This window comes from Salvia miltiorrhiza, chromosome 8 (assembly GCF_028751815.1).
Source record: "Salvia miltiorrhiza cultivar Shanhuang (shh) chromosome 8, IMPLAD_Smil_shh, whole genome shotgun sequence".
Classification (NCBI taxonomy): domain Eukaryota; kingdom Viridiplantae; phylum Streptophyta; class Magnoliopsida; order Lamiales; family Lamiaceae; genus Salvia; species Salvia miltiorrhiza.
Window position 1 is genome coordinate 39,539,730 of NC_080394.1, and position 52,858 is coordinate 39,592,587.

Here is a 52,858-nt window from a genome sequence, read left to right on the forward strand (position 1 = left end):
TGCATTATTCTTATTTCTTACGGAATATAGCATTCTTAATATAACTCATCCATATATATATATATATATATATATATGTGTATGTGTGTGTGTGTGTGTGTGTGCGCGCGCGCGCGCGCGAGAGAGAGAGAGAGAGAGAGAGAGAGAGAGAGAGAGACATCATGTAGTGCCTAAGTATTAGGTAGTATGTAGTACTAATTCTTGACCACACATTTATCCATGTGGTGCACCAGGATTGTGACACGTGGCGAATGGTCTCCAAGGCATTCATAGGCAAAATTCACGCAGGGGTAAAATAGAAATAAAAAATTTGGATATTAAAAAAAAATTATTTATTTTTGGTTGGTTTTTTTTAAAATTTTCTGAAGCTAACATGTTTTCGATACATAAGTTTTCAAACGAAAATGCATAACATTACATACAAAAATGCATAACATTGTATACGAAAATACATTGCATTTTGTGATCGATCTAATATTTCTCACCACCCAACCCCACCCCCCACCCGGTCAATTTTTTTTTTGCATAACTTAGCATACAAAAATGCATTTGTATAAACACGAAAACGCATAACCATTTGTATTGTGTTGGTTGTGAATTCGAATTCAAGTTTTAAAACTCCAATTGACAACCAAAGCTTGCTATTTAGTTATGAATTCTAGTTTTAAAACTCGAATTCACGACTATCACTAGTTTTAGTTGTGAATTAATCAAGTTTTAAAATTCGAATTCAGAACTGAATAACTAATGTTGGTCGTAAATTAAAGTTTTAAAGCTTGAATTCACAATTAAAAATAGTGTTGGACGTGAATTCGAGTTTTTAAACCTTAAATCATGACCAACACTAGCTATTCAGTTATGATTTCGAGTTTTAAAGCTAGAATTTACAACTAAGAATAGTTTTGGTTGTGAATTCGACTTTAATGCTCAATTTTTAAATGTTTCATTTGAAAGGTAAAATTGTAAGTGTGATCAATTTTTAAATTATTTTTTATATTACTGAACAATTTTTAATTTTACTATTCTAAAATGGTCTTTTTTAAAATCCACTCCAAAATATATTGTAACCATGCATCTCACACGAGTGCATACTAATTCATAAGTTTTGGAGTGTTGGTTGAAATATTCTATTCTTTTATACCCTAAAATACTTTAGTTAAATAGTCATAACTTTTGTTAGAAACACTACTTTGTAAGTTTGTAACTCCATTTGTTTTAGTCGAAATTAGACTCGTATGATTTCTTTTATTCTTTTGAGGTGAGACTCGTGTGATTTCTAATGATTTATAATGGGAAATAATCACAATTTTTGTTATTAATATTATTTTTAAATATTTAAGAAAGTGTAAATCAAGCATAGGGCATGGTTAGGCTACAAATTTATATTAAAATAGGACTTACTAATAATGAAAATATATTGAATTATATGTGTAACATGATCAATTTGATTTGAAAAATGATGAATTTAAAAATAAAAAATCACCCCCTCAAGAGATTCAGACCCAGTATGATAAATTTATTCAATAAATTGATAAATGTAATACAGACATTAATTTTTAATCTAAAAACTATAAATAATTAATAATTTATATTTTAAAATATTTTTTTATTATATTCAATCCCACTAAACAAACGTATGTAATTCCGATAAACACCCTTATGATTTTTTTTTGAGAGAATAAACCCTTATGAGTTATGATTAAGAAAACAAAAAAAAACCTTAAGAAATAAAAAACTATGGCCCAAGTTCAAGATGTCGAGGCTGAGGCCCAATCTCAAATTAGTTTTCAAGTTTATACGACAGATAATCTCTCTCAAATTATAAAATCCCCAAAAGCTTCTATTGACTGTCCCCCAAAACCCTAGCAAAATCTCCGCCGCTCCGCCGCCGCAATGGGTCGCGTCCGCACGAAGACAGTGAAGAAGTCCTCCCGGCAGGTGATTGAGGGACACTACCCGAAGATGACCCTTGACTTCCACACCAACAAGAAGGTTCTAGAAGAGGTAGCCATAATCCCGTCGAAACGCCTCCGCAACAAGATCGCCGGTTTCTCGACCCATCTGATGAAACGGATCCAGAAAGGACCCGTCCGCGGTATCTCGCTGAAGCTGCAGGAGGAGGAGCGGGAACGCCGAATGGACTACGTGCCCGATGAATCGGCGATCAAGGTCGATAGGATCGAGGTTGATCAGGATACCGTCGATATGTTGGAGTCGCTCGGCATGAAGGATCTGCCAGGTATTGAGATCAGAGTGGATCAGCATCAGGGTGCTATCGCCGTCGCGCCGCAGATCAACTACGGCCGTTCCGCCGCCAGGAGATATTGAGAGATGTGAGGCCTCTTATTTTTTTTTTAGTTTAGTTATATTATTTTTTTTAAGCGGATTTTTGCCGGTTTTGATGAAAAATTAAGTTTTTTTTTTGGTGATTGAGATTCTGCGTGAATTTGAGAGTACCTTTTATGTGATACCATATTTCAAATTTATAGCATATTTCGTATAATTGGTCGTGGTAATGAGTTTTATAGTTCTAGTGTGTGTATTTATGTTCTTTGCCATCAGCATGATTGCACGTTGATCAAAATTATGATATTCTCTAAGATTTTGATATTGCAATATGATCATATAAAGTTGATCAAAATTATGATATTCATCTGCAGATGTATTTTCCGTGGCATACTATTACTAGTTGCCATGAATCCGTCAAACCGTGATGTATGAAAATAAGGCATACTTGTTTTTTAATTGTTTGTTAGTTAGATGTACATGTTTCTTCCTCTTAATTTGAATGCATAAACAACCCATGCAAAACATACGCGAGTGATGGACACTGTAAATCGATTTGTTTGGCAAACCAACTTCTACATGTTTCAGAATTTTTGGTACGTGACCAATTGCTTCGACCATTTCTTCAATAATTAATTTATGTAGTCACATTATTGCTAGCTATAAATTAGTTAAATAGATAAAAAAAATATTAGTTTATTTTTTAAAATAAATAAAAATTAGTTTTATTGAATTGTCTACATTATAGTTACAATGTTTTGTACTAATTTTTATTTTATTATTTTAAATAAAAAATACAAAAAAACTACTCTCTATGTCCACAATATTATTGTCATTTTTGATCCGTCTATAATATCATTGTTCCTTGCATTTATATTAGTAATGTCCACAAACTCCACCCATAATAATAGTGGGGTCCAAACCCTACTCATAACTACCAACTACTATCAATTATTATCCACAATTTTTCTTAAAACTCATATACACACTATTATCAACTATATTCACCATTTTTTTTAAATTCGTGTCGTCCACAAAGTGGCAATAATATTATGGACGAACAAAAGTTTACATACATAACAGTGCATAGATAACGATTTTTTTCAAAAACTGTTATGTATGAGCGCACTTTTAAGAATAGATAACGGTTTTGGAAAAATCCGTTATCTATGTAGTGTTGTCTATATGCATAGATAACGGTTTGAACAAATGCGTTATGTTTTTGCGTTATCTATTAGTTGCATACATAACGGTATTACAAAACCGTTGTGCCACCGTTATCTATGACCATCTTTTATAACGGTTTATTCATAACGTTAAAGAACCGTTATGTATAAGAGTCATTTACAACGGTTTTTGAACCGTTATGTATGAGCGTCTATAAAAATTGTTATGTATAATTTTTTTATTAATTTTTTAAATATTATATTATATTATATTAAAAATAACAAATAAATTGTTTATCCTAAAATCTGAATTTATTCCTAGATATAGATTTTAAAAAATAAAAAAATCATAACATTTTTTTTGTTTTATCATTAAGTAACACTTATATAAAATCTAAATTAGAAATCTAAATACCAAAAATTGAATATTAAAAGTGAAAAAAGAGAAAAAAGAAAAAGAAAAAAAAGGAATAGATTTTATTTAGAAAATTTAGAAATTAACCCCAAAACTACAAGCCCTAGTTTGTTCGTCCTCCCTGTCTCCTCCCTGTCTCTCGACTCTCTCTCTCTCCCCTCTCGACTCCGTCGCCGGCGCCGCTGCCCCACGCCGGCCCGTCGCCGCCCACCCTCAGTTGCTGCCCCGCGCCCTAGTTCTTCTCTGTTCGATTGGTCGAGCCCTAGTTCTTCTCTGTTCGGTACAACCCAGCCGTCGCCATCTCAGGGAGACCGGCGAGCTACGCGACCTAGAGCCCGCCCATCGTTGCTGGTGGTCCGAGGATCGACGAGCCGATGGTGTTCTACGGCCGGTTCTCTTCTCAACTCCACATAATCGAGGTAGGAAAGGGGGAAAGCCCTAATTCTCCGATTTGCAATCGAGAGCGGATGAGGTTGATAATTGGGCGTTGAACAAGAGTTTTGCCCCTTCTCCCTCTCTCTACCTCCTCTCTGTGCCGCCTTTGTCTCCGGCAAGCAGCCGCTAGCCGCCACCTTCTCCAGCCTGGCGTCGCCCCCCATCCCCATCACCTCTCTTTCGCTTCCACCACCACGGTATACTCTCTCTCTCTCCATTTTCTATATGTATTTCTATCTTTGCGTAATTTTTGAATTTGGGCAGAGCAACCTTCGTCGTCGGCTCAGCGCCCACCACCGCTCCAATCGCACCACCACTACCCCTGGCCTCTGACTCCGACAACAGTCGCCCTCATTCTTCAGGTAACAACTAAATGAAATTGAAGAGTGCATTAGGTAGCAAATTTTAGGGCATTTTGGACTCGAATTTTAGGGATTTATGGCTTGAATTTTCGCTAGTTTTTTTTTTCTTGTTTCAGTTCATCTCATCTTTTTGTTCTTGGTTATTCTGAATTGAAAATATTGAACACTGCTTTCTGAAAAGAAGTATGTGAATGTTGCTTTGTTTTCTGGAAAGAAGTATGTGAATGTTGCTTTGTGTGTTTGATTTCTGAAAAGAAGTATGTGAATGTTGCTTTGTTTTCTTGGTTATTCTGAATTGAGAATATTGAACACTGCTTTGCTTTCAGGTAACAACTAATGAGGTATGTGAATGTTGCTTTGTTTTCTCTTTTGGTGATTAGTTTCGCGGACGCGTGACTGGAAATTTGTGTGTTTGATGAGTAGATATTGAGAAATTGGGATCAGATAGTGGAGTGTGAAGATGAGTGAAGGCAAGAAGTATCAGCTGGGGACGATTAGAGCGTTGAGTCTTTCAGTGGTTTCATCTGTTTCGATCGTGATATGCAACAAGGCACTCATTAGCACTCTTGGCTTCACTTTTGGTGAGATTTCGACGGACCTGATTCATCAACTTATTGTTAAGTGAGCTTTAGCTGCGCTGCTAAGCCTGTCCAAATACTTTCTTTTGTATGTTCTGTTCTAGCTCCTATTCAGAAATTGCTTCTATTTTTTACTTCTATTGGCTATTGTGCAATTCGATATTCACAATTCACCTGTAGTACACAATCTATGTAGTGAAATTTCTCCCATAGTCCCATGAAGGTTGTGTTGACTTTCATTTGTATTATGATAGTGTAGTCAAACCCAGATATTTCAGTTCGTGAAAATGATGTACCAAAGTTTATTATCCGTCTTATTAATAGCGAAAGATCAAATTTAACACTTGTTGCTTCTTCAAGTTATATGGGAGGATATTAAACATTTAACAATAGCATTTGGAATTAAAGGTGGGAAAGGGTTAGATAAATGGTGGTGGCCTCTTTAGTTGTCTTTCTTAAAACATCTTGCCACACTTAGAAACCGAGCTCATTCTAATTTATTGCTAATTGTATGAAATTTGATGACATTGTGTTTTGGGTGGACTAAAAATTCTCTCTTTTTTCAGCCATTATACTAATAACACAATCTTGGCTATCTATTATTGCACATGTGATATTTGAAATTTATTCAATGCCCCTATTCTCTCTTTTTTCAGCCATTATACTAATAACACAAAATGTCTTGATTGATGCCCATATATTCAATGTTCACAGGGTTGTGTTTTTAAGCATGTTTAATCATTGAACTCCAAAGTAGATTGTTTCATGTCTGTTTTTAAGCATGAATAGTATGGAAATACATCTAGTTGATAGTTGATACTAACTTTGTGATGCTTCCAACATTTTGCTACTATGACACTAGTTAGACTTAAGAGTCAGTTGTTGACTTTGATGGATGAGCTTGCTTGCAATTTCAATTTAAGACTTTAGTGTTGCTTGCATGTGATGGGCTTGAAGCTCTGAACAGACTGAAGTAATATAATTATTCATTAATTGCTTGGCGTCTATATTGTTTGTTTGCTAGGGGATTAGAGCAGGTGGGAACTCAGATTTCAGTGATGAAATGGGCAAGGAACTTAGCCAAATGAGTGCGGCAGTTGGGCTAAGGTGATTTTCGTGCCCAATCTCTTTTTTGTTGTTTGCTTTTTAGATTAAATGTGCCTTATACTTCATGTATCCATCTATGTCTTGCATGCTGCCATATGTTTGAGACAACTGGCTTTCAAAAAATGTAGAGGCCCGAACTCCTAACAACTAGATTGCCACTAATATCTGGAAAAGGCATTAACATATGAATGGCAATATGGCTTGTGAAATAAGTGTAGGTGTTCATGGCTAGCTTGAACCTTATGTAGTTAATTGCTCAGTGCATGCTTCTATTTCAATTACCAGGTGAAACTCTTACGCATGTTTATATTTCAATGGAAGCATCACTTTCATCTCCATCATTGCAGCTATCATCTCAGATCTATTTGTTGGCTGCTTCTCTATCATCTGCTTTTTCTCTCATCTCTTTCCTGGAAGATCTTATACTCTTGTGAAAAAAAAGGAAAGAAATAATTAATGCAGGGAGTAGTGCTACTATTAAGTGCAGCAGTGAGCCATTTGTTGCAAAAGTGTTTTGGTGTAACTGTAGGTTCTTGAACCGGGCAGCGCTGAAGAGACTAGAAGAGTTTGGAATAGAAGGTTCCATGATAAGTCCATGGAAAAGATGCTGCTATTCTTGTCCCTGGTGATGTAGTTTGTATAAAATTGTATAAAATTGGGTGAAATTAAGAAGCTGGTACTTGTATGGTGGGAGAATTGTTAGACAGAAATGTATGTGAAACATGTATTAACAGGCAACTTGTGTAGCTCGAATTGTTGGATGCTATGTTATATATGCTAATATTATCTTGTCAATGTTATTTTATTATTTGAATTTTTTTATTGATTTTTAGATATACATAAAAGGAAAAATTAAGAATAAATAAAAAAATATGCGAAAAACTGTCATCTAATACATACAAAACCGTTATCTATGTCTTACAAAGATAACAGTTTAAACCGTTATAAAAAGTATAAAAAACTGTTATCTATAATATGAGAAAAAAGAAATATTATATAATACATAACAGATTAATTCTAATACATAACAGTCGAAAACCGTTATAAAAAGTATAAAAAACTGTTAACTATAATATGAAAAAAAAATATATTATGGAATAGATAACGGATAAATTACAATACATAACAGTCGAAAACCGTTATGTATAATCAATATAGATAACGGTTTTATAACCGTTATGTATGTGTGGTTGTACTGTTATCTTTTCCCTTCATAGATAACGGTTTTTAAACCGTTGTGTATGACATATATCATAGATAACACCACTATACACAACGGTTTTTTTGCTCATAGATAACGAAAAAAATCCGTTATCTATGAGCGTTTTTCTAGTAGTGATAGTAAAATACTCTATTTTTTTTAACTATCCTAAGGCATATTCTTTCACACATTTGGTTGCCACCATTGCCAACATTTTCCTATTGTTGCATTTGGGCGACGAAACCTTAGGATCGTTGACGAAGTCGTCATTTAGCTTCGTGCAAATAAAAGTCCTGTATCCATAACTATACTAATTAGTACAAAGTCCAAGGTCGAATTCACAAAGAACTGATTGTAATTCCTTCGGTCAATGTGTCACTAAAAAGGGGTTGATTTTGGTATCCTGCTTTGGCTACACTCGTGGGCAAACGAATAATGAAAACTAAACTGAAATAACAAACGTGAACTGGTCAAATGACAAAACAAACCTGACTTGGACTTGACTTGTTAAACATTAACTTCACTTGGTCATAAGTGCGAACATTTTCACCACATGCATATATCAATCGGTTATAGGCATAAGACAATGACGTCCCATTATCACGCGTCATGCACGCTACAGCCCCATGCCCAATCTTTTCTTTCAGTGTATAAGCCCTAGAAACTATCAGTTAATGGGTTTATCTATTTTGTCCATAAGCCATCCCTATGATGGCCTATCGCTTGAAAGGGTTATGCATGCCCAGAATGCATTAAGATTTAGAAAGACCCAATTCGACCTCTTATATGGACTTAACCAAAAGTCACGACTCCAACACCAGTTGTACTCTTTGGAGGCTGAAATTCATTTCGCCTTGTGCCCAAAGGATACTTTGTGGTCAAAAACCCTTAATCAATTAGTGATCAGTTAATTAATCAAGTTGCTCAAACCCTTTTAAATCAAACCTAGTGTGTCGAGAACATATTCATGCAATTCTTAAGCCCAATTAGACCTCTCGAGTTTATGTGTTCATGCTTAAATCATCTTGCCCCAAATCAGGTTAAATACCTCTTGGTAAAGGATATTTTTCTTTTGAGTTCTCGGATGCGGCGGATTTTGCTTATGCGAATGCTCGGGTTTATTGGCGCCTTCGCAAAGGGATTTTTCGTCTTCAAGCCTGGACTCCGTTTTTTGATCCCTGTAATGTCACTTCCACTTTGGCACAGGTTTGGCTCCGTATCTTTCATCTTTCTCATGAATTTTGGCACTCGGAAGTTATTGTTGGAGTGGCTCGACATGTTGGAGTTCCGATAACCATTCACGACATCTCTATCGGTGCTACGGTGGGCCATTTTGCTCGGGCGCTGGTTGAGTTAGATGTTACAGGACATATTTCTAATTCTTTGGAAGTCAAGTGTGGCAATAGTAGGTTCGTTGTTGAATTTGGATATGAGAATTTACCCTATTTCTACAATGTTTGCAAAATCATGGGACATGCGACTAATGCTTGCAGGAAAACTCAAGAAGAGAATGATGTTTCCAAACAAGAAGAACGATCGAACCAGGACACCAGTTTTTCCTTAGCTTAAGGTCACAAGCCTAATAATCAAAGCAACTGGCGACAGTTCAACGGCAAAATCAATCGAAGAACATTTTTTGGGTCTTTTCTAATGAATCTCTGTGGGATGATGATATGGATATCATCCCTGAAAATGAGGTTGTGCGTGATATGTCCACCCATCTGGATGAAAATGCTCTAATCTTTTCAACAAAGCCGTCTGAGGACTTTTCTCATACAGTTGGTGGGCAGGGAATTTCTTGTGTTTCAAAACCTCTGGTGGAGTTTCAATCATCTCAACTGACGGACGCTAAGATGGAAAGCTGTAATCATATTGTTACTTATATTCCAGCTAAGATGGAAAGCCGTAATCATATTAGTGCCATGGTTGTTTCGGACTTAGCTGCTATACCGATCTCTATGGTAAATTCCTCTCAAACCTTTCAGCAAGCACACGACGGGTCTTCAGAATTTGCAACGCCTCCCCTATAGATGGATCAGAGTGATAAACATGGTGTTAATGAAGGTTCGATGCAGCGTAACCTATCTTGTGGGAAGCCTCTTACTAAGCCGTTGCCTAAGAATATTGCGGTTGGTTTAAAACTATCTTCGGATTTTCCTCAAACACATGGAGGGAGCCCTCCTATTATTCCTGCCAGGGCCGCACGTCGTCCTTGCAGTGTGATTCTCCCCATCTGAAGACGATTGCCCGTGTTTCTCAGTCGGGACCTTGTAATCTCCTTTCGGAACAGGCTGACACTAATAGATATAATTATGTTCATTTCCAAAGATCTTCCTCGAGTGGAAATATTGTTATTGGTTATGATGCTTCCAAGGTCACTGGTAGTGTTTCTCACAAGCATTCTGTGGAGGTTCGGCTTTCTGCTCATGACTCTAATAAGTTAGAGAATGTGTCGCGGGGTTCTTTTCCGGAGAAGATTGAAAAAGTTATTCGTGATAGAGTGACAGTGCAGCCTTTTGCCATAACTAGGAATAATTCCTAGGCTCTTTCTGCTATGAATAACGTTGTCTCCCAAAGGTGGTTGGAGATGGTGGATGAGGAAGATCCTTCTTTGGAGGAGAATGAACCGGTTCTGTTTTCATGAATTGCTTATCATGGAATATTCGTGGGATCCACGGCTCAAAATTTACTTCGTCGCTATTGCTTCGATTACAAACCAATCATTTTGGCCCTTTTTTAACCTAAAACTAATTTTGATAATGTTCCGGCGTCACTTTAGCATTCGCTGAATATGGTTCTGGTCCATTAAAATGTTCATCACTCCATGTCCTCTAATATTTGAATTTTCTCGGCTTCTTCTACGACTGCTTAGGTTCTTCACTCGTCGGATCAGGTGGAGGTGATCTCCTTTAGCTTTTGCCGCCAGGACCTTCACGACGGCTTTTATTCATGATCACTTCTGCCATTAATGATGGCTATCTGGCGTGTATGAGAATGTCGAGTAGGGATTTATTTTCTTCGCATCTCCTTTATGCGGATGATGTGCTCCTTTTCTGTAGGGCCACTGCGCGTAACAGCATCGCGATTGACTCTATTTTGGATATCTATGGTAGTGTCTCTGGTCAGTTTTGTAATAGAGGAAAGTCCTCGGTTTTCCTTTGTAAGGGTGTTTCTTGCGGGCTTCGTATCCAGCTCCTAAATATTCATTGGTTTCTCTCAGACCACTGCTCATTTCATCTATTTGGGCGTCCCTATTTTTGCAGGTAAAGCTTTCGCGACGTGCCTTATGGGTATTAAGGATCACATTATGGGGAATTTTACTCGTTGGAAAGGTCATCATCTCTCGATGGCTGGGCGTATGTGCTTGGTCTCCTCTGTGGTTCACAGTGCTGCCACTCATAGCATGCTTGTCTATCGCTGGCCGACTAGGCAACTCAATGAGTTGGACAAGGCTTGTCGCAACTTCATTTGGACTGGAGATGCTAGACGCTCTCACTCGTCGGTCAGCTGGACGAAAGTTTGCAAGCCTAAGTTTGCAGGGGTTTGAACGTCCATTCTTTTTCTACTATTAATGAGAGCTATATGTTACGGCTCGGTTGGCTGATCATGCACTCTTCTTCACTGGGTTTTTTCTCTTTTCTGGCATCGTTACCTCACCCTGCAGTTGCATCCTCGTTCTCGTTGGGCCTCTTCTACTGTTTGGAAAGGCGTTCGCAGTACGATTGAAACTTTGAGAGATGACTCCTTCTGCTCCATGGGAAATGTCTCCTCGGTTTTATATTGGCTGGACAATTGGATGGGTTACAAAATCATGGACCATCTGAAGTTTCCGGCCTATATTCATCCATACCTCATGCACACTGTGGTTGATTATTTAGTCGAGGGAGTTTGGCATCTGACCATGGGTTTCACGGAGCCTTACCCGGAGATTGCTTATGATATTATTACTACCCCTATTAGTCAATCGATAGACTCTAGAGCTTGGGTTCACAATGATTTTGGTTTGGTCACTGCTACTTCGGCTAGGCGCCATCTTCTAGCTAGTGACAATTTGGTGGATTGGGGCTCTTGGATTTGGGCAAGTCATATCCCTGTTCGCCATACTTTGGTTCTTTGGCGTTAGTTGTGGGACAGGTTGCCGACTCAAGATATTCTTCAGAGACAAGGTGCGATTGGTCTGAATATGTGCTGCCTTTGCAAGGAGGATATGGAAACGATAGATCATCTCTTTTGGTAGTGTTCCTTCACGGCTCACATCTGGAATGGAGTTTTTAGCTGGTTCAGATGTTCTCTTGCCCATGTTTCTAATAAGAGGGACTTAATTAAGTTCGCCATGCTTTATGGTGGCAGCGCTCAGCTTAAGAACCTTTGGTGCATGGCATTCATGGCTACGATTTGGGGGATCTCGAATGTGTGCAATAAGGTGGTTTTTTGAGGATATGCTCGCGTCGCATCATTATCTATTTTCTCTCATCAAGGTCGCCATTAAGGAAGCTTCTCAGTTTAACATTGGCTCTATATCTAATTCAGTCGATGAGCTCTTGATTCTTAGGTCCGTGGGGGTTACTGGTGTTCCGCGTCGACCTATAACTACTATTGAGGTGATTTGGCATCGTCTGGTGTGTCCTTGGATTAAGCTTAACATCGTTGGTTCGGTGAGAGGGGAGCTGGCGGCCATGCACTATGGGGGTGTGTTTAGAACAGCTGCCAATGTGGTCCTATGTTTCTTTCATTTTTCTCACGGTCCTGGTAACGCTTTTGAAGTGGAGTTGCTTGCTCTTATTACGAGTTTGGAAGGTGCTTTTCAGCGGCATTAGAACAATATTTAGGTTGAATCCGACTCAATATTTGTGGTCAATTTTCTTCAAGCTCGTTAGCGCATGTTCTTTGGCGGTATAAAAACCGTTCGGCTAAGATTCTTGAGCTTCTTCCTGGCCTTAGTATTTAGGTTTCGCATATTTATAGAGAAGGTAATAGGGTTGCAGACTTTTTGGCTTCCTCTATGCAGTACGATGGATGGTGGAATGCGGACATCCCGGAGATCTCTAGCCTGGTTCACGATGATGTGATTCGTTGTTTCTGTCGTGTGGCATAGCGGCGCGGTCGGGTTTGGAACGCGAGGCTGAGGTTTTTCAAGGTTCCCAGTGCGCTGGGCCCTGCCCCTCTTTTGGCGTTTTCTTTGGGTTGCCTCGTTCCACATGGTCTGTTTTATCAGCCATGTGTTTATTTGTTTGTTTCTCTGCTTTTTTGTTTGGTTTTCCGTCTTTATGCTGTTTTTTCTTGTCCTCTGTTTGTCTAGTTTCCAGGGGCCGGGGCTTTCTAGGGACAATGGTTCAGCCGAAGTTTCTAAAAAAGTCCTACTTTCGCCCTTAGCCAGAGTTGTTCTTGTCTTTGTTAGACGAGCACTCTTTTTCCTGCTTAAGGTGTTTCCCTTCGGGGTTTACTTAAGCTAGGTTTTAACGAGGCCCGACCCTGAGTCTGCGCTTTTTGCTTTCAAAGGTTTGTTGGTGTTTCTTACGTTTTAATAAAATTTCTATTTCAGCAGAAATAACATAACAAAATACTTGAAAGAAATCACACTGAACTGAAAAGGAAAAATACTTAAATTGAAAGAGTACTTACGACTAAAGTGTCGTCTAAAATATAAACAGAAACTGAAATACTTATGCCACAGACGGGCGTAGTTTGCTTTCCTCGCTATCTCTTGAAATTACAACAAAATAGAACTTTGGTCACTAAATGGTTACCATCAGGTGAGAAGCCTTTAGGTATTAATAGGTGCGATTAGGGCTCTAGAACGCCCAACCCATAAAGAGTCGGCTGGAGCAAGGAGTCTCACGATTCATCCATATTTTCAGGCCTAATCTTGAAGATTCAAATCCTTGTAGATAGGGTAGAGGTTTAACCTTATCGGCCTCTTCATGGATGCCCATCACCTTCTGTCCGGATCAAGTGCCCTACATGTCAATCCTACCTCGTTCGTCTGTTGTGTTATCTTCTGCCCCAGACCTTCCGTCCAATGCATACTGGATCCCGTACGGTACTATGTGCAAAGGGTCGATTCACTTGGCCACCTTTACTTCAGACTTTTTTTCTTCAATTCCGGTTGCCTTATGCCACAAACGCCTCTGTTTCAGTTCTATGCCTCTTTCACGGAATGCGGCAACATTATGCCCTACCTGCACATTATGCCCAATAAATGGGCTCTTCTCCGAATTATGCCATCCCAGGCACAGGACACTGACAAAACAAAAGAAAAAGGACTCAATCTAGACCTAAAACAAACATAAAATGAGCACAAATATGGACTTATCAATCGTACATGACAAAAATGTTCTCTGACTCAATGATCAATGGTGGGAAATTCTCCATATCCATAGCCTTTTGTTGCTAATTATCTCCATGAGCAGAATTTTGAAGTTGGACATGCCGATTTTTCGTGCTCACGTTGTCCAGTGTAACATAGCAAAGATCCAAATACCTCATCGTCCTCGTTAGCAGATTCAATCGAGAGATGGAGAACTAGGGTTTGAGACGAGAGAAAACGGTGCTGAATGAGCAACCAGCATATTAGGGTTTTAGAAGAATCGCGTGTGGGAGTGTGAGTAATGGGTTAGATAGGAGAGCCAAATGATAATTGGGCTAATTAACAGAAAAAAAACCCCAATTAGGGATTAAAGTGCTTAATTTTTATTAAAAAAGAAAACTATTCAAAATAGTTGATATGGTAAAACAGAAATATGATTCAAGATAATTGGGACGGAGGAAGTATTTCTTTGTGTCTGATTCATTTATCCTCTCTTCGTCCCAATTCAGTATGCCATAAGGCCTAAATACGAATATTAAGAAATGAATAGTTTATAATAAAACATGAAAGATAAAGTAGCTTTTTTTTAGTATAATTTTGTGAAAAAGTATGAGAGAAAGAAATGAGGATTTTTCAAGTGAAAGAAAAGATAATTTTATGTGGGCCACGACTGTTGAGAAATGAAAGATATATCCAATCCTTGTGTTTTGATGATACCAAAACTGTTAGAAGGTACTTTCTAGCTAGAGGTTATCTTTCTGGACTTAAATGTTTTAGTCCCTCCAAGTAGCTAGATCAAGACTAAAGTTTCCAACACTAAAGATGACAACTTAACAGAAGAATCCTCGAGTAATTGGAAGCAGTTCCACTGAAGACAAGTGCAGTCACACTGAAGACTTTGACGGACTAAAGCAAGAAAGGATGTCTTCCAGCCACGCAGACAGAGTCCAAGACACGCCACATTTAATGCTCGAAATCAATGCATTGATTGCAAAGGACAGAGTTCTCCTTGTGTATAAAAGTCTGCAACATCTCCTTGAGAGGACAGGAAAACCTTCTCTCCACTCATCAAATGGAGAATAAAGACAAAAGAACCTGAGCTGACTTGGACTACATCTCACAACTGTAGGATTTGAAGATGGGATCTCCACCAACTGATCTATTCTTTAGAACTACCTATAAATAGCTCAAAATGAGAGGTTCATGGAACTCAACTCACAGCTCGATCAACTTCGTCTCAGAATTGCCTCCTTGGTCACCGGAAATAATGTAAACCAAATGATAGGGAGTGCTCTTCACACCTTTATCGAGCAAGAAATTCAGCCAGTACATGAGAAACTGCACATTCTAGATCAAAGAGTCATCGATCTTCATCAAATGATTGATCATGATGGTGCAAACACTGTTCGAAGAAAGCTCAACACCCATTGGGATCATATGGGTCATCTTTTTGATGATGCCAAAAAGGGGGAATGATAATATGAAGGATATCATCCAACCCGAGCTAATCAAGAGGTTGAAGAATTCATGGAGTCTATCCAGGCCAAGATCAGAATCAAAGATAAAGAAAAATCTGCAGTCTCCTTCACAGCTCCGGCCTACTAATCAACATGTCGAGATCTACTGAAGAAAAAGGCCAAGGAATGATGATGGTGTTAATTTCTCTCAGCCAAAGAGACGACTAGAACTTGGCTCGTCTATCTCTCCATTTACATTGAAGCCATTTCAAGAGCTTCAAGCCTATCGAAACTCAGGATTCTTGATATCCAATATTCATGAGAGTCAACTAAAGAACCCTGACACTTGGGTTCCAAGAGAGATAAGCGACATGCGGATCAGAATAAAGAAAATCTTCACCAAATGGTTTATTGCTGCTCAGCTCGATCAAAAGAAGCATTGCTTTGATGGTTGGAGATACTTCATGAGAAACAGGGATGAACAAACTCAGTTCAAAGAAATTAAACAAGCAAAGAAAGCAGCTAAGATGGCGTTTATTCCTCCTTCACTGCTCAACACCGTCACACCACTAAGAAGGAAATGACACGTTGACCGTGCCATCATTGAACAAGAAGTTTGGAGCATCAATGAGATTTGGAGAATCTCTGAGAGGTCTGATCCAGACTTATATGCTCAACAAAGAAATGCTCTTTACCAACTTTACCATGTCAAACCATAAAGTTCATAAGAGTGCTTGTACTTTCACCTTAGGCAGTGTCTTTATTTATCTGCTAAGTGCATTGTACTCATCATTTCAAACTGATACATCATCAGTTCTTGATTCTTATATGAAGTATTTTCTCTCTCATACTTCACCTTTTGACAACAACTTATTGTCAGAATTTTGATATGATATTACCCTAATTCTTGTATCATATCTTGTTGAGTTGAGCTATTTACAGGGAAGAACTTTTCTGTTAAGGGGAAACTTCAGTCCTCTATTCCTAACTGTGTTTTAGCCTTGTCTGTCATTTTTGCATATGTTCTCAGTAATCCTAGTTGGTTATTTACATAACCTTTTCCTTTTGAGAGAATAGTGATTGTAATGGAGTTCGAGACTAAGACCGAACTTAGTGGTTGTTTAGTACTAAGAAACTAAACAGATCGGTTTCCTTGGCACCAGTTAAGCCAAGATGGAGTTCAGACCAAGGGTTCTGTCTCCAAAGACCTTAGCGAGACGCTGGTTGGACACGAGTGTGTCAGGGCGTGCTAAGTGTAAGAGAAAAATCCAATTCAAAGTGGATTGGTGGGTTTGCTGTGCACCTTGAAGAAATAGCCCAGAGAAGTCAGACTAACCATCTGGCCGTGGAGTAGGAAAGTTATTTCCGAACCACGTAAAAATTCTTGTGTTCTTTATCTGCTTTCAGTTTTTCTTCGTCTGTGTTAAAACTGTTTTCAACTGAACTGGATTAACTGAAAAGTGTAACTAAGGATTTTATGAGTGACAAACCTTTTCTAAAGGCTATTCACACTAAGTTTAAATTCCGCTACTGAGTTATTAATTCAACTGATGACTCAACTGATAGTCAGTGAGATCAATAACTGTACTCTATTTTACAAACTATAGACTGAAGTCTTACGTGGATATCAGTTAAGCCAGTGCTCAACTGATGTCAAATTACTGAAGTCTCTTCAGTATCAATCTATAACCTATTTCCAACTTAAATTTGGTTAAGTTTGTTTTGATTTGCGAAAAATAGCCTACAAGTGTATTCTCCCCCCTCCCCCCTCCCCATACACCTATCCAGTCAACCCTCCGGGACCCCAACAACGGCATTTGGGGTAAATAATGACTTTTGTGGGAGTGTTTGTTATGTATGATTTTTCATTTTAATAAGTGACATGTTGAATTAGGACGTCCAAATAAGAGAAAACAAGGAAAAGGGAGAGAGAGAGGGGATGCAATATTGCATCCCGTGAATTTGTTGAAAGTGAGCTTTATCTAATTTTTTTCATTATTTGTTCGCTACTTTTTCATATTTTACTATTTAAGTATCTGGATTTACTTTCCAATTATCAATAACTTGAATTTTGTTTTTTAGAACGAGTTTTGGGTAAATTCAATTCTTTGTGTTAAGATTTTTATTAGGATTGCCATATTAAATTGCTCAAGTTCAAATCTCTAAATTAAGATTTCGATTGGCATTTGATAAAAATACATTTTGACCAAATATTCAAAATGTTTTTATAATCTTAGCTATAAATTTGGATCAAGATTTTCAATAAATTGTATAACCGAAGATTTCATTTGTTTTATATAATAAATGTAGTTATTTTTCATGATATAAAATATGTGGATATATAACTCTATCACAACATGAACAGATGTTTGATATACAAATGTTATTGTTGAACACAGTAGTCTGTCAACGGAAAAAAAATCAATAAAAAAAATCAATCTTACTACATTTATTCCCACAATTTCATATTATCTTATTTATCTATATCCAAAATTTCTTCTTCTTCTAAACCAAAATTTTGTGAGAATAAATTGATCAAGTTATGGGTATCATGGATCAAACTCTGCTTTTCAAATGTCCAACTCTCATCCCGAATCTCCTAACTTCGATCCACTAAATCCCAATTTTCCTCCTCAAAATCATAACTTCGATTATCAAAGTTCTAATTTTCTTTCCTAACATTATCTTCCACATTTAATGAAATTTTTATAGCTCCATACGAATATCAATCCAATTATCAAGACTATCAACATTACCATGCTCAACGAGTTCTATCGTCTAACTCATTAAGAAAAAATAACATAGATGTGGGAAGTAGTGATCAAGATATGCCTACTTCTAGAATAACACATTCTTTCCTAGAAATTTATTCTTGAAAAGGTCTCGAGACCACAAATCTGAACTTCGATCCACAATTCGATAAGGATAAGAATGGCATGAAGTATAAGAAGACAATGTATTCAGAGAAAGAATATGAACATCTTACAAGGTGTTGGATCGATATTATCATCGACTCGATCATCGAAAATGATTAAAAGATAGACCAAATATGAGAGAGAATTACTAAAGCCTATAACAATGGTCGCCCGAGTGGCGCTTTAGAGAGATCATCTTCATCGGTGAAAATATTTTTTTTTCAAACTTACAAAGAAAGTTAATGATTTAGTTCATGTTATCACAAGATCGCGCAAATATGGCCAAGCGGTGCAAGTGAAGCTGACATCATTAATAAAGCACAAGAAGAATATATACAGAATCATGGAACACGTGGATTTAAACATATCGGAGTGTGGAATATGCTCAAAGAATGTCCAAAATTCACACAACATCATAGTGAGGTATGGGCCTCTAAAAAGGGCAAGACTTCTACATCTAGTGCCTACACTTCCACTTCTAACCTAGATGACAATGCCGACGAACAATCCACACTCGTCTAATAGGAAATAAGGCGGCGAAGAGGAAGGTAGCGAAAGGTAAAGAAAAATCAACAGGTGAAGCCAAAGAGGTAGTAGATGCGTTTAATGCAAGAGTAATAGCAACAATGATGATGGCAAAAGAAATGAATGCTAAACAAAAGGCAAAGGAGCATAAAATTCCCATGCAAAATGCCTCGAAGATGATGGAAACTCAACTACAACTTCACTTTTAGTACTGCGCCCAAATCCAAAAGAAGTGGGATGAGGAAGAACAGTAAAAATAGTTATTATGCTAGTTTCTAGTTATTTAATGTTGTTGTGTAGTTTCTTAATTCATGCTTTCGAAATGTTTCTTTTTTATTTAATGTTGTTGTGTAGTTTCTTAATTCATGTCTTCTAAATGTCGAAAAGCACCTTGTCGGATAAATAAAGTCCTTGTTTCTTGTGAAATTATTTGTGGAATGAAGATAAACTATAATTATTTCTTGTAACTTGAAAAACATTTCTTGTAACTTGAAAACTCTACTCAAACCTTTAGTATTTCACTCAAAAAGCATTTGTGACCCACCTCCAATTGAATTAATAAATAATTTAATAATAGATCTCAAATTATAAATAATTTGGTTATAAGCAACCAAGATTAATATTAACATAGATTAAAATATCGTGATTTGAAAGAATAGAAAAGATAAAATTATTATACAATTAAGTTCCTAAATAATATATTAAATTCCTAAATTTTACCAACTTAATTCATTGGATTTGAAAGCTTTTACATTGTTCATCCATCTCCTCCATTATTTTCAACACCAAGTTAATTATCTCTTTATATAATCTTATGAATATTGAAAATTTGTAATTTCTTGCTTCACCAGCATGGACACTTTTTTTTTATCATTATTAAAAACGTAAAAAATAAAAAAACTTAGGGAACCCTTGAAAGCACAAAAGAACATACTAAGGGCCGAGTCTCATTAAAACATTTTTAAGGAAAACTCGATGGAAAAACTCTTAAAAGGGAAAAAAGAGTGCTAGTCTAAAAATAAAGTCCAAACGGGACAACCAAAAGCAAAGCAACGCCAACATGAGAGGGGAGTATTTGCTTCAGGAACTCCGACCTGACCATTGCCCCCAAGAAAATCCGGCGCCCCCTCATGAAACCAAACATAACAAACAACAGACTAAACAAAAAGAGGAAAGCAAGCTCCCCGATGTAGGAATATTAAACTTAATTAATACTCGATATGCCCGAGTATCGTCTCTTGAACTATCTAAATTCACCATACATTGATGAAACCTAGCATGCTCCTATTAATTTAATTACTGCACAGAAGAATTCAGAAATACCTGAAGAATTCTCAAGAATTCATCAATTAATTGCTGAACATGACAGAATACTTCAACGAACCGTTTGACCCCATCAAAAGATCTCAAATCGTATTTTTTCCAGAAATACAACTTCTTCCACTTTGAAATAGCTTTCCGTGGCCATCTATTTCGCCTCAATCAAAGTTTTGTAAAGGAAGTTATGGTCGTTATTAAGAGACTACCAGAAGTTGATTTCCTTCGACAATCTGACTCCAGCTCTGATCTTCTAGACTGTATCCCGCTCAATCTTCGACGTCGGATGGACGAAGATCTTCGAAGATTCCCTAGAAAAAAGTCCCACTGAATAGGCGCCACTCAACTTTCACATAAAACCTAACTTTTGTAATCTGAAATTACGTATAATTATTTTCTGTTCTAAGAGCTGCTATGTATTTATAATTATAAATACAAGATATGGGCCAGACTTATGAGTTGGGCTATTTTTCTCCTACTGGACTCAGGAGTATATGGGCGAGCCCAGGGATCAATACAAGGAATAAAAATGGGCCTTAAATGAATTAATTCTTATGATCAACCCAGATCATAATTAATTTATATATATATATATATATATATATATATTAATTCATTCCACTAGAGAATCAATATTGACTTACCCCTTTATTTTCGATAATGAGTCTGGGCTTGTATTTAGAGTTGATCGAACCCCCGTATTTAAGATATCCAACATCCATTAATTAATTAAAGCTTCTGATAGCTTATATTAATTAATTTCTTATTAATCCTAAAGTAGTACCACTCAACCTTTATTATTGCACCTGAACTTAATCAACCTGCAGGGTTTAGTCCAATAAACATTTTGAGCTCCTTAAGGGGATGTCATCATCCTATACCGGATACGGTCACCTAATACAGATTACCAAATATCATGTATAAATTGCTATCACCCAAGATAAAAAGTACTCAAGTTAGTATGTAACTCTCACCCATAGTAAATCAAAGTGATACAGAAATTTATATATACACCTGAAATCTTATTAGGATTTAGGTCTCGTTAAGTCACTGAGATTTTGATTCTTCATTTAGGTCAGACAAAAGAATACATCTCACTGTGATCCTATCAATACGTTTACATGTACTAGTATAGACAAGTAGTCAAGATAAACTACTTCCATCTATACTGCAACCTAAAACAACAACTCGTCCTAGAGTCATCTCGGATGTGTTCAATTTATATCTCATAAGGTTATTCCAATTATATGGTCTTCTGTGATCTACAACACACCATATAATCTACTTATATAGAGATAATGTGACACACATATGCAATTATGAACAATTCAGATAGGAGATTAGATAGTGAACTCAGGAATCATTGTATACAAGCATAAAAGTGATTGCTTTCAGTATACGAATCCAACACCCGAAACAACGGACGAACAAAGACCAAAAAATAGAATACCAAAGCCCAAAGCGAAGTAACTCCACCGAACCAACACAGCTCGGCATCGACAAAACCCAAGAATCGGCAAGCAGACATCCCCCGGGGAAATGCTGTCATATTGAAAGGAGGACAACCATTAGCTGGCAATCCCACGAGTAGAAGGAATGCCAGTAACCATCCACGACAAATTAGTAGGCCAGCGATCCCTCAGCAGCGCCACGGTGTCCATATAGAACCTGTCTCGAAGCCAAATGGGGTCAAGATCCCCCCATTTGCGGAGCTTCCAACGGAGGCCGACTCCCCAAAGCCCAGTCACTCGCGTACCAGTAAACTAAAAAAGGCTCCAGGGAACGCTCCCACCAACAACCTCCAACCTGAGAACCAAAAGAGAGGAAACCATAGAGACAAAGATCAGAGAACCATATGAAGGTGGCTATGGGTAGACATGTCGAAGCGCACCGCCTTTTGAATGTCCTCAATCTCTTGCGGCCACCAGCCCTCATTCCTAGAATGGTTGGCCATGATATCCGTAGCCTTGTTATCTTCATGATAAATGTGAATAACATGAAGCTGAAAGTTTAAAGCAGGTGAAGAATATGTTTCGAAAGACCAATAAAACGCCAGGGCAGCGCTTTCGAGAGGGAATGGAGAAGGCATATAATGTAAGTAAAGTCAGACTCAATCCAAAGATAGTCCAACCTCTAGCAAAGGCAATTTGAATCATCGTTATCACAACCAGGAGCTCAGCTTCAAAAGCAAAACCCCTGCCACCATTAATGTGAAAGCAACCACGAATTCACCTCCAATGATCTCTAAACACACCACTAGCAGCGATAAGACTTGGAGAACCCAAGGCCGAGTCATCAGTGTTAACTTTAATCCATGGAGCAGAAAGATGCCACCAATGAACAAAGACAAACTCTGGTGGTGGAGCAGCTCTAGCAGGGACGCTGACTCAACCTAAAACACCTCTAGATTGACTTGCAATAGGACAAGGACACTCTAGCAATGGTAAGTTGACCCAAAATCATCTCTCAAGGAAGATTCAACAGGGCTTTTAATTGCATCATACGAAAATAGTAAAGTAAAGTTTGATTAATATTCTAATTTAACTAAAGCTTGTAAACAAAAACTTAACTCAAAATTAAACTTAGAAGTAACTAAGCAGGAAAAAACAAGACATAAGAACGCATGCATAAAGAAATCATTAAACCCTAGTGTTAGGTCCTGAGGGTCCCGAATAGGTGTATGGGGGGGGGGGGAAATACACCTATGGGCTATTTTTCAATCAATCCTCAATCAGAGGGATCTCAGTCAGAGATCAAAACAAAACTTTGCATGCAAACAAAGACGCCTGTTTTACTGAAATCAATTTTGACCGAACAGGGTTGACGACTGATATTGAAAGCTCTTCAGTAAAGAGTTATCAGTTAAGTTGCTGGAACTTAACTTATGCAAGTAAGGGCTTCAGTCGAGTTTGCTAAAACAGAGATGATAACACTCTTCCTGACTATCAGAAGATAGATCAGTCAGACTGATATCAGACGCAGCAGAAATTAAACTTAGTTTCGTAATAGCCTCGGTGGAGCAAGTTGTTGGTTATGGTTTCTCTTTGCAGTTAGTCAGTGTTCAGTTTTATCAATTGAAATAACACAAGTAAGAATGTAAAACTGAAAGCTGTAAACAACACAGAGACTTTTACGTGGTTTGGAAAAACCCTTTCCTACATCCACGGTTGGTTGATCAGACCAACAATCCACTCCGCAAGTGCTTAACAGGTGTACTGCAAACCAAACCGTTTGCTTGCCGGGTGCACACAACTGTACACTGAAGAAAACCCTTCTTCAGTACCCACGCTTCACTCGCGTCGGATTTCCCTTGCTTAACAGAACCCGTGCTAAGACTCTCAGAGTCAGAAAACCCTTCTGACCTCCGAATCACTCAAAACACTCTTATGGGGGGAGGTTTGAACGAGTGCCAACTATACTTACAAAGAACAAGTTCTTTGAAGCAAGTTTGACCTTTGGCTTCTGGGTGAACAGAGTTTTGCCTAAGGTCTAAGAGAATGTATGTAATCATCAGTGACTGATTTTGGCTTTGGAATTCTCTTCTTCGATTCAAGCTTTGGGGAGTTTAAACTTAAGGCTGAGTAGCAATTTTGGCAGAGCTTCAGCTTATGTTGTTGAATCGGTGAAGGTTGAAGTGATCCTCGAGCGCTATTTGTAGGAGAACTCTTGAATAGATCCGTTGGCGTAAATCGTCCTCAAGATTTCTTCCGTTGGAGAGCAATTCGAATTTGGGCTGAGGCTTCAATCTTCGAGGTTCCTTGTCTGGATGGAAACGACTCTCTTTGATGGACAGGAGATGTGACGTCTCTGAAAAGTAACCACCAGATAGGAATGACCTCTGCAGAGATAAGATCCTGAGATCTCTGCATTTAATGCGGCTGTACTTTGTGAGTACGTGGCTTCCTCTGAACGTTGAAAGATCAGTCCGAAGAGGAATATTCAACTGATACTTGACTTTAGTATCAGTCCATTGCGCGCATTAAGTAATCAGTCTTCAACTGATTCTTCAACTGATACTTCAGTTGGTATCTGCAGTCTTCAGTCTTCAGTCCTTCGTTCTTCAGTCTTCGACACCACAAGCTAAAACTAGAAACGAACTCTAACACTTGAGTTCAAAACAATTCTAGTCTATTACAATTAAGTCCTATGAATTTTGGTATCATCAAAACAAGGGTTAGGATATTCCACAAGGTTCCCAACAATTTCCCCCTTTTTGATGATGCCAAAACCACACAGCAGTTGTAGAGAGCAAAAAGACTGAACTCACAGTACAAGTTTTAAAACTGGGGTGAAAACAGTTCCCCCTTAACAATAGAACCTAAAAACTTGTACTTAGAGTTAAGAACGAAACAGTTCTAAACACAGAACAGGGAGAAGACAGAAAAACATAATCAGAGCCTGGACAAAGAGTCATTGTCTTCAGGTTGAGATCAAAAAGAAGTTCTTTTCATTAATAAAAGACTGATAAGCCATCAGTCTAGGTACATAGCAAGACTTACATTGGAGTAAAAAGAAAAACAAAAACATCATGGGAAACCCATGGACTCCAGCAGTCTGCTTGGCTGCGCCTTGAACTTCTTGATCTTCATCTTCTGTCTTCGTGTCTTCATGTTCCTAAGTTTGTTCCACTCTCACTTGTGTTCCATTGAATTGAGGTCTTTACTGGAACGTCATCCTTACAACTTCTGGTGATCCTTTGCTGTCCCATCTACAGTCAAGAAATAGAGGACAGGAGCAACGTTAACGTAAAGGAAAGGTTGCTCACTGACTCCATCTCCGACTTTTCCCCCTTTTTGGCAACATCAAAAAGAGAGTTGATGATGGAAGCTATGATCAGACGGTACCCAACTCCTAGTCTCAGAATCTCGTGAGAAGATTCGAGAACAGGATGAGTCCAGAAATGCAGAAGAGGAGAATGCCAGTGATGAGGTGAGGAGATGAGAGAGACGGAGAAGTGGAAGAGGGCAAGAAAATGTAGAATACGAAAGATAGAAGAAGGCTGCCTTGGAAGGAGACGAGGGCTGCCTTATGAGGAGAAGATCCGGTTGTTGAATTGGAAAGAAAGAAAGAGAGAAAGATGGACGTGAGAAGGAAGAAACGAAGCGATAGTAGCTGAGAAGACTAACACCGTCGATTCACCGGCCCTGGGTCTTTGAAGAATAGACCAGGTGCGGCTGAAGATGCCGGCCAACAACGAGAGAGGTCTCGTTGTTTGTTGCAAGCCAGGGAGGAGTGCAATATATGCGATAAGGAAGATCTCCTCCAGAAGCTGTGAAGCTTCTCGGCGCCAGGCATGAGAATGGAAGACACTCGCTTCGCTGGATACAAGTGAGGGTAGAGCAAACTTTGACGTCGGAGAGACGCTGAGATCCAGTGGAAGGGTCTGGTGAAGACTAGGTATGTGAGCGTCATTCTTCCACTCCATGACTTTGCAGTCCTAGATTTCTCCTTTCGTCGGAACAATTTTTCTCTGCAACTTTTGGAAATATTGAAAAATTTTCTCACAGTGAAGGCTGTGGAGAGTTGTTAGTTGATGCAGAAAAATTGTGAAGACAACATGGTATAAATAGACAAGATGTGAACCATGTGAGAAGATGAAAAGTTTTTAGAAAACTGTGCCTAAAAATGTTTTTGAAGAAATATTCACGTCCGCCGTCACTGCGAGGGAGTGAGACTTTAAAAAGTTGAAAGGCATCATTGCATTCTGTCATGTCAATGAGCTTTTCAAGAAATTTCATCACAGAGGCAAAAGGTTGGAAAGATTTTTGGTAAAAGATCAGGACAAGTTCCATCAAAACAGATTTTCCCTTTTAAACACTTTTGTCCTTCTCCGATATTCCATTTTCCAACAATCAGTTAAAGTTTTTGAAAGAAACTGATCAGTTAGAGAAAAGATTTTGAACTAAAAACTTAAAACTATTAACTGAAATAACTGATTTTAAAAAGTAAGCATTTAAAATACTTACTGATCAACTGAACATTGTAGTCAGTTGATACCACTTGATCCTGGTTGATTCATCAGGATGTCTTCTTCTTCAGATGAGCGTTCAGACTTCATTATTTTCCACGTCGTAGAATCAGCAGTTGGTGACCACCAGTCAGCATGACTGTTTGAGAAAGTCTTCAAACACAGCATCACTCTTCAGGGTTGATGAGGCCGATCTTTCCACATAGATCAATGAACCTCTCTTCTGGAAGAGCCTTGGTCAGCAGGTCCGCTCTCTGAACAACAGTGGGAATCCATTCGACAGAGATATTTTTCTTTTCGACATGATCACGGATGAAGTGATGTCGAATAGCAATATGTTTAACTCTGGTGTGATGAACTGGATTCTGGGAGATTGCAATAGCACTGGAGCTGTCGCAATAGATAGGAACTTCCTTTTCGTCGATCCCAGTCCTTTAATTGATGGACTAACCACAGGATTTGTGAGCAGCAGCTTCCGGCAGCAACATATTCAGCTTCAGTTGTAGAGGTGGCGACTGAAGTCTGCTTCTTTGAAAACCATGAGATGAGCTTGTTGCCTAGGAATTGACATGTTCCGGAGGTTGATTTGCGATCAAGCTTGCATCCACCGAAGTCTGAGTCTAAATATCCGGTGAGCTTGATGTCGTCGTCTGCTGGATACCACAATCCTAAATTGGGTGTGCCTTTAAGATATCTTAGAATCCATTTTGCTGTATCCAAATGAGCTTCCTTTGGATCTGATTGATATCTTGCACATACCCCGACTGCAAATGTGATGTCTGGTCTGCTCGCAGTCAAATACAGCAAAGATCCAATGATTTCTCTATACTTCATCGAAGAGACAGATTTTCCTTCTGAACGTGGATCAACTTTCCAATTTGTGTTCATTGGGATCTTGACTGACTTCATGTGCTGAATACCGAACTTGGCTATCAGTTCCTTGGCATACTTGGATTGACTGATCAGTATTCCTTCGTTGGTCTGCTTGACTTGCAATCCGAGAAAGAAATTCATTTCTCCCATCATGGACATTTGAAACTTGTAGGTCATGATGTCAGCAAACTTCTTGCACATGTGTTCGGATTTGGATCCGAAAATTATGTCATCGACATAAATCTGAACAAGCAAGAGATCTTCTCCTTCTTTGAGAGTGAACAGAGTTCTGTCCACAGATCCTTTCTTGAAACCTTGTTCAACAAGATACTCCGAGAGAGTATCATACCACGCTCTTGCTGCTTGCTTCAATCCATAGAGCGCTTTCTTCAGCTTGTACACCTTTTCTGGTCCAGCAACCTCAAACCCAGGAGGTTGTTCTACATAGACTTCATCTATGAGCACTCCATTGAGAAATGCACACTTGACATCCATTTGGTGTACCTTGAAACCTTTGTGAGCTGCGAAGGCTAAGAAGAGTCTGACTGCTTCCAATCTAGCAACTGGAGCGAACGTTTCATCGTAGTCGATTCCTTCTTCTTGACTGTATCCTTTAGCTACAAGCCTTGCTTTTTTTCTCACAACGTTTCCTTCTTCGTCTTCCTTGTTCTTGAAGATCCATTTCAAGCCAATCACCTTCGCATCGTCTGGTCGATCCACAAGCTCCCAAACTGAATTCTGGTTGAATTCATTTAGTTCTTCTAGCATTGCGATGACCCAATGAGTAGACTTCAGAGCTTCTTCAATATCCTTGGGCTCTGTAGATGATAAGAAACAGCTGAAAATCTTATCTTCGTTGATGCAATTCTGGTTGATGTCGAAGACGAGGTTGCACATTGATCTCCGAGTCTTGACGCCATCTGATGGTTCTCCAATGATGTTCTCCTTTGAGTGGAGTTCAAACCATCTTCGATACTTCTTGATCTCTTCTGGAGATGGTGGGGCTTCTTCGGTCAGAATGGTTCTGAGGTGTTGAGCACCTTCTGGAGCAGGGGAGAGTTGAGCTGGATCTGCTTCACCACGTTCAACTCGATCTTCAGCAACTGGAGTTCCCCCTTGACTGATGCCATCTGCATTGGATCCAGTCTGAACTTCAGACCTTTAGTTGATCTTCTGATACTAAAGCATCTCAGTATCTTCATCTTTGCCTGGTCCCCACACCAAGACAGTAGAGGGCTCGGTGTTGTGGATTTCAGCTTTGGAACCTTCAGTGTTCTGGACACACTTTTTAGCTTCTTGTTCCCTGAAATCATCTGTAGACTCATCAAAGATCACATGAGGTGTTTCTTCAACACAAAGAGTTTGAGAGTTAAACACTCGATAGGCTTTGCTTGAACGTTCTGTTCCAGAGTATCCAAGGAAGACTCCTGGATCAGCCTTGCTATCGAAAGTGTTTAACCTCTTCTTTTCATTGATGTGGATGAAACACTTAGAACCGAAAGCATGAAAGTCGGCAATCGAAGGCTTTCTGTTCTTCCATAGCTCGTATGGAGTTTTTCCATGTCTCTACGTGAGGAAGGAGCGATTCTGCGTGTAGCATGCATTGTTGACTACTTCGGCCCAAAACTTCAAGGGGAGTTTTGATTCGGCTAGCATCGTCCTTGCTACTTCCTTCAAAGACCGGTTTCTTCTTTCTGCAACTCTGTTCTGCTGTGGAGTTCTTGCTGCAGAAGTTTGATGACTGATTCCTTGTTCATCACAATACTCACGAATGACAGTATTGAGGAACTCAGTCCCACGATCTGATCTGATGCTGATGATGTTGACTTCCTTTTCAACGCTCAGTCTTCTCAGCAGCTTTGGCAGTTCCTCCAGTGTCTCTTTCTTCTTGAAGAGAAAGATAACCCAAGTATATCGTGAATAATCATCCACAACTACTAAGGTGTACTTCCTACCATTGTAGCTTCTTGGAGTGATCGGGCCAAACAGATCCATGTGAAGTAGATGCAGAACCCTTTCAGAGGAGTGTCCTGTCTTTGACTTGAATGACATCCGTGTCTGCTTTCCTCTTTGGCATGCTTCACATTCTTGCTTCTTCTGAAACACAATAGAAGGAAGACCTTCTACCAGTTGATGTTTAGTAAGTTTGTTGATCGTCTTGAAGTTGAGATGGTTGAGTCTCTTGTGCCACAGCCAGTTGAGCTCCGAGATGCTCTTGCTGATGAGGCATGTTTCTGGAGGGCTGTCTTCCCAAGAAACGACGTAGAGACTCCCTTGTCTGAATCCTTTCAGAACCACCTTCTTTTGATTGTTTCTAACAGTGAATTCATCTTTCTTGATTTTCACTGTGAAACCGCTGTCACAAAATTGACTCAAAGACAATAAATTATGTTTAAGACCAGAAACAAAGCTAACATTACTGATACTGGCGTTACCCATGTTGAGCACACCGTAGCCTTTTGTTTCTCCGATTGAGTTGTCTCCGAATGCAACTTTGGATCCAGCTTTCTCAACGTACTGAGACAGATATTCTTTGTAGCCCGTCATGTGCTTCGAGCAGCCACTATCCAGATACCACGTTCTGATTGAAGCTTTAACCTCTTCCTTCTTTTTGTGTTTCCTGACATTGACCTGCAAGGAAGAGTAGCTTCAGGCACCCAATCAAGCTTTGGGTCCTTCGATGTTAGTTCGAGTTCCTTTTGGAACCCATATCTGCTTCAGAATTGGTCTGGCTGATCTCTTGCGCTTTGTTGATTGTCTGATTGACGTAGTTGGCACATGAGCATTCTTCTGTTGAGAAATTCCTTTGAAGGCCTCATTCTTGTAGCAATTCTGTCTGATGAGTGGTTGAGGTCTTCTTTGCTCGGCGAAGTATCTTTCTTGAGATACTCGAGTCTTTGTAGACTTGTGGAGACTTGTCTGGCATCCAGTTGCTTGTTGTTGTGGATGTCGCTTAGCTCGTCTGGACTCAGCATTGTTTGGTCTCCATGGATCTTGTTCCTTCTGAAACTGAACTGATGTCAGTCTCTGATTGTCGTGGCCTTTCTTCCCCCTGGATTGGTGAGAAAGATTCTTCTTGATTCCTGATGTTCCTTCCCCGATCTTTGACTGAAATCTACTTTTCAGTCTTCTCAGTAAGATGATCTTGTTGGGGGCCTCCTTTGCTCGTCTATAGCTCCGTGGAGGTGGAACATTTGATCTAGCCATCAGTCTGCGCTTGCGAACTTCATCCATATCATGATCTCTTGATTCTTCTGATGTTGTGATTTCAGAAGGATCATCCTTTGAAATGATCATGATCTTCTTTCCTTTGTCAGCTGCAACCTTCCCTCCAATGCTTTTAACAAGGCCTTTCGATGGAAACTTGCTCATCATGGGTGCCTGCATCATGCAGTTCTTGACTGTTTCTTCCAGCTTGTGATTGAGCCTCTTGATCTCATGACATGCTCTCTCACATTCCGAGTTGGAGTTTCTGAGCTTTTTCTCCAGTCGGCTGTTCTCCATGATTAGCTGATCAAGACAAGTTTCATCCGGAAAGTAGATGATTGTCTGATTCTTAGCTCGTTCATCATTGATCTCCTTGTCCAATTTCTGATTCTGCCTGAGGAGATCTTCGAACATTTTCCTCAACTGACAGTGATCAGTCATGAGCTGATCAAACTCGTCAGTTTCATCGGATGAGCTATCTCCAGATTCTGAGTGGTCTCCTGAAAGCATCAGGAAGTTATCAGTATAAGGAGTTTTTGAGTGAGAGATTACCTCTGAGCCATTCATTCCATTGTCGTAGCTGTTGTCAGCCACGCTTTCTAATTCATTGGCCATCAGGGCTCGGCTCTCATCGTTTGAGCTGGAACTGTCGAAGCCGGATGATTCTGATGTGTCTTTGGAAGAATCAGCATCGTCAGCAACCATCGCTTTCTTCTTTGAAAAGCTGCGATCTTTCTTAGCTCTTAGTTCTCTGCGCTCAGCTTGAGTCAGATCAGGGCATTCATGTCGGAAGTGCCCTTTCTTTCTACATCCAAAGCATTCCACGTCTTTGATGTCGTAAGCGGCTGACTTCCTTTCTCCGCTTCGATCTGTGGAATGTCTGGTGTTGCTTTCTCTTTCCTTTCCTTTGTAGTGCTGCTTGTGGAATCTTCTGTATTTCCGGAACTTGGACTCCATCTTGTTGAATCTTTCAGTCAACAAAGCATATTGACTGAAGAAGTCCTCTGGGTTGAGTTCCGTTGGTTCCTTGATCTGCTTCTTGCCTTCTCTTGTTGAGGCCTTCAGTGCAACTCCTCTTGAGGTTGATGGACCATCTTCGTCTGATCCTCCAGCCTTCTTGTTTCCAAGATTTCTCAGAAGGTCGAACTCATTTGCCATGAGATCGGAGAAAAGCTTGTGTCGGGAGCTGACTGAATCCTGGATTATGCTGATGAGCTACTGAGTAGATTTGCCATTCTCCTCGTGGCAGTGCTCGAAGAATCTTCAGGTTGATTTCTCGTTGAGTGTATTTGTCTTTGGAAATGGATTGAACTTCATTCAAAATGTGGTTGAATCTAAGTTCCATTTCCTCGACAGATTCATTCTTGAGCATGAGGAAGGAGTCGAACTTCTGACAAGCTATGGATAGCTTATTCTCCTTGATTTCCTCGGAACCTACGCACATTCTTTCCAGGATGTCCCACATCGTTTTCGCAGTTCCGCACTTGATGATCTTCATGACATGCTTGTCGGGAACGGTGCCGGAGATGATGTTTTTAGCGAGGTTGTCTAGCTCATCTTGCTTCCTTTTTTCGGTGGTGAAGTCTGCTTTTTGCTTGGGCTGGACCTAATCGTAAGGCTCTCGTTGTGGATCAACAGGAACCCTTTTGACAGTTTCGGTGATGGTGATTGGTCCGCTGGTGATGACTTCCCACATTCGGCAATGTTGGGCGGTGAGGAAGCTTCCAAGCCGAAACTTTCATATGTCGTATTTTTCAATACTAAACATAGGTAGAGAAGATAATCTGCTGTGGTTAGTCTCCATCAAAAAAGAGAGAACAGATAACAGCAGATAAAACAGATAGCAAGCACAAAAAGAAAGAGAGAACTTTTTCGAGACCTTTAAGAAAAAGGATCTAGTTCAATTAGAACCTAGTCAGATACAGGTAGTTCTTGCGAACAACCTACTCTGATACCAAATGTTAGGTCCTGAGGGTCTCGAATAGGTGTATAGGGGGGGGGAATACACCTATGGGCTATTTTTCAATCAATCCTCAATCAGAGGGATCTCAGTCAGACATCAAAACGAAACTTTGCATGCAAACAAAGACGCTTGTTTTACTAAAATCAGTTTTGACCGAACAGGGTTGACGACTGATACTAAAAGCTCTTCAGTAAAGAGTTATCAGTTAAGTTGCTGGAACTTAACTGATGCAAGTAAGGGCTTCAGTCGAGTTTGCTAAAACAGAGATGATAACACTTTTCCTGACTATCAGAAGATAGATCAGTCAGACTGATATCACACGCAATGGAAATTAAACTTAGTTTCGTAATAGCCTCGGTGGAGCAAGTTGTTGGTTATGGTTTCTCTTTGCAGTTAGTCAGTGTTCAGTTTTATCAATTGAAATAACACAAGTAAGAATGTAAAACTGAAAGCTGTAAACAACACAAAGACTTTTACGTGGTTCGGAAAAACCCTTTCCTACATCCACGGTTGGTTGATCAGACCAACAATCCACTCCGCAAGTGCTTAACAGGTGCACTGCAAACCAAACCGTGTGCTTGCCGGGTGCACACAACCGTACACTGAAGAAAACCCTTCTTCAGTACCCACGCTTCACTCGCGTCGGATTTCCCTTGCTTAACACAACCCGTGCTAAGACTCTCAGAGTCAGAAAACCCTTCTGACCTCCGAATCACTCAAAACACTCTTATGGGGGGAGGTTTGAACGAGTGCCAACTATACTTACAAAGAACAAGTTCTTTGAAGCAAGTTTGACCTTTGGCTTCTGGGTGAACAGAGTTTTGCCTAAGGTCTAAGAGAATGTATGTAATCAGCAGTGACTGATTTTGGCTTTGGAATTCTCTCCTTCGATTCAAGTGATAAACACTCATTTTGCATTATTTTTAGGAGTGTTTAAGTGTTCAAAGTGCTAGAATTATGCTTGGTTGTGATATCATTTGGTTTAAGTTTCATATTCTTTTGTGATATTGCTTTTGGGTATGGTTTTGGTAATTTTGCTATAGGTTTGAGTGTTTTGAAAGCTACATATGGATGTTGAAGATCCAAGTATCAAGTTACACGTGTTCCGGATGCAAAGATCGAGGAAACGAGCTTGAGAAGCTCGAGAAAAGGAAAAACCGGAGCTACCGGCGATCAACCGGCGACGCAGCCGGCGACCGCCGGCCTGTGAAGAAATATTGTGACAGCAGCCGGCGACCCAGCCGGCGCCCGCCGCTCAGCCCGCCGAGAAATCAGCGTGGCTGGCGATCAGGCGGCGCCCGCCGGGTGCCCGCCGCGCGCAGTGGAGAAATTGTGAAGAAGGCGGTGACCGCTGCCTGCCCGCCGCGGGGTCGCCGTCAGCCCGTCTTTTTACATTTTATTTTGTTTTTAAAGTCCTTTTCGAGCTCAAACTCTGTAGTTTTACCCTGACACTATATATAGGTCCTCTTTAGACCTATCTAGGGTTCCCAGCTTTAGTTTTTCAGTTCTCAACTTTCATATTTCAGTTTTATAGCTTTAGAATATTTTAGCCTTCCAGTTTTCAAGGCTTGGATCAAGATTGAAGATTCAAGCCGCTACTATCGTTTCAATTCGGTTTTTATACAATTTGTTTTTACAATTGCGTTTAATTTAATTATGTTTATGTTTGATCTTATTATGTCTGGCTAGTCTTTTAATCTGAACCTAGGGTTTGTATATAGCTGATTGATTATGTGTTTTTGATTTATTGATATCAATTTGCCCTCCAACTTATGATTCATGATTCCTGGTGCTTAATCTCTTGTGAATTATCTGATCAATGATTTACATGTTTAGCTGTTCAGTTGGAGTCTTGAATGTGATAATTGTTCAGCCGATTCAGGAATGCATGATATAGTGTTAGCCTTGAGTCTTGAATGCGATAGGTGAAGCTATAGGAAGCTATTCTTTATGTGCTATTGGGAGTTAATTTATTCCTTGGAGTCTTGAATGTGAAAAGGGATTAATTAATCTACGTTCATAGGTGGTCGTTAGAGACGCTTGTGGATAATATAGTGATCTTTCATCAGGGTTGGATTAAAATTGGTAATTGAATCAATAGGTTGAATACATGTAGTTGATTGGTGAAAATACATCCATAGGGTCAGAGTTTTCCATATATTTGAGTTAAGTAATTGTTATTTATATGCTCTTTAGTTTTATTTAGTTAATCTTAGTTTAATATTCACCTTCATAATCGTTTTACTTGCATATTGTGAGAGTCTGTGTAGGAGATAGATAGAGTGATTTCGTCTTACAGTCCCTGTGGATACGATATCCGATTGCTGTTTATACTACGATTACATCGTGTTAGTTGCCGTACTTTTGTCGCTAATAAAATAGTGATCAACTTTTTGGCGCCGTTGCCGGGGACTGTTTAGATTTTGCTTTAATATTTCCAATAGGACTTTATAGTACTGCAAGTTTTTTTTGTTTTTATTTTTCTTTGCTGATCTTTTTGCTATTTCTGTAGGTTGCATATGAACACACGATCTCACGGAAATCCTCTCTTTGAGTTTGACCCTGAAATCAATAAAACCTTGCGCAACCTAAAGAAGCAGAACGATCTAGTTGAGACAGAAACGATGGCTACTCCAGAGCAAATCCAAATTCGAGCTTTGCAAGAGCAGTTGAAGAAGCTGCTTGATGCACAGGAGACAAGAGAGGCTCAGAAACAACCAGCCATCAATGAAGCGTTCATACCACAGTATGTGTACCAGGAGCCCCCACGAGTGAACGTTAACAACTTTGAGCTGAAAACGGGTTTAATCACGATGGTCCAACAGAGCCAATATGGTGGACAAGCGATTGAAGACCCTAATGCGCACCTGGCGCATTTCCTAGAGCTGTGTAGCACGGTGAAGATGAATGGTGTCCCTGATGACATTATCCGTCTTCGTCTTTTTCCCTTCTCACTGCGGGATAAGGCGAAGTCGTGGTATCATACGCTGCAGTTGGGAAATAATATTGTGTGGGAGGATTTGGCTCATGCATTCCTACGCAAGTTCCATCCGCCTGGCCTTACATTGAAGTTGAAGATGGACATCGTGCAGTTTCAACAATACGATGGAGAAAAGCTAGCGGAGACTTGGGAGCGGTATCAGGAGAAGCTCAGAAAGTGCCCAAGCCATGGATTTGATGAAGGCACGCTAGTGATAATGTTCTACAATGCCTGCGGGGAGCGTACACGGATGCACATGGATACAGCTGCAGGTGGCTCTCTACTTCAAAAGAGCAGTTCTCATGCATGGAACATTATTGATAGTATGGCTTCTACAAGCTACCAATGGCCATCTTAGCGAATACAATTGAAGAAGGTTGCAGCTGCTTCCAGTTCTGATCCTATTGCAGCTATGGTTACTCAACAAGCAGCGATGGCTACGCAGCAGTCAGCAATGGCTACACAGCTGGCAGAGTTGACTACAAAACTTGGTGAGCTGAATGTTGGACGTCCTGAGCAAGCTGTGATAGATCCGTCAGTCATGGAAGATGTAAATTTTGTGAATGGCAGAGATTATGGGAATTTCCAGCGAGGACAGCCAGGAATGTATGGCAGAAATCAACAATTTCAGCAAGGTCCTCAACAATTCCAGCCAGGAGCACGCCCACATCCTAACCTTTCTTACGGCAATCCGAACAATGCTTTGCAGCCTCCACCTGGATTTTCTGTGTCTAGCGGAGGAGTTATCAATGAGCAAAAGAAATATTCGATGGAAGACATGATGAAGCAGGTGTTGGGAAAGATAGGTGGTTTGGAAACGAATGTAGGTGCGTGGAAGACCAACATGGAGAACCAAGTGAGTCAAATAGGAAATCATGTTTCATCACTGTCCAAACAAGTGCAGATTTTGGAGACTCAAGTTGGTCAAATTGCCAACCAAGCAGCTGCGCAGCATACACCAGGAAAGTTTCCTAGCAACACTGAGATCAATCCTAAAAATCAGTGTAATGCGATTCATCTAAGGAGCGGGACTCAGTATCAGAATCATCCAGAGCTGCAGGATGGAAAGGAAAAAGGTGTAGAGATCATTGAGGAGGATGATTTGGAGATGATTGTTTGCGATTCGCCGCTTACTTCTAAGGCATCGAGTTCTGCTGCTGTGAAGGAGCCCAATCCTACTCCTACGTTTCCCAGGCCAGAGTACAAGCCTGTAGCGCCTTTCCCGAATCGCCTGGGAAAGCCAAAGATGGATGCGAAGTTAGCCAAGTTCATGGAGATGTTTTCAAAGCTTCACATCAACATTCCTTTACTTGATGCTTTGAGAGATATGCCAGGCTATGCCAAGTTCCTCAAGGACGCAGTCTCCAACAAGAACAAGTTGGGGAAATATGAGACGATTAATCTTTCCGAGGAATGCAGTGCAGTGCTACAAAGGAAGCTACCATTGAAGCAAAAGGATCCCGGCAGCTTTACCATCGCTTGTATGATGGGAGGACAGAATTTCTCTCGTGCTCTTTGTGATTTAGGGGCTAGCATCAATTTGATGCCTCTCTCTATTTTCAACCGGTTGGAGATTGGAGATATCAAGCCTACCTCTATTGCATTGCAGATGGCAGATCGTTCCATCACATATCCCAAGGGAATTGTGGAGGATGTCCTAGTGCAGGTGGAGCAGTTTATTTTTCCTGCAGATTTCGTAGTCTTGGACATGCCGGAGGACAAGAATACTCCATTGATCTTAGGACGTCCGTTCCTAGCTACCGGCCGTGCTCTTATTGATGTGCAGGATGGAGATCTCACATTTAGAGTTAATGATGAAAAATTGACTCTATCTATCTATGATGCTATGAGAAAACCAGCCGAGCCGCCGCTGGATAAGTGCAACATGATCGACTCTCTGATAGCTTTTCCTGCAGCTGTAGAGGATCCTTTGGAGGAGTGTATCACACAGAAACCTCCACCAAAGGAAGTTCCCCAGAATGAAGTGATTAATTTGGCTGACAGTTTTCTAGCAAATTTGGAGGATGAAGAGGTTGAGAAGAATGAGCCCCCCAAGTTTGAAGCCAAGAAAAAAACTCCAAAACCAAAAGAAGTTCTGACTTTTGAGAAGTGTTTGTTTTTGGAGTATGATGGGGGGTCTTTGAAAACCCATACCCCCAAGAAGAAGAAAGTGAAATTCCGGATTTTTCGGAATAAGAATGAAAAAGGGGCAATGCTTGTGGAGGATGTCCGAGCCAAGAGAAGTGTTTTGGTGGAGAGGGCACCCAAGAGTAGAAAAACCTTCCAATGGTTAGAATGCTGTTTCCGACCTCCATGAGTTTTTGAGGTATCGTCGAGCTCTAGACGTTAAATTAAGCACTTGTTGGGAGGTAACCCAACCTTTTTCTTTGTTTTGTTTTCCTTTCGTTTAGTTTCTTTTTGTTTCTTTGTTTTCTTTGTTTAGTGCAGTGTTGAGCTTGGAAGATGCGGGAACTCGCGCCTTGTTCATACCACCACCATGGAGCATGTGTTTCTGTGAGTAGTGACACACATATCATCATCCCTCCAAACTTATTTTCGAACTTATGTTCTGTAATAAGTTTGGGGGAGGGGGGTGAGAGTAGATATGTGTATCACTTTTATTATTTTTGTTGGCTTTATTGTTTCATCTTGCTTGGTTGGTGGTGTGTGTTTGTGATTGTTTTTTGAGTTGGTTATTACTCCATTAGATTTTTGGTGAGGGGCTTATGATGATTTCTTTGATAAAATTTCGTAGAATTCAATCTTCTTTGATAAGTTGAGCATAATTTGAACTATTTTGCATAATTTAGGGTGATTTTGACCTTGATTTTGGGACGTTGAATAAACCTGTGAGGATTTGAGCTATAACTGTTTATAATGCACAGTTTATTCTTTGTTGTGAGTTTTGTCATTGCATGTGGTGATCTTCTAGAACTTGCCATGGTTTCTGTGTCGAGGTTGCTGTTGTGCCCAGGATTAGGAGATGATTTTAGGCCATCTTTTGTTAGCCACATTTTTTCCCAAACACTATCCTTGAAAAAAAATTTATCCTTTGTTATCCACTTTGAGCCTATTTAGCTTTTATTCTTTAGCTGGATGATAGGGGGTGATAAAGTATATGGGGATCTTCGTGTGGTGAATATTCATAGTGGGTTGTGAAAAAGAAGGGATGATATTGAGCTACTATTTACTCTTATAAGCTCTAGAAAAGTTGATAAAAGAAAAAAAAAAGAAAAAGAAGAAAAAAAAGAAAAAAAAAGAAAAAAGAAAAAAATATAAAGTCGAGTGTTTATTGAGATATTTGTTTGAAAGTCGACTTTGTGTGATTGGAAAGAAGTTGAGAGCATAAAAGAGTGTTTAGTTCTGTTTTGTAATGATTAAATCCCTTGAGTTTTGTTGATTATGGTGATATAGTTGAGTGGAAGATGGAATTTATTCCATGCTTGATTGTGAAGTTATAAGGTTGGTGTTCTTGATCTATTTGAGTCACTTAGCCTATATTTCCCTACCTTAACCAATGTCCCTACATTATAACCCAAAAATAAAGACTTATTTGATCTTAGTCTTGGCACACTTTTAGCGATGGAGATTGTAGACGATTGGCAAGCCTATGGTAAGTGATTTTCATTGCATTGAATTCGATGAGAGTATACACGTCCCATCATACACATTGAGAGTTGAGCGATACACATACATAGTGAGATTCAATTGTTTGAAATTCAAGGTTGATTTTGCTTTAAGTTGTGTTTAATTGGTGAACTTTGTGTTTACTTGTTGGAGATTTGAGAATTCTAAATTTCTATGTTTTTCTGAGGCCTCTGTGATCCAAATTTCTGCCCATTCGTGTTTATTGAGTTTATTCTTTCCATTATTCGAGGACGAACAATGATGTAAGTTTGGGGGAGTTGATAAACACTCATTTTGCATTATTTTTAGGAGTGTTTAAGTGTTCAAAGTGCTTGAATTATGCTTGGTTGTGATATCATTTGGTTTAAGTTTCATATTCTTTTGTGATATTGCTTTTGGGTATGGTTTTGGTCATTTTGCTATAGGTTTGAGTGTTTTGAAAGCTACATATGGATGTTGAAGATCCAAGTATCAAGTTACACGTGTTCCGGATGGGAAAATCGAGGAAACGAGCTTGAGAAGCTCGAGAAAAGGAAAAACTGGAGCTGCCGGCGATCAACCGGCGACCCAGCCGGTGACCGCCGGCCTGTGAAGAAATATTGTGCAGCAGCCGGCGACCCAGCCGGCGCCCGCCGCTCAGCCCGCCGAGAAATCGGCGTGGCTGGCGATCAGGCGGCGCCCGCCGGGTGCCCGCCGCGCGCAGTGGAGAAATTGTGAAGAAGGCGGCGACCGCCGCCTGCCCGCCGCGGGGTCGCCGTCAGCCCGTTTTTTTATGTTTTATTTCGTTTTTAAAGTCCTTTTCGAGCTCAAACTCTGTAGTTTTACCCTGACACTATATATAGGTCCTCTTTAGACCTATCTAGGGTTCCCAGCTTTAGTTTTTCAGTTCTCAACTTTCATATTTCAGTTTTATAGCTTTAGAATATTTTAGCCTTCCAGTTTTCAAGGCTTGGATCAAGATTGAAGATTCAAGCCGCTACAATCGTTTCAATTCGGTTTTTATACAATTTGTTTTTACAATTGCGTTTAATTTAATTATGTTTATGTTTGATTTTATTATGTCTGGCTAGTCTTTTAATCTGAACCTAGGGTTTGTATATAGCTGATTGATTATGTGTTTTTGATTTATTGATATCAATTTGCCCTCCAACTTATGATTCATGATTCCTGGTGCTTAATCTCTTGTGAATTATCTGATCAATGATTTACATGTTTAGCTGTTCAGTTGGAGTCTTGAATGCGATAATTGTTCAGCCGATTCAGGAATGCATGATATAGTGTTAGCCTTGAGTCTTGAATGCGATAGGTGAAGCTATAGGAAGCTATTCTTTATGTGCTATTGGGAGTTAATTTATTCCTTGGAGTCTTGAATGTGAAAATGGATTAATTAATCTACGTTCATAGGTGGTCGTTAGAGACGCTTGTGGATAATATAGTGATCTTTCATCAGGGTTGGATTAAAATTGGTAATTGAATCAATAGGTTGAATACATGTAGTTGATTGGTGAAAATACATCCCTAGGGTCAGAGTTTTCCATATATTTGAGTTAAGTAATTGTTATTTATATGCTCTTTAGTTTTATTTAGTTAATCTTAGTTTAATATTCACCTTCATAATCGTTTTACTTGCATATTGTGAGAGTCTGTGTAGGAGATAGATAGAGTGATTTCGTCTTACAGTCCCTATGGATACGATATCCGATTGCTGTTTATACTACGATTACACCGTGTTAGTTGCGGTACTTTTGTCGCTAATAAAATAGTGATCATCAAGCTTTGGGGAGTTTAAGCTTAAGGCTGAGTAGCAATTTTGGCAGAGCTTCAGCTTATGTCGTTGAATCGGTGAAGGTTGAAGTGATCCTCGAGCGCTATTTGTAGGAGAATTCTTGAATAGATCCGTTGGCGTAAATTGTCCTCAAGATTTCTTCCGTTGGAGAGCAATTCGAATTTGGGCTGAGGCTACAATCTTCGAGGTTCCTTGTCTGGATGGAAACGACTCTCTTTGATGGACAGGAGATGTGACGTCTCTGAAAAGTAACCACCAGATAGGAATGACCTCTGCAGAGATAAGATCTTGAGATCTCTGCATTTAATGCGGCTGTACTTTGTGAGTACGTGGCTTCCTCTGAACGTTGGAAGATCAGTCCGAGGAGGAATATTCAACTGATACTTGACTTTAGTATCAGTCCATTACGCGCATTAAGTAATCAGTCTTAAACTGATTCTTCAACTGATACTTCAGTTGGTATCTGCAGTTTTCAGTCTTCAGTCCTTCGTTCTTCAGTCTTCAGTCTTCAGTCTTCGACACCGCAAGCTAAAACTAGAAACGAACTCTAACACTTGAGTTCAAAACAATTCTAGTCTATTACAATTAAGTCCTATGAATTTTGGTATCATCAAAACAAGGGTTAGGATATTCCACAAGGTTCCCAACATCTAGGCAAAAATAAACAATTAAAGTAAAGCTACTAAGAATTAAACGCTACTATGCTTAACAATTTAAATACTTGTAAATAAAAGGTTATAATCTAATTGACATAAAAGAAATCACAAATTGAAAGCTTAACATAATTTATAACGATGCAAAGAAATTAAAGTAAATACGAAATATCACTGTCACTTGATTACACCTTCGAAACAGAAAACTAAACCCAAACGAAGATTAAAGCTAACTAAAACAAACTCTCAAAAACTTAAAGAACTTGAAAGCTAGAAAAACCCTAAGCGTTTTGGTTGCCTGACGGAAGATCAATAATTCCCAAAGGCAAAAGAAGTTGGCATTACATAGAACAGTTGAGCCCTTTTTATAGACTACCGATCAACCCTAAAAACCATCAAGAACGGCCCAGCCAAAACTGGGCCTAAAAGATAAACAAGGCAGGCGTGCGCGCACAGGAAATTGCAGCGAAGGATAACTTGTTCGACAAGTAATGCAGCTCTGACAAGTGATTGCCAGCTCTGGAACAATGTTGGCTCTGGCGAGTAAAGTCAGCTCTGGAGATGTAATCTGCTCTGGACGAATAAATGCCAGCTCTGTCAGCTTTAGCTCTGCACATATGAATGACAGCTCTGGCAATGGAAGTCTGGTCTAGTGAAAGTTCGCTTTGTCGAGATTGGTCAGTTCTGGAACTTAGCTCTGGCTTTGGATTGTTAGCTCTGGCTCTGGCACGGGAAATCCACTCTGACGAATGGACTTCAGTTCTGTCAGCTCTGGCGAGGCAGCAGAGTATGCACCGTCAGCGCTGGCACCACTTTGAGCCCAAATAAGCAATTTCTGATCCAAAAACTCGAACAAAGCATTATTCCTTCTATTATATCAAAATCTCCTACAAAGCATTAAACAAACCCATAAACGCACCAACTTCCAAAATATTTAATTCATAATTAACACAATCAAACCCCCAAATTAAGAACAATTAGGCATAAATCAACCCCCCCCCCCCCACACTTAGCCTTTTGCTTGTCCTCAAGCAAAATCAGTATGAATCTAAGGAAGAGAGCATTTCACGATGATTATTTCCATCCAAACATTCAACAAGTCAATTTAAAATTTTCCAATTAACACATATCTATCAGATCATGCAAGTAACTTAAAGTTTAAGAAGCAACACAAGCAGTAATACAAATAATTCGATCAGACCCAATTCTCCGCTAGAAGTGAATTGCCTAATGTGATCGTCTTTATAATCAGCATCTCCATTTCACAACTTTTCCTTTCTCACACTTTGTGTGCTTAATCACTTAGATTTCGACAGTTGAGCCATAATTCGTGAAATAAAATCATTTGGATGCACTCCAAAGTCTTCTCACGCGGTTTCCCATGCTCAAAGATAAACTAGAGAAGTAGAGACTCAGAGCTGTCGCAATTTTCAGCATTCAAACATTTCACATATTAGGATACGATCGTAGGCAATCACAATGACAACACTCCCTCTAGCATTGTCGCAGCCCGACGTCTAGCCAATGATAGCGTAGACCGAGTATCGATACGACTAAATAAAATAATGAAGTAAAGAAGGAAGAACTAGATCAAACAACAAGCGGAAGCTCACAACAAAACATGCAAAGATGAACAACAATAATATCATCTCAAAGACACAAATATTATCGGCCTCATAAGTTCAAAAGTATAGGGATTCTCGACAAAGTTTACAAAGCGGACATAGTTAAAAATTTACAAAGGTTTATAATTTACAGAGTCTCGCAGCAAAACATGATCAGACTATATGTATGAAGACATACAGCCGAGAGTGTATTTCCTGATTAAGTTCAAAATATAAACATCCAACCTCAAAAGGCTACCGCATGAAGTAGAAATACGGTAAAAGAAACAACATCGTCCAAAATAAGTCCCCGCCAGCACCAGACCGATCTTCCTCCTCCTCGCTTATCCTACACATTTAGAAATACATGCAGGGCTGAGTATAAAGTACTCAGTGGACATATGCCAAAAAATAAAAGAAAGCTTGCTCTTAGAGCTATAAATTAAACTTGCCACAATATAAGCATCACACAGAGATTTTAGTATAAACGAACCTGTGTAAGCAATTTCGCAAACCATAACATCACAATAAAGTAACTACGCAGTTTCGCAAACCATAACATCACAATAATCAGCGTTTCACGATGATTATTTCCATCCAAACATTCAACAAGTCAATTCAAAATTTTCCAATTAACACATATCTATCAGATCATGCAAGTAACTTAAAGTTTAAGAAGCAACACAGCAGTAATACAAATAATTCGATCAGACCCAATTCTCCGCTAGAAGTGAATTACCTAATGTGATTGTCTTTATAATCAGCATCTCCATTTCACAACTTTTCCTTTCTCACACTTTGTGTGCTTAATCACTTAGATTTCGACAGTTGTGCCATAATTCGTGAAATAAAATCATTTGGATGCACTCCAAAGTCTTCTCACGCGGTTTCCCATGCTCATAGATAAACTAGAGAAGCAGAGACTCAGAGCTGTCGCAATTTTCAGCATTCAAACATTTCACATATTAGGATACGATCGTAGGCAATCACAATGACAACACTCCCTCTAGCATTGTCGCAGCCCGACGTCTAGCCAATGATAGCGTAGACCGAGTATCGATACGACTAAATAAAATAATGAAGTAAAGAAGGAAGAACTAGATCAAACAACAAGCGGAAGCTCACAACAAAACATGCAAAGATGAACAACAATAATATCATCTCAAAGACACAAATATTATCGGCTTCATAAGTTCAAAAGTATAGGGATTCTCGACAAAGTTTACAAAGCGGACATAGTTAAAAATTTACAAAGGTTTATAATTTACAGAGTCTCACAGCAAAACATGATCAGACTATATGTATGAAGACATACAGCCGAGAGTGTATTTCCTGATTAAGTTTAAAATATAAACATCTAACCTCAAAAGGCTACCGTATAAAGTAGAAATACGGTAAAGGAAACAACGTCGTCCAAAATAAGTCCCCGCCAGCACCAGACCGATCTTCCTCCTCCTCGCTTATCCTACACATTTAGAAATACATGCAGGGCTGAGTACAAAGTACTCAGTGGACATATGCCAAAAAATAAAAGAAAGCTTGCTCTTAGAGCTATAAATTAAACTTGCCACAATATAAGCATCACACAGAGATTTTAGTATAAACGAACCTGTGTAAGCAATTTCGCAAACCATAACATCACAATAAAGTAACTGCGCAGTTTAAACATTCATCATGCATAGAGATACATATACCTAATTGTAATACCCCGTTTTCCTCGAGCTAAGTTTAGAATACTTTTGAACTTAGATTAAGATCATTCACGTCGGAAAAAGAAGAAAGAATTTATTTTAATTCCAACAAAAATGATTTACAAAAAGCATTTGTAAATTTAGTTATTAAATTTATATGCATTGCATATTTATTTAATTAAGCATTCAACCATTTCATGAGTTGGGATTTAATTTTTGTTTGGGCCTCAAGCTTTTAATTGCTTTCAAGAAAGAATGAGAACCGGCCCAAACCATTCCAATAAAGCCCAACCCATCTTTGCCTCAAGATATTTCACTCACCTCCACCGCCTCACTATTATCTCTCCCTCTTCAAATATACCTCCTCCGCTGCGCCACTATCATTCTCTCTCAATTCATCTCTCTTTCATTTCCACCCGGACTGAGCATCAAACGCAGCAAACATAGCTCCATTCTCGATTCACACAGCAGCCCAGTGAATTCAAGCTAAGGTTTCATCTATGAACTCCATCGCCCTTTGTTCATGTTCATGTATCTTTGTGTGTTTATGTATTTTAGCATCATAACTGTTAAAGGAAAGGAAAAAGGTAGAGTCTTGATTTATGTTGCTGTAAGTCGAGTCTTGAGCATGTTGTTTTGTGGAGTTGGCTGTGTGGCTGAATTAGGGATCAAGAGGAGAGGAGAGGAGAGTGAAGGTAGCGGCCGTGGCTTGCTGCGATCGCTGGAAACAGAGGGAGGTGACGGCGCTTCGCCATTGCCAAGGAGGTGATCGGGGCGAACTGTACTGATGGGCTGAGAAAGAGAGAGTCGTGAGGTGTACTGAATTAGGTAGAGCAGAGCTGGAGTGCAGAGCAGAGCTGGAAGGCAGAGCAGAGCTGGATTGCAGAGTTGACCGGCAGAGCTGACCACCAGAGCTCGGACGCCAGAGCTGAAATGCCAGAGCTGAATGCCAGAGCTGAAACAGAGAAGAACGAACTAGGAACTTGTGCATTTTTTTCAGTAAACACTTTTATGCTTAAATATGAAATGAGTCATGCATTGCATCATGTTTTAATTGGTTTTATTTATATTTTCAATTACAAAAGAAAGATGAGTAAGAATATTGTTGGTGTTCTTAACTCAAGAGAAATGTTTTCAATTTTTATTCTTTAAATTTTGAAAACCCGGCTAAGTGAATCATAGAATGTTAAGCACTTTACCGTGATTTGAGTTTAGATTTAAGAGAGCTATTAAGAATAGATTTCTTGTAGGCTTTGAACATCAGGAGGATTAGCACTGCTATTCCGATTCAGAGATAAGGTTAAACGACAGGCTTTGCCTATTCAGGTGGGCTTATTTTCCAAATGTATGATTGAGCTAATAAGCTTAAATGTTCGTAAAATATAAACTGTTTATCCAATAAAATGTTTATGTGCACTCTGCTCTGTTTAATGCTCGGCACAACGAATCAATTGAGGTTCTCTTATAGCCTAACACGTTATTTGAGAATTGTGTACACCGTTAGCTGACTCGGTGGGTTGATCTCCATTCGGGCACTAACTAAGAGGCGTTATAAGGATGCTTGCTAGATGTGTTCCGAAGCATAGTGTAGTGACCCGCTCTTTTTATTGTATTTTAAATACAGTATCGCGATAATAAAATCGCATCTTTTAGTGAATGGAATCCAGATGACAGTTTATTAGAATTCAGCTTATGATCCTGATTTAATTATCAGACGGAGTTATTATTTTTTTAGCTTTATGCTTTTGAATCGCGTGAGTAAATCGCGATGAGAATTATCGAGCCATTCAGTATTATTATTTCCAAGTTATAACTGACTTAGCGAAGTCATGTTATTTACTATTTGAAAATCAGATGCTGTTATATTAGTGCCACTAGAAGTCTTGGAATTATTTCCAACTTTGCAGATTAAATCCACGGATTTAATTTAAGTTATTTTACAGTTTATCGATATTAGCAGACAAGAAAGCAGATATTAAACGAATACAGAAACGTGATATTTAGGAACTCGAACCAGTATTAGTTCACAGATTGAGGAAATTCATAGTATTTTACAGATTGGGACTTACATGGCCCACTTCTCAAGTTTGGAACACAAAAGTCAAAGAGAGAGAAATGTAAAAGTGGAGTGCATGAGCAATAGCCGACCACCCTCTGTACTTCCATCTCATCCACCTTAAGCAAAAGCTTCCAGCCACCTTCCATGGCTGCCCGGTTCCCTCCAGCCTCTACCTCCAGCCACCCTATGCCTGTTCATCCTGCTAGCATACTCAAGTATGCAGCAATATATTCTTCTATTAATACTCACCCAGCCAGCAAGTGCTATTTTTCACTCTCAGTTCACTCCAGCGGAAACTTGAAGAACAGCCCCCATGTTTCTGCCAAAGCTCAAGGTAAGGCTTGGCTTCAGTAATTCCATCTCTTTTCATCAAAGTTCACCTGCATTAACAGCAGGACCGACGTTCATTTCAGTAACTTCCTCAGTTAAAACCAGTCGGCTATAACAAACAATCCATCAATCAAAACAAACAACTGCAAGGTAAGCTTTGTTTTTAACCTTGCTATTTCCAGTTCAAAGTCTCATTCATTCGTTAAACCATTGCTCCCTCAATTCATTTCAGTTGTTACACGTTACATTCAACCTCAATAACAATCTATCAGTTCGAACGCATTCAAGGTATTTTGCTATCTCAAGCATTCAATTCAATTCGCATCAAATTTTTTTAGCATAATCACAGTTCATCTACCTCACATAGCCATGAGATGCTTTACAACAGGAAGATTTATACTTCACTCACTGTACTCTAGAGTAGTAATCACGAGAACCCACACCCTCAAAAAAACCAGAACGTTGAATGGAATTGAGAAAGTTAGACTTAGCTTTAGGGAGAGGGGCCGACTGCCCAAGCATCTGCCGGAACGGAGGGAGAAGGCAGCGAACTTTCGTCGTCTCGCCCGCATCAGAATAGCCGCGACACCAGAGTTGAGAAACAGGAACCGATCGGTTCTTGAGGTGGAAAATCAGTTTGAACTTCAGGGGTGGGCTAGGGCTTTCGATTCCCTTTCACGATAGGGACGAAGAGAGAGAGGGAGATGAACGGCGCCGCTCCCAGGCGGCGATCGCTCGCCGGATTCCAGACGGGCGTGACAGCAGCGGCGATGATTTCCAGAGTTAGGGCTCGACTGGGTTCCGCGTGGAGAGAGAGAGAGAGGACGTCGCCGGGTTTCGACGCGTCGGCAGACGACAGCTGAACAGTCGGAGAAGCGAAGCCGGCCAGATTTTAGCCAGAGCAGAAGAGGCCGATCGAGAATTTTCAGAGAGAAGGAGAGGCGAGCGGCCCTTGAGAAAGAGGGAGACCGAGAGTTTGGAAAGAAAGAGAGAGTTTGGGCCGTTTTTTTTTTTTAAAGTTTGGGCTTTATTGATTTCAAAAGAATTGGGCTGAGATAGTTATTAATAGACTTCTATTTCCAAATTCCATATGTATATTGTTGGGCCGATTATTGTTTCATCTGGGCCGATTTAATTGTTTATTGGACTCAGATTTATTCTTTCCAGCCCACATTAATTATTGTTTGGACTCCTCCATTATTCTTTTGAGACAATTGCAGTATATTAATTCGCGTCATTCTTGATTAATTAGTAGGCTATTTTATTGAGCCTCTTAATTAATAAGCTTATTACTATCTCCTTCAAGCCCAAATATTTTAAAGTGGACTGTTATCGTTTATTTCATTAAAGCCACTTGTTTTATTTAATTAATCGGCTACCTTATTTTGAGCCATTAATTAATTGAAGTTACATTAGAGGATTATATTCTACTGTCAAGCCCGATAAATTCTTACGGGATTACTTATGGGATGAACCGAGTCAGTTCCTTCTATTTATCGAATACAAGAGCGAGATTATTTTATTTTACGAATTTAGAATGTTCCGATGGGGAAGGAAGAATTACAGATTTATTCGACCGCGGTAAACGAGAGTTAGCTAAATCTTTTAACAAGGATTAACAGTAGGAATTTCCCGACTATCGCTCAGAGGATTAGTTCATGCATACCAGTTTCATGCATGGTTATTTATGCATTCTCATTCTGAGAATTTTCCCCGAGTAAGTACCTTATGTTGGATTTGTATACTAAAAGCAAGAACGTTTTATGCTTGTATACAATGTTTCCTAAGTTCACTATCTAATCTCCTATCTGATTGTGTTCATGATTGCATATGTATGTTCTTTATCTCTATATAAGTAGATTATATGGTGTGTTGTAGATCACAGAAGACCATATAATTGGAATAACCTTAAGAGATATAATATGATCACAGCCGAAATAACTCTAGGACAAGTTATTGGTTTAGGCTGCAGTATAGATGGAAGTAGTTTGCCTTGGCTACTTGTCTATACTGGTACGTCATTACGTATTGATAGGACCACAATTGAGATGTATTCTTCTATCTGACTTAAGTGAAGAATCAAGATCTCGGTGACTTATAAGATCTTAATACTAATAAGTATTCAGATATATATGTTAATTCGTATATCACTTTGACTTACTATGGGTGAAAGTTATATACTAACTCGAGTACTCTGTATCTTGGGTGATAGCGGTTAATATATGATATTTGATTATCTGTATTAGTACCTGTATCCGGTATAGGATAATGACATCCCCTTAAGGAGCTCAATAAGGTTTATTGCGCTAAACCCTGCAGGTTGATTAAGTTCAGGCGCAATAATAAAGTTTGAGTGGTACTGCTTAAGGATTTATAAAGAGATTAATTAATTTAAGCTGTCAGAGCTCTAATTAATTAATGGATGTCGGATATTTTAAATACAAAGATTTAATAAGTCTAAATACAAGCCCCCGACTCATCACCGGCAATAAAGGGGTAAGTCAGTATCGGTTCTCTAGTGGAATGAACTGATATTTATAAATTAATTATGGTCTGGGCTGACCATAGATAAATTAATTTATTTGAGGCCCATCTTTATTCCTTGTATCTGGTCCCTGAACTGGCCCAAAGTCTCCTAGCCCTAGAAGGAGAGAAGGAACACCTATTACAGATTCCAAGTGTCCCACACGTATTTAATTCTATTAAATACAGCTGTCAGCTCTCAGGAAAATACACTGATAAAATATTAGGGTTTTGGAGAGCTGTGTGGGGCGCAGGAAATCGTGTGGAGCATTCCCTCTTGGGACTTTCACAGTTCGTTGTCCATCCAACGGTGAAAGCTGAGCGGGATACAGTTCAGAAGATCTGAGCTGGAGTCAGATTTTCGCAGGAAATCAAGTTCTGGCAGTCTCCGAAGAACAGCCATAACTTCCTCTACAGAAGTCCGATTGAGGTGAAAAAGACGACCACGGAAAGCTCTTTCGAAGACGAAGAAGTCGTATTTCTGCACAAAATACGATTGGAGGTCGTTTGAGGGGTCAAACAGAGAGTTGAAGTTGGCTGACTTGTTCAGCGACGGATTGACGAATTCTTAGGAATTCTTCAGGTATTTTCTAACTCCAATGTGCAGCTGTTAAATTCATAGGAGCATGTTAGGGATTAATCGTTGTATGATAAATTAATAATATTCCAAGAAACGATCTTCGGGGCAAATCGAGTATTAATTCAGTTTAATATTCCTTCAATTGGTATCAGAGCCCAGGATTAATTTCTTGGCTCTACTATTAATTTATGTACGATTAATAATGTGCGTTGTAATTGTTTTTCGTGGTTCTTCGTGGTTCGTTGATTCGTGGGATACGTCGTTTTGACGTTGTAATTGTTTTTCACCACGAGAAAAACCGTGGTTAGATTAGGATTTCAAATTGTATTTGTTTTTCCTTTGTAATCTGTAAAAACTGAGGAACAAGACGAAGATGACAACGATTCAACGACGAAGAACGGTGTAAGGAGGACGTCACGGGCACAGGGCGGCACGGGCTGCCGGCGCCGAGGGCCGCGCGCGCACGGGCGCTTCGGCACCGTGTGCTGCGCGCGCCTGGTCAGGCTGCCACGCTTCCGCGTGCTGCTGTCACCGAGGCTGCCGGATCGTGGCGAGGCGAGGGTGACCGAGAGCGAGGGGCTGCGGGCGCCGAGGGGCGGCGCGCGCGCGGGTGCGTGCACACCGCGCGCAGCGCGCCCAGGTCAGCGACCGCGCGGCCGCTGCTGTTCTCTGGTCTGTTTGTGCGCTGAAAGGCGAGGAGGGCAGGAGCTGGGCGAAGGCTGGAAGCCACCGGCAGGGGCGGTGCGCGCCCGGGGCCGCGCCTGCGCGCTGCGCGCCCGGCGGGCAGCACACTGCCGCTGCTGCCGTTGCTGTTGCCGTCTGCTGCCGCTGCTGCCACCGAGTTCGCCGAGGAGCTGCTGCTGCTGGAGGCTGCCAGAAGGGAGCTGGTGCAGCGCCGGGCTGCTGCTAGCGCCGGGTCGCCGCGTGCTGCCGGGCGGCGCTGTGCGGCGGCTGTGTTAGAAGGCGGCGGCAGCTAGGGTTTCCAAACCCTAGCTGCGATTTTCGAACCCTAGGTGGCCGAGTTTTCCAAACCCTAGGGGGCCCAAACCCTAAATTCCAAAGACGGGCCTAATGTGTTCGGGCCAAGTTTCGTTTTTGGGCTTTCTTTTCTGTTTTAAATATAATAGAATAGATGTTGGGATTCCACGAATGGGTCACGAAGAATTTTAATTCTTTATTTCTGTTCTTTGCATGCCGTGGTGTTAATCCCTTATGCTCCTTACCTGCTTTTGTTCGTCTCTGCTTGTTAATATGCTTTATTAACTGCGCTTAGAGAAGCATGATAGTAGGTTTATCGTTTTCTTAAGCATGTTTTAGAATTCTGCGAGCATGTTTTACGTGTTGCGTTCTAGAAGAGCATGTTTAGGATTATGTGTTGAGCATGATCAAAAACCTTTTGAAAGAAAAAGACTAAGCTGTATTAATAATTTTATAGATGATTAAAAATTATTTAGATTTTCACAAGCGGTCTCTAGACAAAGTGATTGGCGATGTGAGTAAACGTCCACACAACGTGGCTTACTTCATATTTGATTTCACTAGTTTGTTAAGTTGAGATTTCTATTAAAAATATTTAAATCCATTTAAGTAGTGGGAGTTATGCGGTAAACGTCCACCCCTCGTGGCTTACTCGTATGATTTCCATAAGTACTTTAGAGGATGGATTTTAAATAAGATAACTAAGAAATTAAATTGAATGCGGAATGGTCCGAGTGAGTATGTCAATTTCGAGAATTTAATTTTCAAGGTTAAATTGTGGTTATTACTTAATAATTTTTATTCTTAAAATTATTTAGACCTCCACATGCGGTCTATAGACAAAGTGATTAGCAATGTGAGTAAACGTCCACCCAACGTGGCTTACTTCATATTTGTTTTTCATAAGTTTGTCAGAAGAGGTTTCTATAAAAAATATTTAAACCATTGAAGTAGTGGGAGTTATACAGTAAACGTCCACCCAACGTGGCTTACTTGTGTAATTTTCACAAGTACTTTGGAGAATGGAATTAAATAAGATAACCAAGAAAATTAAATTGAAAGCGGCATGGTCCGAGTGAGTATGCTAATTTCGAGAATTTAATTTTCAAGGTTAAAATGTGGTCATTGCTTAGATATCATATCAAGTACAATGTACAACTCCCAAAGGAGTCCCTTCTTGATAATGATATGGTCTAGTTAAGGTGCCAACTATTAATTTCCTTTGTCAAAAGGTTAAGTTGACATGGATGGAAATTAAATGACTAGGTAAATAGTCTGGTTGAGGAGTTCGTGTGTAAACGTCCACCCAACGTGGCTTGCACATGGGATTCTTTGAGCGGTTGGAGGTTTCATTAATATTGTTTTATCAAAAGGTTACAATATTATTGTTACGAATTATGTGCTTTGTGTTCGTTACTTTCAGATATGTCTATGTCTCTTATTGTTTTTATTCTTACACAAAGTCTTTTAACCGGTCCACATATATAAAATGGAAACGCAGTTTTGGATTTTTATCTTTATCACAAATTAACACAAGTTTTCTTTGTGTTGCTTACTACTCCACGTTCTTATGGTCCGAACAATGAGTCAACTGATGAGAAAAAATAATTACATAAAAGGTGGCATAAGACGAATAATGTGGCTATATGCTATATTATGAGTATAATGACACAAACCTTGTAGCTTCAACATCAGGGCATGGACGATGCTATTAGTATCATGCTAAATCTCAAGAAAGTGTTTGGAGAGTCGGACTGAGCTGCTCATTTAAATTTGATGAGAGTAATCTTGTTATTTTTATGAGTGAGCACAGCTCAGTGCACGAGCATGTCATGCAATTTTTTTGACGGACTTGACTTGCTCAGTGGGAGTATCGACGGTGAGGCAAAAGTCGATATTATCCTGAAATCTCTTCCCAAGTCTTTTAATTAAGAACTTCTGCCTCAACGCTGTTATGAGCAAGAA

The 52,858-nt window shown here is 39.6% G+C and overlaps 2 protein-coding genes and 1 long non-coding RNA gene across 3 annotated transcripts; all 3 read left to right on the top strand.

Moving 5' to 3' along the window:
- Positions 1-1,728: 1,728 nt before the first annotated feature.
- LOC130996727 (40S ribosomal protein S17-2-like) lies at positions 1,729-2,516 on the top strand. Its single transcript, XM_057922024.1, has one exon. The coding sequence runs from the start codon at positions 1,894-1,896 to the stop codon at positions 2,326-2,328; it is 435 nt and encodes a 144-aa protein (XP_057778007.1). The 5' UTR covers positions 1,729-1,893; the 3' UTR covers positions 2,329-2,516.
- Positions 2,517-10,544: 8,028 nt separating this feature from the next.
- Positions 10,545-11,673, top strand: LOC130998464 (uncharacterized). The gene is made up of 3 exons (XM_057923884.1): positions 10,545-10,671; positions 10,814-11,091; positions 11,215-11,673. Exons 1-3 carry the CDS (start codon positions 10,545-10,547, stop codon positions 11,671-11,673), a joined length of 864 nt encoding a protein of 287 aa, XP_057779867.1.
- A 35,086-nt stretch (positions 11,674-46,759) lies between these two features.
- On the top strand, positions 46,760-47,097 carry LOC130996728 (uncharacterized). The gene is made up of 3 exons (XR_009092764.1): positions 46,760-46,816; positions 46,896-46,962; positions 47,045-47,097. It is a non-coding gene; the product is annotated as an uncharacterized LOC130996728 (long non-coding RNA).
- The last annotated feature ends 5,761 nt before the right edge of the window (positions 47,098-52,858 follow it).

Bases quoted from the DNA above. Each gene is read 5' to 3' on its own strand.
- LOC130996727 (XM_057922024.1), top strand. From the start codon at position 1,894: ATGGGTCGCGTCCGCACGAAGACAGTGAAGAAGTCCTCCCGGCAGGTG.
- LOC130998464 (XM_057923884.1), top strand. From the start codon at position 10,545: ATGTCGAGTAGGGATTTATTTTCTTCGCATCTCCTTTATGCGGATGAT. The intron at 10,672-10,813 runs GTCAGTTTTGTA...CTATTTTTGCAG, and splicing joins TATCTATGGTAGTGTCTCTG to GTAAAGCTTTCGCGACGTGC. The intron at 11,092-11,214 runs GTTTGAACGTCC...CTCACCCTGCAG, and splicing joins GCAAGCCTAAGTTTGCAGGG to TTGCATCCTCGTTCTCGTTG.